This window comes from Pristis pectinata, chromosome 4 (assembly GCF_009764475.1).
Source record: "Pristis pectinata isolate sPriPec2 chromosome 4, sPriPec2.1.pri, whole genome shotgun sequence".
In the NCBI taxonomy this organism is placed as follows: Eukaryota; Metazoa; Chordata; class Chondrichthyes; order Rhinopristiformes; family Pristidae; genus Pristis; species Pristis pectinata.
The window spans coordinates 61,482,464-61,545,678 of record NC_067408.1 but is presented as its reverse complement, the minus strand read 5'-3'; the positions used below and the strand labels follow the sequence as shown (position 1 = coordinate 61,545,678).

Here is a 63,215-nt window from a genome sequence, read left to right as displayed (position 1 = left end):
AAAGGATGGAGGAACTCAGTGGGTCAGGTAGCATCTATGGAGGGAAATGGACAATCAATGTTTTGGGTTGAGACCCTGTTTCAACCTGAAACTTTGACTGTCCACTTCCCTCCACGGATGCTGCCTGACCTGCTGAGTTCCTCCAGCTCCTTTGTGTGTTGCTCCAGATTTCCAGCATCTGCTGTCTCTTGTGTCTCCATATTACCTTGTGCTTTTAGGGTGCAAATGTTGCTGTCATTTATCAGCCCATGTCCAAATGTTGTCTAGGTCTTGTTGCATGCAGGCATGGCAGCTTCATTTGCTGAGAGTTGTGAATGGAACTGAACATTGTGTAGTCATTCAATCACTGTCCCACTTCTGACCTCATGACAGAAGGAAAATCATAAGGAAAGCAGCTGAAGGTTGTAAAACCTAGCATGCTGCTCTGAGGAACTCCTACAGTGATGCCCTGGGGTGGGGTGGGGGCGAAATGATTGACCTCTAACAACCTCAACCATCTTCCTTTGTGGGCAATATGACTCAAACAATTGGTATCCTTTTTCTTGATGTCCATTGACCTCAGTTTTACCAGGGCCTTTGATGCCGCGCTTGGTCTAATGCTGGCTTGATTGACATCAATTGGATGTCTGCCCTGTTTGACACCAGTGCTCACCTTGCCCCTGAAGTTTAGTCCTTTGGTCCTAAGATAAGATGTAGAGCTGAGTGGTCATGTTGAAACCCAAAATGAACATTGGAGATAAATGTATGTTGCTTGATAACACTGTTGACGTTACTTGAGCAATAAACAACCTGCTAGAGGAACTCAGCAGGTGAAGCAGCATCTGTGGGGGGGAAAGGAATTATCAATGTTTTGGGTCAAAACCCTGCCTCAGGACTGAGAGTGGAGAAGGGAGACAGGCTCATTCACCCACCCATCCCCCTCCTTATCTGGTCCTGGTTCCATCTGTCTTTCACCTCTCCCCTAATGGTTCCCATTATCACCTTCCTTACTTATCAGATTCCAGCTCTGGTTGCCCTTTGTCTTTCTGCTTGTCACCTTCCAGCAGCTGTCTCTACCTTCGCCCTCCCCTCTGCCCTTCTGGCTCCATCTTCCTCCTTTTTGTTTTGTCTGCCTCCTTCTATCATGTCCATCCCTCCCCCTCCCCTACCTGGCTTGATCTGTCTGCCATCCTTCAACAACCCCCTCCCCCCTCAGTCCACCAATCACGTCTGGCCTCTGTCTCCCCCTCTCTATATGCTGGCCATCTCCCCTCTCGGCTCTCAGTCGTGATGCAGGGTTTCGACCTGAAACATTGACAATTCCTTCCCCCCTCCATAGATGCTGCTCGACCCACTGAGTTCCTCCAGCAGATTGTTTGTTGCTCCAGATTCCAGCATCTCCCATCTCTTATGTCTTCACCTTCCATAACTTGGCTGAAGACTGAGAGTAGATGCCATGATGCACACATGGAGGGCAGTTGGGTTGATCAAGCAGTCCTCCTCCCCAGCAATCACTTAAAGAAAGAATAAAATGCGAGGTTATGGATGCATGCATTTGTCCCATGGTGAGCATGCACCTCCAAATGCACTAACCTGTTCTAGTGAAGGAGAAATATAGTGTTCCTCTTTGAGTTGATGCTGTGGGAACTTTTACATCCACCACATGGAGCTGGTGGGCTTCGGAGCAGCGTCACCCGAAAGCCCCCAACTCCAATAGTGGGACAGGATTTCAATCTGCAATCCTCTGAAGTCAACTGTCATCACTGAACTGCAGCTGGCAGATGGGAACTATGAATGGGTGCTACCTTGGAAACAGTAAACTGAGCAACTATTGTTTTCATTCACCACTGCTAAATCCATTGCTCTCATTAGCAGTTCTGAAAAAACAGGTGTAAATAGTAGTGTTGTATTTGAATGTGAGCCAAGGTACCGCTCCCTTATGCCCTCTAAGAGCAACAATTTCTGTATCCATAACAGTTATGTGTAACTGAGTTCAACTAAGTCTTTGTTATAAATATGACGGTCTCAATGCTCTCCTGCCGCCTCTCCCCCCCATAAACTTGAGGTCATCCAAGACAATGCTGCAATGTCTCAATCACGTCAGCCTGAGCTCATGGAGCTGTTGGTTTCCAGTCCAATATTGTCTCCAGTTCTAGGAACCATATTTGAGAAAAGACTTTAGTTACAAATAAGTATTGTGACTCCTGGGATTGGTGTTAAGACCAAAGGTCTTTTTGATATAAGTTTAAAACTTGAATAAGACACAGACATACCAGTGAAATGAATAGACAGATGACATTTAATGCATCAAAGATGTGGCGACTCATTTTGGTAGGATCAGTAGAGAATATAAACTGAATTTTAAATGGAGTTATTAACTTTAATTGGAGCCTTTTCTGGAGATCTGACCACATAGCATTCTGGTTGTGTGATGACCAGTTACAACATTTGAGCACATGATCCGATCACATGACTTCCCCAGCCCTCAGCACTTGAACACTTTTACTCATGGTTGTGTATCAGCACCTATTGTGTAACAAATTCCAAAAACCAAAGGTCATCGTGAACGTACCAAGAGAGGAAATGAAAGGCTGGGAGGGGGGAGAAGAACAAGGGGTTTTTGACATGAAATGTTAACTCTGTTTCTCTTGCCGCAGATGCTGCCTGACCGGTTGAGTGGTTCTACCAGTTTTCATTTTTATTTTTTGCAATTGCATTTTTTTATTGATTTTCAGAAAATCAAGGGATTGGGAGTAGGGGTAGAAAGGGAACTGAGGTATTAAGGATAGATGGGTGGGGTGTGGGTGTGTGGAGATGTGAAGATATCTTTATTATAAGACATCTTTATTAGTCACATGTGCATCAAAACACACAGTGAAATATATTTTTTTGCGTAGAATGTTCTGGGGGCAGCCTGCAAGTGTCACCATGCTTCCAGCGCCAACATAGCATGCTCACGACTTCCTAACCTGAACGTCTTTAGACAGAAAGGAAAAGAATGGGAAACTAAGAAGGAAGGCAGAAAAGTAAATGCAATGCAGATAAGTGGAATCTCTGGTGTGGAAAGAGAGCAGTGAGGGAGGATGGGAGAGGTGGGGAACTATAGGTTGAGGGAAGTGGGGGGAATGAATGGAGGTGAGGAACAGAGAGGCAAGGGGAAAAAAGAAAAGAGGTTTAGAGGAGGAGCAGAAAACTAGGGGAGGGGAATTGGGGCAAGGGGAAGGAGAAAGAGATAATTCAGGGGAGAGGGGAAGGGGGAAAATCAAATAGCAGGGGGAAGAGGGGAAATAAGGCGGCACGGTAGCATAGCGGTTAGCACGACGCTATTACAGCGCCAGCGATCGGGGTTCGATTCCCTTCGCTGTCTGTAAGGAGTTTGTACATTTTCCCGTGTCTGCGTGGGTTTCCTCCGGGTGCTCTGGTTTCCTCCCACATTGCAAAGACGTACGGATAGGTTAATTGGATTTAAAACGGGCGGTGCGGACTCGTTGGGCCGGAAGGGCCTGTTACCACGCTGTAAATAAAATTTAAAAATTTAGATGATGGGGAGAACTTGGGATGGTTGGGGAGGACAGAGCCCAGGTTGGGTTTGAGCTGGATAGATGAACTGAGGGACCAAGAGGGAGTTGTGGGATGAGGGGTAGAAGCTGAGTATTTCCAGTGTGCAAGGGAGGAAGTATAAGGGAAGAGTGGAGAGCTTGGAGCGGGGTGGGGTGCAGATGGTGGGGGGAACCTAGTGCCAGGAGAAGGGAGAATGCAGACTGTGGCATGGGACAGAGTTTTTTTTAATTCATTAATTTTCCTGAATGTAGTTATTGCTGCCAAGGTCAGAATTTATTGCCCATCCCCAATTATTTTTAAGAAGATGGTGGGGATCCTCCTTCTTGAACTACTGCAGTCCTTCCAGTGAAGGTGCTCCCATGGTGTTGTTGGGAAGGAAATTCCAAGATTTAGACCCAATGGCAATGAAGGAATTGGAATATATTTCCAAGTCAGGATGGTTTGTGTCATGGAGGGGAACCTCTCGATGGTGCTATTCCCATGCACCTACTGCTGTTGTCCTTCTTGGTAGTAGAGGTGGTAGAGGTTTGGAATTTCTGTTGGAGTAGCTTAACTGCATTGTATATTATAAATGGCACAACTGTAGCCATGGTGTGACTGTGGGGTAGGGAATGAATATTACAGGTGGTGGATGGGATGCCAATAGAGAATGTTGCTTTGCTTTGGATGTTTAAGCTTCTTGAACATTGATGGAGCTATACTTATTCAGGCAAGTGGGGAGCATTCCATCATGCTCCTAACTTGTGTACTGTAGGCATTGGAAAGGGTTGGGGTTCAATGACATGAGTAATTTGCTGCAGAATCCCCAGTTGTTGACTTGCTCTTATAGCCACTGTATTTGTGACTGGTCCAGTTGAGTTTCTAGTCAATGGTGACACCCAGGATGTTGATGTAGAGGACTCAGCTATTGAATGGGAAGGGTAGGTGGTTAACCTCGCTGTTGTAAATGGTTATTAACTGGTACTATTGAAGTTTCAATGTTACTTGCCACTTATCGGCTGCATGCAGGCATAGACTGCTTCATTTGCTGAGGAGTTATGATGGGAATTGAACATTGTGCAATCATCAGTGAAGATTCCCACTTCTAACCTTATGATGGAAGGAAGGTCATTGATGAAGCAGCTAAGGATGTTTGAGCCAAGGACACTGCCTTGAGAAACTCCTGGGGTTATGTACTGGGCCTAGGATAATTAATGTACAACAACCCCAACGACCATCCTTTGTATGTATGGCTCCAACCACTGGATTCTTTCTCCTTGATGCCTAATGACCTCCACTTTACCAGGTCTCCGTGATGCCACACTTGGTCAAATGCTGCCTTGATGTCAACACACTCTCCATTCAGAGTCATGGAGTAATACAGCACAGAAACAGGCCCTTGGGCCCAACACGTCCTAACCGACCAAGGTGTCCACCTAAGCTAGTCCCATTTGTCTGCATCTGTCCCATATCCCTCTAAACCTTTCCTATCCATATCCTTATCCAAATGTCTTTTAAATGTTGTTATTGTAACAACATGTCTGGACCAAGACTGTAATGAGGTCTGGAGTTGACTGGCACTGGCAAAACCCAACCTGAGCAATCTTGGAGAGTGAGTGCTGTTTGAGAGGACTGTTGATGATACCTTCCACCACTTTGCTGATCATAGACAGTAGACTACTTGGGTGCTATTTAGCCAGATTCAATTGGCCCTGCTCTTTTGTGGACTAGGTTATTTTCCGCAGTGTTGGGTAGATGCCAGTGATGTAACTGTATTGGAACAACTTTGCTAGAGGTGCAGCTAGTACTGCACATTTTCACTACAACATTTAGGATCTTGTCTAATCCTGAAGCCTTTGCAGTACTCAGGGTTCTCGCTTATTTCTTGATACTGCATGAGGGAATTGAATTGGCTGCAGACTGGCTTCTGTTATGGAAGGAACTTCAGGAGAAAGTGAGATAGATCATCCCTTTGACAATTCTGGCTTAACGTTTGCTTCAGATTGGCCTTTGGCAATCTCACGCTTTCATTGTGGATGGGACTCATTTCCTCCCATTGGCTATGTAATTGTCCACCACCATATTGCAGCAGACTGCAGAGTTTTCATCTGATCTGTTAGTTGTAGGATAAGTTAGCTGAGTCTATTGCTTGTTGTTTTTGCCGTTTAGAACACATGTAGTCCAATGATGAAGATTTATCAGCCTGCCACCTCAGTATTAGGTACACTTGGTCTGGTTCCAACATAAAAACAGTTTTCAACATGCCCTTTTACTTCTTATTTACCCATTTGGCTCGATTTCAATAATAGTGAGATTACAGATTGTACTGGTGTACATTTCTGTTGCTGAGGGTCTACACTACCTCATGGATGCTCAGCTTAAGCTGCCAGATTTGTTCTGAGTTTATCCAATTTAGCATAATCGTAGGTCTGCACACCAATGCAGGGCATCGGGGAGACCTGGTCTCCACGAGGGCTGTGTGGTGGTCACTACTACTGGTGTTATGAAGAGATGCATCTGCTGCTGGTGATGATGTGGGCAATTTTCCTTCCATTCACTCACCACCCACCATAGCCTGGTAGCTGTATTCTTCAGTCAGTGATGGTGTGGTGGAAGGCCAGAATCTGGAGAGAGGAGTGAGTGACGAACTTGGGGTAGGATTGCAACAGGAGTGTGAACCTAGGTGGAGGTGTGCAAGCAGAGAGAGAGAACTTTTGCAGAGGGATGTGAGGGGAGAGGGGATATGGAGAGATGGATGTAAGGGGAGAGGGGGCAGAGAGAGGGATGCGAGGGGAGAGGGGGACAGAGAGAGGGATGCGAGGGGAGAGGAGGACGGAGAAAGGGATGTGAAAGGATAGGGAACAGATAGAAGGATGTGAGGGGAGAGGGGAATGGAGAGAGGGATGTGAGGGGAGAGGGGGACAGAGAGAGGGAAGTGAGGAAAGAGAGGGATGGAGAGCAGAGGGGGTGGAGAGAGGGATGTGAGGGGAGAGAGGTGAGGGTAGAGGGGGATGTGAGGGGAGGTGGGGATATGAAGAAAGGGATGAAGGGGGACTGGAGTAGGGGTGCATAGGGAGGGTGAGCCTGGGTGGAGGGGTGCAAGGGAAAGGGGAACCTTGTGAGAGGGATGTGAGTGGAGGGAATGTTCATAGGGGGAGGACATTGTGGTGAGAGGGGAAACATGAGGAAGGGAGGCACAGAGCACAATGGGAGGGAAAAAACTTGGAGAGGAGCTTGAGGAGTAGGGGCTCATGAGAGGAACTGAAACTTTCAAGGTGGGGTGGGGGAATGGATGAATTTCAGCGGGTTCAGAGCAACCAGGCTAATGAAATGGGACTCCTATGGAGTGAGTACAATGCAAAGGGGAGGGGGGAAGGTGAAGTATTGAGGGGTGTGAAAGGAGGAAGGAAGAGGGGAACGGAGATAGGGCAAAGAGACCAGGCAATGAGTGAATGCAAGGGAAAGGATTTGAGTGCAGAGGGAAGCCAGAGGTAGAAGGAAATTTGATTCCGCCAGGAACATGAACTGCTAATAGGTAGCAATGTGGCAATGCTCAGATCCCTTCATAATCAACAGCATGTTAATTTGCTATAATTAGCTCATAGCCATTGGTGTTCTGCCTCAACCTTCTACCTGTGATTTATGCTAAATTCCATCACATGCCCTGAAATCACTACCTCATGGGTGAGCCTCCCCTGTAAGCTGTGTCTGAAAGACTTCACTTTTCTCCTTGTGATCTTGGACTCTAGTTTGAATTTTGGTTCTGACAGAAGGTGGTAATTCTAATCTGGCAACCTCAGTCAGAGCTGATGTGAACTTAGACTTCACACATCATAAATGCATGGTACAGAGTGACCCTAGTCTAAAAAAAAGGTTTCATATCATGGGCTCACAACTTGGGTCATATATCATTGAGAACAGCACCATCATTTCAAAATCATTCAGGCAACACTGTAAGAAAGTTCTATGAAAAAAAATATAGCACAGGTGGATATTCACCTCCTGGTGCTGACATTCTCCCCTATAATCTCATTATCCTCCAAATATCTTTTTATCATTTTCAAATAAGAACACAAGAAATAGGAGAGGTGGTAGGCCATCTGGCTCTTCAAGCCTGCTCTGTCATTTATCAAGATTATGGATTATTCTCTAATATCCAGAAATGATTCAGTCACTGTTTTGAATGAACACAATGACTGAGCCTCCACCACTTCCAGACTAGAGAATTCCAAAGGCTCTCCACCCTCCGAGCAAAGAAATTTCTCCTCACCTCAGTTATAAGTGGCCCACTGCTTGTTCTTAAATTGTGTCCCCTGGTCCTACACTCCTCAGTCGGGGGAACATCCTCCCTGCATCTATCCTGTCAAACCTTTTAACAATTCTGTAAGTTTTGATGAGAAATCTCATTCTTCTAAGCTCTAGAGAATATAGTCTCTCTGTCAATTCAACCTCTCCTTAAATGGCAAACCTGCCCCCTCTGGAATCAGTCTAGTGAATCTTCACTACACTCTATCTATTGGCTAGTACATCGTTTCTCAGTTAAGAAGACCAAAATTGTATGCAGTACTCCAGGTGTGTCTCACCAATGCCCTATACAATTGCAGTAAGACTTCCTTACTCCTTGCAATAAAGGTTAACATATTTGCCTGCTGAATCTGTATGTTGAGTTTCAGGTGACTAGAAGCACACCCAGGTCCCATTGAACATCAACGCTACCCAGTCCCTGCCCATTTAATAAATTCTCTGCTTTTCTCTGGTGTTCACCAAAGTGGATGATTTCATATCTTTCCAGGCAATGTTACACCTGCTATTTTCTAGACTTAAGGTCTAGACACCTGAAGGCATGGCTACTGGCAGTGGACTGGAGAAGATTGGGCATGCACAAGAAGCTAGAACTGGAGGAGGGCTGTGATCTTGGAGGTTTGTAGGGGTAGGGGTTCACATGGTCAGGAGGAATACAAGACAGAGGAGCAAGGAAAGGCTGTACACAGGCTAAACAGAAATAAGAGGAAGGAGAATAAATAAAGAAGCTGAGAATGGAATGCTGAAGGAAATGTGGATTGGGAGATATAAACATGAAGGACTATGAACTGACTAAGCAATGGTCCAATGATCATCTCTTTCTCTTCTCTGCTGTGCTTTATATTCCATTTGGCATTGCTGACATTCACGACTGGTATAGTGCACTTGCTGCCATTGGCTTGATGCCTTACATGGCAACTCCCTTACACAAGAAGCAACAGTTGCTGTACTGCTCTCTCAGGAACCTCAGACCAAGCTTCCTTATTTTTTAGCATGCATCTTTCACAACAGGGTAATCAATGTCTGCTATAACTACTTGGGAGGTACTTCCCATTACAAAGAGGCTTCTCCTTCTGGATGAATATTATTGATATTCTATACTTCCTCAATTATACCTTTTGAAAAGTATAGAAGGGACAATTGAGGAAATTACAGCCTAGAAATTTGATCACTTTTTTTTCTCAGTGCTATGCATCTGCAAGTTGACTTAACCCAGAGTAAAACAAAATAGCAACCATTTCTTATAATCTGTGCCGACCATCTAGCACCCATGTACACTTAATCTCACGTTATTTTCCCCACTTTCCCATCAACTCCACCCCGTTTCTCCCAGTTCTATAATTCATCTACACATTATGGTAGATGAATGGTGGAAACTGCACATTTTTGGAATGTGGGAAGGAACTGAAGCATCCATGCGGTCACAGAGAGAATGCACAAACTCCACATGGACAGCACCAGAGGTCAGGTTTGAACCCAGATCTTTGGACCTGTGAGGCACTGTGCACCACTCCGAGGATCTAACCAGGGACAAACTGGGCTTGTGCATGTTACTGGCATTGGATGCATGCCCAGTCAGCCTTGTATAATGCTGCTTTCAATGTTTCTTGGTGTAAATCAGCAATGTTTCTCCAAAGCTCACCTATCTTTGGCCAGTCTGATACCACCCAAGTTTACATTATTCTGTTTGCTGCCCAGCAATCTGATTTAAAGGACTACTTACACTCTCATCTGTGTCTTCTGCATTCTGCTGCAGAACACTGAGGATACTTGTTGCCATTCTAAACGTAATATCAACACCACTGACACTTCTACTGACCTCCTCTGCCACTTCAGAACCTGGAAACTCTTTACAATGAGAGCATGCATAGGGCAGCTGTCCTGTTTACTGGAAAATTTGGAATTGAACCACAGGTGACAAAGCACAGAGGGTCCCTGAGGGAGAAGGTCTAGAAAGGCTAACTTATTAAAACCTTATAACCCAGGGTCTAAAGGGATCCACACTCCAATCTCCTCTGTATCATGAGGCAATGTCTCAAGAGTCTGAGTTTAGGCTTCCCTTCAGCATTTCATATATTTCCTCACAGCACAAAAAGGAGGCATTTGGCCTGTCGAGTCTATGCTCATCAGTCCCACCCCCTGACTTATTTTCCTGTAACCCTTTCTCTCTCACATGCCTATCAAATCCATCCCCACCCCCTGCTCCCCCCCACCACCCCCCAGGATTCTCCTATCACTCACCAATACAGCGGACAATTAACCTCCCAACCAGCACATGTTTGGCATGTGGGAGGAAACTGGAGCACCAAAGTGAGGGAGGGAGGCTCCTATGTGGTCACAGAGAGAACATGCAAACTCCACACAGTCAACAGTGGTGGTCAGGATTGAACCCGAACTGTTGAAGCTATGAGACAGTAACATTATGTGCTGCACCTATCAGTAGCAGGAGCTCTTTATGAATTGAAAGGTCTGCTTCAACTTTCAGATTGTAGTCAACCATGAAAGGAACTCCCACATGGTCAATGCTGGGCATCCTGGGAGCTTGACAGCCTCATTTAAAGGCAGTCAGAGCTTTCTGACATCTCTCATGGGCATATTGCCCCTTTGCATGAATATTGGAGGACAGGGGCTGTCCCCTCATTACCTGGCATCTCACTTCCTGTGCATTCTTCAGCTACCACAACTGAGTGCCACAACAACACAAGAAGCTTATAGATACTGCTACTGGCTTCAAAATAAGATTTAGCTGTCCTGCAGTCAGCAGGCTGAATCTTTGATTTCCCTTACGTGACTTGAAGAAAAATCTGTTACTGGCTTTCTTGTGCACATCAAAGTCCTGTGGAGATGAGTCAATATTACAATATCCTGCGACCTAAAATCTAAGATTACCAAACTCCATGCACTTATTGAAGTATTCTAAAATTAAACAATCACTACCTGCTTATTATTCTTCAACATGGCATTTAATCCAGCAGTGAATTGATAGGAACATAATAACACGCCTTAGTGGCTTCCACTTTAATTGTGAGGTTGATCCTGGCAACGCATCTACTGAGGTAGAAACTGCAAGCATTTTTAAGCATCATATTTGATTGAATTATGGAAGAATGTTTGAGGGAAAGAGCTGTTTGTCAGAAGTGAATTCGTCCTCTCAAGAGAATGATTTCAAAAACAGTAGACTGTGATATGACCATTCATTACAAGATTTTGATCACTATGAATATCTTGTTCCAATGATGAGTGGCTCATGAAACTGAACATGAAGCAACATAGCAGTGATTCTCCCTCTATGAGTGGAATGGTAATACCCAACTAAAAGTAACTTTTTCTTTTGCAGTTAATATATTTGAAAGCAAAGTGCAACCATTCCTTTTTGAAATCTGAGAGTCCATCAGAGACAGATGCCAAGGGTTAGGGTGAGTGTAAAAGTGAGACATGGCCTTCTCTTTCATTATGATGTAAGCAGCGACTTACATCGCTTTAATTTCAATGCTTTATTTTCTCCCTCCATGTAGCCAGAACTGAATTTAGTGCTTTGAATTAGAGTTATAGAGATACACAGCACAGAAACAGGCCCTTCAGCCCACTGAGTCCACACTGATCATCATCCACTCATTTACACTAATCCCACACTAATCCCATTTTTATTCTTCCCACATTCTCATGAACTCACCCAGATTCTACCACTCACCTACACACTGCGGGCAATTATAGCAGCCAATAAACCTACCGATCCATATGTCTTTGGGAGGTGGGAGGAAAATGGATCACCTGGAGGAAACCCACATGGTCACAGGAAGAATGTGCAAAGTCCACACAGACAGCACCCGAGGTCAGAATGGAACCTGGGTCGCTGGAGCTATGAGGCTCTATACTAGCTGCACCACTGTGCTGCCCACTCAACTTTATTTATTCATACAGCAGGAAAACAGGCCCTCTCATCCATCAAGTCTATGTTGACCATCGAGCATCTATCTACACTAATTCCATTTTATTCTCTCTACACACGCACCAACTCCTCTCAGATTCTACCACTCATCTACACACTAAGGACAATTTACAGTGACCAATTGACTTTACCAGCTAGCACATCTTTGGGATATGGGAGCACCCAGACAAAACCCACACAGTCACAGGGAGAACGTACAATCTCCACATAGGCAGCACCTGAGGTCAGGGTTGAAGTTGGGTCTCTGGAGTTGTGAGGACAAGCTGTACAATGAGTTAGTCCCTCCCTGTTGGGCAAGTTCAGTAATAGTTGTGCTCAATTTCATCATTTCACACAGAAGCTGAAGCTTAAGCAATAGTGCTTTATTCAGTATAAAATGAAATGAAACTTACAAATATCTGAACATAAGAAAAACTTCTCCTTCAGGGAAACGACTTTAACAAAATGATAAAAGATAAATGAAACTTATTACTCAATGGAAAATCTGTTTTAAAAACCTACTACATCCCCATTGCATGTTAGGCACACTGGCTGCTGGAATGCTGTCCCTCCTTCATGGTGGAGGAAGAAGATGTGTGCGCTGGATGCCCACACTGAGCTGCTGTACCAGGAGCAATGGCTTCCAATTGTTGTGTTCTACTTGGAATGGCTGCAGTCAGGAACAGCTGGCTGTGGGGACAGGTAAGGACATTACCTGAGAGTCTGTGGTGGATGATATAGAGTCATAGAGTTATACAGAATAGAAACAGGGCCTTAGGCTCAAATCATCCATACTAATCATGTTGCCTACATGATCTAGTCCCATTTTTCTGTATTTGGCCCATATTTCTCGAAACCTTTCCTATCCACATACCTGTCCAAGTGTTTTTTAAACATTGTGATTGTACCCACCTTTACCACTTCCTCTGGCATCTCATTCCATATACCATCCACCCTCTTTGTGAAAAAGTTGCCCCTCAGATCCCCCTTATATCTTTTGCCTCTCACCTTAAACCTATGCCCTCTAGTTTTGGACTCCCCTATGCTGGGAAAAAGACTGTGACCATTCACCCTGATTATGTCCCTCATGATTTTATAAACATCTATAACGTCACCCCGCAACCTCCTATGCTCCAGGGATAAAAGCCCCAACCTATCCAACCTCTCCTTATAACTCAAGCTCTCCAGTCCCAGTAACATCATTGTGAATCTTTTCTGCACACTCTCCAGCTTAATCAGTTGGGCGACCATGATACTCCAAGTGCAGTCTCGCCAATGGCTTGTACAGCTATGCATGATGTTCCAACTCTGGTACTCAATGCCATGACCGATGAACGCAAGCATGCCAAACGCCTTCTTCACCACCCTGCCTACCTGTGTCGTCACTTTCGGAAACTATGTACTTGTAGCCCCAGGTCTCTCTATTCCCCAATACTCTCTATACCCCAATACCCTGCCATTTACAATGTAAGTCCTGCCCTGATTTAACTTCCCAAAATGCAACACTGCACATGTCCAAGTTAAGTTCCATCTGCCATTCCTTGGCCCACTTTCCCAGTTGATCCAGATCCTGTTGTAATCTTAGATAACCTTCTTCACTGTCCACTATACCACCAACTTTGCCGTCATTCACAAACTTATTCACAAATTCTCATCCAAACATTAATATAGATGACAAACAAAAGTGGATCCAGCACCTATCACTGCAGAACACCAGTGGTCACAGGCCTTCAATCTGATAACCCTCCACTACCACCCTCTGATTCCTACCACCAAGCTAATTTTGTATCCAATTGGCTAGCTCACCTTGGATCCCATGTGATCTCACCTTCCAGACCAACCTACCATGTGGAACCTTGTCAAAGAGCTTGCTAAAGTCCATGTACTGCCCTGCACTCATCAATTCTCTTGGTCACCTTAAAAAAACTCAGTCAAATTCATGAGAGGATTTCCCATGCACAAAGCCACAATGACTATCCCTAATCAGTCCCTGCCTTTCCAAATGCAGTAGATCCTGTCTCTCAGAATCCCCTCCAATAACTCAATAACTTTCCCACCACTGATGTTAGGCTCACCAGCCTGCAGTTATTTGACTTGTCCTTGCAGTCCTGTTAAGTAAAGGCATAACATTAACCACCACACACAAACCCCCCACAGTTTTCTGGTACCTCACCCATGGCTAACAATAAAACATATCATCTCTGTCAGGGCCTTAGCAATTTCCTCCTTAGCTTCCACAATGTGCTAGGTTACACTTGGTTAGGCTCTGGGGATTTATTTACCTTTATGCGTTTTAAGACTGCCAATACCTCCTTGTTTATAACATGGATATGTTTCAAGACATCATTATTCTCTCCCTTAAATCCCCCAGCTTCCATGACCTTCTCAACAGTAAATACAGATGAGAAATATTCACTTAAGTCCTTACTCATCTCCTGTGGCTCCACACACAGACAACCACATTGATCCTTAAGGGGGCCTATTTTCTCCCTGGTTACACTTTTGCTCTTAACATACTTACAGAATCTTGTAGGATTCTCTTTTCCCTTATCTGCCAGAGCTATTTCATGTCCTCTTTTTTGCCCTCCTGATTTCCCTCTTGTGTACTCCTGCATCCTTTTTACTCCTCAAGGGATTTGCTTGATCCCAGCTGCCTATACCTGATATATGCCTCATTCTTTTTCCTGACCACAGCCTCAATATCCCTCGTTAACCAGGGTTCCCTAATCCTGCCAGCCTTGCTCTTCACTCTAACATGTTGGCCGTGAACTCTCCCTATCTCATTTTTAAAAGCCGTCCACTTGCCAGACGTCCCTTTACCTGCAAACAGCCTCTCCCAATCAATCTTTGCAAGTTCGTGTCTAATGCCATCAAAATTAGCCTTGCCCCAATTTAGGACTTTAACTTGTGGACCTGTTCTACCATTTTCCATAACTATTTTAAAACTAATAGAATTATGGTCCCAAAGTGTTTCCCCACTGTCACTTCAGTCACTTGCCCTGACTTGTTTCCCAAGAGGAGATTGACTGTTGCCCCCTCTCTAGTAGGGCCAGCTATTGCATGAGAAAGCTTTCCCGGACACACTTAACAAATTCTGTTTATCCAAGCCCTTAGCACTGTGGTAGACCCAGTCAATAACAGGGAAGTTAAAAGCACCTATTATTCCTAAAGCTATCTGCGATCTCCCTATATATTTGCTCCTCAAGTTCCTGCTGACTATTGGGGGGCCTATAGTACAATCCCATCAAAGTGATTCCTGCTTCATATTTCTAAGTTCCATCCATATAGCCTCACTGGACAATCCCCCAGGAACATTCTAAGTACTGCCATGATATTTTCCCTAATTAAAAACGCAACTCCATTTCCTCTCCGCTTCTATCACGCCTTTAACATCTGTACCCTGGAACATTGAGCTGCCAGTCCTGCCCATCCATCAACCATGTTTCTGTAACAGCTATAATATCCCAGTTTGATGCACCTATCCATGACATAAGTTCCTCTGCCTTACCAGTCAGGCTTCTTGCATTAAAATAAATGCAGTTTAGCCTATCAGACCTTCCTCGCTCCCTGTCCTGCCCATGCCTGTCCTGCCTACTGAACCTGCTCCCTTTAACATCTCTATTTGCCTCAACTTTCTCCACTGCCACACTACTACTTTGGGTTCCACACCCCTGCCAGACTAATTTAGACCCTCCCAAGTAGCTCTAGCAAATCTCCCCACCAGGATATTGGTCTTCCTCCAATTCAGGTGCAACCCATCCCTCTTGTACAGGTCACCTCTGCCCCAGAAGAGATCCCAATAGTCCAAGAACCTGAATCCCTGTCCCCTGCACCAGCTCCTCAGCCACACATTCATCTGCCCTATCCTTCTATTCCTACCCTCAGTAGCACCGGGAGTAATCCAGAGATTACAACCCTTGAGGTCCTGCTTTTTAATCTTCTGCCTAATCCCTATATTCACTCTGCAGGACCTCCCTCATATCTTTTGCTACCTATGTTATTGGTACTAATGTGTACAACGACCTTTGGCTGCTCATCCTCACCCTTGAGAATGTTCTGCAACTGCTTGGTGACACCCTTGCACCCTTGGTGCTGGCACCCGGAAGGCCACACACTATATTGGAGTCTTGTTCATGGCCACAGAATCTCCTGTCTGTCCTCCTTACTACTGAGTTTCCTATCACTACAGCTTTCCTTGACTCCACCCTCCCCTGCTATGCATCAGAACTAGTTGTTGTGCTGGCAGTTGCTCTCTTCTGAAAGGCTATCCTCCTCAACAGTATCCAAAATGATAAATTTGTTAGTGAGGGGAATGGCCACAGGGGAAACCTGCACTCTCTGCTGACCCCCTCTTCCTTTTCCGGTGGTCACCCAACTACCTGCTGCTGCACAATACGTGTCTCACCAGTCTGTAGTTCCCTGGCTTGTCCTTGCCGTCCTTCTTAAGTAAAGACATAACATGAAAGCACATTAAAGCTCCTGTCTATGATGCTCTCAGAATCACAGATTCTCCTGAGGGAGTCCAGCTGCAGTTCAAGCTGCTCGATGCAGTCAGTCAGGAGCTTCAGCTGGACACAGGTATTGTCACCAGAGACACTGGAAGTTTCCCTGATCTCCCAAATCCTGCAGGACGAGCATACAACTGTCTCAAAACTGCCAAGACTACGGAAGAAATTAAAAGATCTTACCTTACCACCGCTCAGCCTCCTTGCTGAAGCCTCTGCAGACAAAGCCTCAGCACTAACACCCCAACACAGCACTGCAACCTCAACAATAGCCACTTTCACAGTAACCACTCCAAAATAGATATCCTAATATCCTGAATAAAAGCAGGACTTTAAACACCCAAAGCACTGCCAGGATACTCACAGGAGTGGATAGACAGCTGTGAGTAGATCAGTGGTAACCATGATTGCACTACAGTCATGATAGCCTCCAGAACCTTGCCAACCCCAAGAGACATCCACAGCAAAATAGCTGCCCACTCCCGGATGACTGTGGTGTTGTCCAGTGAGAAGCCTCTCTGCTCCTGAAGAATACCTATCTGCTTACACACAAGATCGACCTGCTAATGGCTCATGTTTAGCTGCTTGGTGACACAAAGACTTTGAATGGCCTAGGCCTTATTCTCTATGAATGCAGAAGCCTGTCCCATCAGTTGAATTGTTAATGGTGGCTGGTTACAAAGCGAGATACCAGCTCTAGAGTACGCTTTGTACAACCTGCAAGACACGACAGAGGACCCATACCATGCATCCAATCTGACAAACTGGACAATGCACCATCCCCACTATCCTTCTGAATGCTTCCTTCTCATGATCCCTCTCCGCAAGCCTGCTGATGAATTTGTTTTCTCTTTCCCGCTAGTGCTAGGGGTCTCCCCTTATGCAATGCACCCATCTAACACAAGAACACAAATAAGAGGAGCAGGAGAAGGCCACTCAGCCCCTTGAGCCATTCGACATTCTGCTGTCAGGGTTTTGCTTTCTCAGCTCATGCTCAGCAGGCATAGACACAATGTCACCTCAGATGCTGGCTTCACAGCATGTTCACTCTGAAGGTGTTCAGAGTCCTCCCTCTGCTTTTCTTCCTGCTGTGCATGGACCTCTGTGGATAGTGCAGAAATTCCCTGCTCTGCCTGCAACAAAGAGAATTGGGAAGGTAAGGCAGTGTCAGGTGAATGGTACCTTTGTGGAAAGCGTTCAACACTCATGCAGAATCTTTTCTTGACAGACTGGCCATTTTAGTAAGGAAGGGAGTGATGTGGAAGAAGCACAAAATTCTTGCAAGCTACAGAGATTGTAAGTTTGCTCTGCTAACCCAGGGGCCTGGGGCTTGGCTGTCCCAGTACTGATCAGGAAGAGGGATCTCACCTCTAGACCAGTCAGCCTTGTTGCCTGTGACGATTTCCTACCATCTGGAGTACTAGGCAACAAATTTGTATCACCTTGGTCTGCAGGGTAAACTATGAGATAAAGGTCCAGATTATCTACTTGTGGAGTTGGTTGAGGGATAAATATTGGCCAGGACGCTTGGAAAAACAATTGTTCTTTTTCAAACTAGTGCTGTGATATGTATTTTACACCGCCTTAGGGCCTTGGGTTAATGTTTGAACTGAAATATGGCACCTTTGACAGTGCAGCATTCCTTCAATATTACATTGAAGTGCCTCAATTATAAAATCAAGTTTCTAGAATGAAACTTGAACTCACCACCTTCTGACTCAGAGGCTAGGGTACCAGAAACTGACCAATGGCTGACCCTTGAAGTACTTAATAAATTACCCCACACGTCTTAAACATTAAGATATATTCCTTTACTTAGATGTGTTCCAGTGCTGGAGGGAATGTTCAGCGACCCTCAGATGTCGATGATGAGGGAGTCTGCAATGGTAATGCTATTGAATATAGACTCACTTGTCATTTCCTGGCACTGTAAAAGCCCTTATTAAGTCTTGTTGCATGCAGGCAAGGACTGCTTCATTTGCTGAGGAATTGTGAATGGAATTGAACATTGTGCAATCATCAGCATATGTCCTCACTTCTGATCCAGTGATGGAAGGAGGGTCATTGATGAAGTAGTTGAATATGACTGGGCCCAGGACACTGCCCTGAGGAACTCCTGTGGTGATGTCCTGGGGTTGTGATGATTGGCCTCTAACAATCATAACCGTCTTCCTTTGTGTAAGACAGGATTCCAACCATTGGAGCATTTTCCCCTTGATGCCCATCGACTTCAGTCTTACCAGGACTTCTTTATGCCACACTCATTCAAATGCTGCCTTGATGACAAAGGCAGTCACTCTCACTTCACCTCTGGAATTCAGCTCTTTGCTTTATGTTTGGATCGAGGTTGTGATGAGCATAGTGTGTGGATGTATCTGGAACATAGTGTTCCTGGTGAAAGACAAACTTACGAGGATGTTACTGGGACTCGAGGGACTGAGATTTAAGAGGATGCTGTTGGGACTCGAGGGATTGAGTTATGGAGAAAGGTTGAGCAGGTTGGTACTTTTCTCATTGGAACATAGGAGAATGAGGGGTGATCTTATCGAGGTATATAATGAGGGGCATAAATAGGGTAAATGTGCACAGTCTTTTTTACAGGGGGCATAGGTTTAAGATGAGAGGGGAGAGATTTAACAGGAACCTGAGGGGCAACTTTTTCACCCAGGGAGTGGTCAGTATATAGAATGAGCTAACAGAGGAAGTGGTTGAGGCAGGTACATTAACAACATTCAAAAGGTACTTGGATGGGTACATTGATAGGAAAGGTTCAGAAGGATATGGGCCAAATGCAGGGAAATGGAACTAGCTTAGATAGGAATCTTGGTCGTTATGGACCAGTTGGGCCAAAGGGCCTGTTTCCATGCTGTATGATTCTATGACTCTATAACTGGGCCTCGGTGAACAGACTAATGGAGAATATGTGCTGCTTGAGGCACTGTGGACAACACCTTCCATCACTTTGCTGGTGGTTTGTCTGAATGGATGGTGATGAGTTGGATTGGATTTGTCCTGTTTTCAAAGAGCAGGAGATATGTGGGCAATTTTGCACGTTGTCAGTAGATGCCAGCATTGTAAGTGTACTGGATCGGGTGACACTTTATTGGAAGCAGAAAGGAGCCTTGTGGCTCAGTCCGTCCCTCCACAGCAGGCATCTCCTGAGCCAATGGGCGCTGTGTGACAGGTTTGTCACCACCCTTATAAAGAAGTGTGTACGATCTGCAGAGTGGAGATCATAGTCTCCTAGCTCTGCACAATCTTGTGTGAGAGGGTGGAGAAGGACTGCTCCATGCTGCTTGTCATCTCCTGCATTTGACCAGGCCTAACAACAATCTTGTAGTTCATTTGCATCACTTTATCATGAAATCATCCTAATCATTGTCATATTGGAGTCTTCTGGGACAATATGGGTGCACATTTCCCCATTCCAGTGAACTCCCACTCCAGACCTCTATACCAGAAAGGACAAGGGCAGCAAGTGAGTGGGATCATCCCCTTTAAGTTGCATATTGTTCTGTCTCGGAAACATATTTCTGGTCAATGCTGAGTCTAAATCTCGGAACTCACTACTCCATAGTACTTTGAGAGCACCTTCACCAAGAGGACTGCAGCGATTCAAGAAGGTGGCTCCCTACTATTTTCTCAAGGGCAATTAGGAATGGCTAATGCATTCTGGCCTTACCAGCAATACCCAAGTCCAAAAAAAAGGAATGTATTTAAAACATTCTGTCCTCCTCCCCAACCATCCTGTCCCTCCCGCCCACTCCCCACCTGCAACTGTTTGCCCCCTTCAGTCTCCCCTCACACCTCTCCTTCCAGGTTGCCTCAACCATCTGCAACCCTTCCTGAGTTTCCACCGTACCTTCCCACCACACCTCATACATGTGCCACAACTTCCATCCCTTACCTCTCAACTTACACTCAGTACCTCTGTTCCTAGAACATAGAATAGTAAAGCACAGGAACAGGCCCTTTGGCCCACAATGTTGTGCCGAACTAATTAAACTAGTAATTAAGTGCCTAACTAAATGAATTTCTTCTGTTTACACAATGTCCATATCCCTCCATTCTCTGCATATTCATGTGCCTATCTAAGAGACTTTTAAACGCCTCTATCGTATTTGCCTCCACCACCACCCCTGGCAGCATATTCAAGGCACCCACCACTCTCTGTGTTAAAAAAAACTTGCCCCACACTAAACTTACCCCCTCTCAGCTTAAATGCAAGCCCTCTAGTATTAGACATTTCAAACCTGGAAATAAAATACTGGCTGTCTACTCTATGCCCCTCATAATCTTATAAACCTCTATCAGGTCTCCCCTCAGCCTCAGCCACTCCAGAGAAAACAACCCAAGTTTAGAACATAGAACATTACAGCACAGTACAGGCCCTTCGGCCCATGACGTTGTGCTGACATTTTATCCTGCTCTATTATCTATCTAACCCTTCCCTCCCACATAACCCTCTATTTTTCTATCATTCATATGCCTATCTAAGAGTCTCTAAAATGTCCCTAATGTATCTGCCCCCTCAACCTCTGCGACAGTGTCTTCCATGCACCCATCAGTCTGTGTAAAAGATGTATCTCTAACATCCCCCTTATTCCTTCCTCCAGTCACCTTAAAATTATGCCCCCCTCATGTTAGCCATTGTTGCCCTGGGAAAAATTCTCTGACTATCCACTCGATCTATGCCTCTTATCATCTTGTACACCTCTATCAAGTCACCTCTCATCTTCCTTCTCTCCAAAGAGAAAAGACCTAGCTCGCTCAATCTATCCTCATAAGACATGCTCTCCCATCCAGGCAGCATCCTGGTAAACCTCCTCTGCACCCTCTCTAAAGCTTCCACATCCTTCCTATAATGAGGCAACCAGAACTGAACACAATACACCAAGTGTCGTCTAACCAGAGTTTTATAGAGCTGCAACATTACCTCACGGCTCTTGAACTCAATACCCTGACTAATGATGGCCAACACTCCATACGCCTTCTTAACAACCCTATTGACCTGCATGGCAACCTTGAGGGATCTATGGATGTGGATGCCAAGATTCCTCTGTTCCTCCACACTGTTAATAGTCCTGCTATTAACCTTGTATTCTGCCTTCAAATTTGATCTTTCAAAGTTTATCACTTCACATTTTTCCGGGTTGAACTCCATCTGCCACTTCTCAGCCCAGCTCTGCATCTTATCAATGTCCTGTTGTAACCTACAGCAACCTCCTTCACTATCCACAACACGACCAACCCTTGTGTCATCTGCATACTTACTAACCCACCCTTCCACATCCTCATCCAAGTCATTTATAAAAATCACAAAGAGCAGGGATCCTAGAACTGATCCCTGCGGAACACCACTGGTCACCGACCTCCAGACAGAATACACTCCATCTACAACCACCCTTTGTCTTCTAAGCCAATTCTGAATCCACACAGCCAAATTTCCCTGGATCCCATGCCTTCTGACCTTCTGAATGAGCCTTCCATGAAGAACCTTATCAAACGCCTCACTGAAATCCATGTACACCACATCCACTACTCCACCTTCATCAATGTGCTTTGTCACACCCTCAAAGAGTTCAATCAGACTTGTGAAAGCCACGACCTGCCTCTCACAAAGCCATGCTGACTGTCTCTAATCAGCCTATGCTTCTCCAAATGCCCATAAATCCTGTCTCTAAAAACAGTCTTTGGGATGTGGGAGGAAACTGGATTACCTGGAGGAAACCCACATGGTCACAGGGAGAACGTGCAAACTCTACACAGACAGCACCAGAGGTCAGGATTGAACCTGGGTTGATGGAGCTGTGAGGCAGCGGCTTTACTGGCTACACCACTGTGCCATCCCATGTCATATTGGCAGCTTTGCTGAGTTGAGTGTGGTCTTGTTGGGAACCATGCAGGTCCTGTTTTAGCATTTCTTTCTGGGCCTAAACTACTGTCACTTGTTCTTGATCAATTTCACTATTTTTTGAGGAGATCCCACATTTGATACTGGTGCTAAACAGAACCATGCTTTAGTGCATCAAAAATAGATGAAATCAAAATTCTGGGTAAAAGAGACTTCAAAGGGATGGAGACAGATTGAGTGAGTATGTGAAATGCGTGCACTTAATGTGGGAAAATGTAAAGTTATGCACTTTGGTATAAAGAATAGAAAAATAGTATATTTTATTATGGTGAAAAACTATTGAATGTTGGGTACAAAAGAAGGCTGATGTACTGATTTATGAGCCAGAGAAAGTAAACACACAACACACAATCTGCTAGAGGAACTCAACGGGTCAAGCAGCATCTGTGGGAGGAAAGGAATTATTGACGTTTTGGGTTCACCATCTGCCATTCACCTCTACCCTAAGAGTTCCCATTATAACCTCCTTTACTCAGCAGACAGATTCCATCACTGGTAGTCTTTTGTGTTCCTGCTTATCTCCCTGCAGCAGCTGTCTCTAAACTTCATCTCCCCTCCCCCCACTATCTGCCTCTCCCTTTTTTTTCTTTGCCTGCCTCCATCTATCACTCACACAAAAAAAAGCAAGGTTTCAACCCAAAACATTAATAATTCCTTTCCTTCCACAGCTACTCCTTGACCTGCTGAGTTCCTCCAGTAGATTGTTTGTTGCTTCAGATTCCAGCATCTGCAATCTTTAGTGTCTCCAAAGTAATCACACAGGTAGAGCAAGCATTAGGAAGGCAAATGGTATGAAAGCCTTTATTGCAAGGGGATTGCAGTTCAAAAGTAAGAATATATTGCTGCATTTGTATCGAGCTTTGATATGACGTCATTTGGAGGTTGTGTACAGTTTTGACCTCCACAACTAAAGAAGCAGATATTTGGAGTCAGTGATGACATAGCTTTATGAGATTGAGCCCCAGGAAGTGTGTTGTCCTGTGAGGAAAGATTAAGGTTGTTTGGCAGAGCAGAAATGGTTGGAATTTCTACAAGAAATAAGGAAAATGCAGGATAGATATATTCCAAGAAAAAAGGTTATGAATGGAAAAATGGCACAAATGTGGATAACAAGAGAGGTGAAGGCTAAAATAAAAGCAAAAGAGAGGGCATACAAGGAAGTGAAAATTAGTGGGAAAACAGAAGACTGGGAAACTTTTAGAAACTTACAGAAAGAAACTAAGAAGGTCATTAGGAAAGAAAAGATGAATTATGAAAGGAAGTTGGCAGATAACATTCAAACAGATACCAAGAGTTTTTTTTAAATATATGAAGAGTAAAAGAGAGACACGGGTTGATATAGGACAAATTGAAAATGGTGCAGGAGAGATTATAATGGATAACAAAAAGATGGCAGAGGAACTAAATGAGTATTTTGCATCGGTCTTCACTGTGAAGAACATCAGCAATATACTAGATGGTCAGGGGTCTCAGGGGATAGAACTACATGCAGTTAAGATTACTAGAGAGAAGGTGCTCGGGAAGCTAAATGGACTAAAGACAGATAAGTCTCCCGGACCGGATGAGGTGCACTCCCAGGTTCTGAAGGAGGTGGCTTCAGAGATTGCGGAGGCATTGGTGATAATTTTCCAGGAATCGATAGACTCCGGCATAGTTCCGGAGGACTGGAGGGTTGCAAATGTAGTTCCGCTGTATAAGAATGGTGGGAGGCAGCATAAAGGAAATTACAGACCTATTAGTCTGACATTGGTGGTGGGTAAGTTATTGGAATCGATCTTCAAGGATGGGGTTATGGAAAACCTAGAGGTGCAAGGCAAGATAGGCCCAAGCCAGCATGGTTTCATGAAGGGAAGATGCTGCCTGACCAACCTATTGGAGTGTTTTGAGGAAATCTCAGGTAGGGTGGATAAGGGAGAGGCTGTGGATGTTGTGTATTTAGACTTTCAAAAGGCCTTCGACAAGGTGCCGCACAAGAGGCTGATTAATAAGATGAGAGCTCATGGAATTACAGGTAGGATATTGGAATGTGTGGAGCATTGGCTGGTAGGCAGAAAGCAAAGGGTGGGAATAAAGGGATCCTGTTCTGGTTGGCTACTGTTTACCAGTGCTGTTCTGCAGGGGTCGGTGTTGGGGCTGCTTCTTTCTACTTTGTACATTAGTGATTTGGACTATGGAGTAACTGGTTTTGTGGCTAAGTTTGCAGACGACACCAAGATAGGTGGAGGAGTAGGGAGTATTGAAGAAATAGGAAGGTTGCAGAGAGACCTAGATAGTTTAGGAGAATGGGCAAAGAAATGGCAGATGAGATTCAATGTTGAGAAATGTGCCGTTGTACACTTTGGAAAAAGAAATAAACGGGCCGATTATTATCTAGATGGGGAGAAAATTCAAAGTACAGAAGTACAAAGGGACTTGGGGGTACTCGTGCAGGATACCCTAAAGGTTAATCACCAGGTCGGATCGGCGGTAAAGAAAGCGAATGCTATGTTGGCATTCATCTCGAGAGGTACAAAGTATAAAAGTAAGGAAGTGTTGAGGAGGCTCTATGGAGCACTGGTGAGGCCTCATTTGGAGTACTGTGCGCAGTTTTGGGCCCCTTATCTTAGGAAGGATGTACTGATGTTGGAGACGGTTCAGAAAAGATTTACGAGGATGATTCCTGGAATGAAAGGGCTTACTTATGATGAACGTTTGTCGGCTCTTGGACTGTATTCATTGGAGTACAGAAGAATGAGAGGGGACCTCATAGAAACATTTAGAATGTTGAAAGGACTGGACAGAGTAGATGTGGTTAAGCTGTTTCCCCTGGTGGGTGAGTCCAGGACTGGAGGGCACAATCTTAGAATGAGAGGGTACTGGTTTGAAACAGAAATGAGGAGAAATTTCTTTAGCCAGAGGGTAGTGAAATTATGGATTCTTTGCCACATACAGCTGTGGAGGCCCAATCATTGGGGGCACTTAAGGAGGAGATTGATAGGTAATTAATTAGTCAAGGTATCAAGGGATATGGGGATAAGGCTGGAAATTGGGCCTAGATAGGAATAGTATTAGTTTAGCTCATGGAGCAGACTCGATGGGCCAAATGGCCTACCTCTGCTGCTTTGTCCTGTGATCTTGTGATCTTGTTTTCTCTGGATTTTAAAAGAACAAGAGATGATCTTATTGAGACATGCAAGATTTTGGGAGGAATTGCATGTTAGGTGCCAAAAGGCTGTTCTCTCTTGCTAGGAGGTTGAGAACTTGGGTGCATAGTCTCAGGGCAAGGGATCAGTTAATTGACGCCCAAATGAAGCAGAATTTCTTTATGCAGAAGGCTGTATGTTTGGAATTTTCTATGCTCAGTTGTTGCGAACACTGAAGGCTCCAGTTGGTAGATGTTTAGATGTAAAGAGAATCAGAGGTTATAGGAATTGGGTATGAAAACAGATTTTAAATGATTGGAATCAAAATTTGTATTGGTTTATTATTGGCACATGTACCAAGATAAAGTGAAAAGCTTTTGTTTGTGTGCCATCCAGACTGATTATTCCATACTGAAGCTTACTGCTGTTTCTTTATATTCTTATCCTTGTCAGAAAATCCCAATGTGGTTTATAATCAAAACAATATTTATTTGGCATGTAGTCACTGTTGTTACAGGAAGAAAATGATAGCCAGTTCATACACAGTAAGTTCTCATAAACAGCAATGTGATAAAGACAAGATAATGTGCTTTTAGTGATGTTGATAGAGGGATAGCTATTAACCAGGACACTGGTACCTGCCCCTCTTCAAAACAATGTCAATGAATTATTGAATTGAGAGTGCAGACAGGATATCTGACTATGAGAAAATGAACTCCTACAGTACAAGCAATTTTCTTTATCCTGTAAGTCTCACTGCAGTCATTGATCTCACATTAGTCACCTTAAGATGTAATTTTCAAATTGATAAATGAATGGAAAGTGTTTCTGAATTAAACGCTTTTGGTCTTAACTCCTGAAAGTTTTCGGGATGAGTATTATCTCCCCGATCCCATCTTCCTTTCCCAAGAATATCCATGCTTTGCTCAGGAAAGAAGGGGTAGTTGAGGTGGTGGTGATGACAGGTCAGAATGAAGAATTTAAAGTTTTCTACCTGCAAAATTGTTCACTCGCACAGCAAACCAGTAGCTGCTTTTGTTTAACTTGCCAATCATCTTCCTTAAGTTAACACTGGCCCAAATTTGGCTGCTCATCAGACACTCACTGAACCACAAGCTCAGTGAAAACAGTTTTTGAAAACCCATTTCGGAATACAGCTCTCTGCAGCCAGAGAAGGTGAGGTGATGGGATTTTGATGCCAGTTCGTTGGTCAGTAAACATTAGCATTTCGTTCTGCTGTTGCGGTGATTATGTCATCCTTGTAAAGGACCCTGATTTCACACTCAGCACTCCACGAACTGACAAGGAAGCAGCAGCTTCCCATTTCTACCGTTCCACTGGAACTCTGCATTATCCTCTCTGCAATTTCTTTCAACTCTCCATCGGGATTTTCTCGTAACCAAGTTGTGCCAGCTTGTTTGGCAATTACCGTGCCAACTTTTTCAGCCTCTTCTTGCAAACTGCCAGATAAATTGGACATCTTGTACAGGAATGGTCGGTTACACTGGAAATATTCACCGTCAACATAGCCTCTGCAATGGAGCTGGACCATAAAGGAAGCACGGTTGGAGGTGGAAAATTGGAACACCTCCTCCATTCCCCCATCGATATTCACAGGGTCCCGCACACTCCGCACCCTGCACAACTCCCCATTACACTGGTACATGTGAACCTCTTCGAAAACAAACTGGAATCTCTGCCTGTCATTAGACTTTAAATACTCTGCTAAGGAAAGGAAGGTATCGTAATGAAGTTTCAGGAACAAAGACATGTAGTAGGAGAGGGGCTCAAAGTCAACCAAAGACAGAAGCCGGGCCCTCATGCCCGAATCGAAGGAATTCCACCCAAAATCTTCAGCTGCCAAGAGCTTCCTGATTTCCATGGCAACTTGCTGTTTGTCCAATTGTCTGTTAAGTTTTGTTGGCATCTTATTGGACTGATAGTCCTGGACCCTCTGAAGAATGTTTAAAGTTTTCAAACATAGCTGTGTATATTCTCCATCCAGCAGCTCCTGGTTTCCAAAGCTTGTTCTTTCCTCAGACAGCAATGATAGCAGAGAGTTGGGCTGAATCACCTTCTGAATGATTCTTGCTGGAAGTCCTAGAAAAAATAGATATGGACCAAAATCTCAGGCAAGAAAATAATTAATAGTGTGTCTACTTATTTGCAATGAATGATAATCCTTTCTATTTAGATAGTGGTGTGAGATTCCTGCCCATTTACCTACTCCCATCTCCTACACTGCTCATGGACATGGAAGAAATAAGACAATTTGCTTTTATGCTTCTTTGACACAGTTAAACATTCCCAGCTGCTTCACAAAAGTATCATCAAACAAAATTTGATACTGAGCCAAATGAGCTATTAGGGCAGGTGACGAAAACTGGGTTCAGGGAGGCAGGTCTCAAGGGATATCCTAATGGAAGAGAGAAATGGAGAGATTTAGTGAGAGAATTTTTGAGCTTAAAGCATTGGGGGTTGAAGGTGATGCCACCAACAGTGGAGCAAAGAAAATCAGATGACAAGAGGCTGGAATTAGAGGGTGTAGACATTTGAGGTTTCTTGGTCTGGTGGATTTAAAGTAGGGATGAGAGTTTTAAAGTTGAGATGTTGCAGGGAGCAACAATATGTGAACACTGTTTGTAATTTCAGAAAGCAAACGGCAGAGTCATGGATGAGCTCAGGTTTATGCAGGATAGGAAATTGGAGGCTGGCCAAGAGATTACTGGAATAGCTGAGTCAGGAGGTAACACAGACATGAATTTAGGTTTCAGGTGAGATATGTTCAGACAGGGTGGAACTGGTCAGTATTGTAGAAATGGAAATATGTGGTCTTTCTGATTGAGAGGGTATGAGTTCAGAAGCTCAGTTCAGTATTATTTGAATGCCTGTGGTTGCAAATAGTCTGGTTTAGCCATAGACAGTGAATAGGGAGAAGGATAGGACAATACCTTGACAATGAAAACAAAACTGTAGCAATGCCAATAGTTGACTGGAGGAAAGTTCTGTTTATTCAGCATGAAATATCAAAGTCGAAGTTGAGATTATTGTCATTATGCACAAGTACATGTATGCACAGGTGCAATGAAAAACTTAACCGCAGCAGCTTCATGGACACATAGCATCAGACAAATATCAGACAAAAAGAGCTGGATGTTGTTGCCAAATACTTCAAAAAACATGATATTCTTTTAACCTAATGTTACATTACGTAAAAATGAGCAATGTTAGTGCCAACGGATATATCCTTAGAGGATTCCAGAAGAAATGGTATAAGGTGGTAAGCAAAGTAATAGCAAAGGATTATCTAGCTGGGAATGGAAACGAGGAGAAGATAGAAGTTTGGCTGGATAACAGGACAGGTGCTGAAGAATATTAGTGTGATCAACCACACAGAGGCTGCAGCCAAGTTGAGATGAGTGGGGCACAGATGGATAATTAGGGGCAGCACTATGATGCAGTTAGTAGAGTGTTGCCACACAACTCCAGTGACTCAGGTTCAATCCTGACCTTTTCCATTCTTGCACTAAAGTGGATAATTTGACATTTTTCCACATTACAGTGCATCTGCCACATTGTTGCCCACTCACTTGGGTAGAAGGTTCGCCTGTCCATTCCCCTTCCCCTATAGCCCTGCAACTTACTCTCCTTGAAACACATACCCTCATCGACTGGTGGGAATCCCTGGCACAAGAGCACTCAAACACCCAGAAGGCACGGAGCACTTCCCCCTCTCTCTAATGGCAACATTCAGAGGTCAAGTGCATTCTGTGCAAGGCGCATACAACAACACAATAAATCTGTCTGGCCTCACCTGTCCCGCCTGTGGTGGACTCTACAGATGAATCAACATGGAACCCATCTCAGAACTCACAGAACTGGGACAGAGCACCTTACTTATGAGGAGAGACTGGAGAGGTTGGGTCTGTTTCTCCTGGAGCAGAGGAGGTTAAGAAGGGACATGACTGAGGTAATTAAAATTATGAGGGGTATGGATAGGATAGACTGCAGGAATATTTTCCCTGTTGGAGGTGAATAAAAGCAGAGGACGTCGAGGGGATCTGAGGGGGGCCTTTTTCACCAGAGAGTGGTGAATACCTGGAATGCTGTGCCGGAGAGTGGCGGAAGCAGAGTTGCTGACAGCAACTAGGAGATGTCTAGACAAGCACTTGAAGGCTATGGGCCAAGTGCTGGAAGATGGGATTAACATAGAGGAGTGCCCAGTGATTGGCATGGATGTGGTGGGCCAAATGGCCTAGTTCCACGCTCAATCACTCCATGCCTCCATGAACTGCAGTGGAAGCAAGTTCCACTCAATCCCCAGGAGCCACCTAAGAAAAAGAGACTTATTTAAAACCTGTTAAATCTCTTACTCTTTTCCATTTCTGATGATGGTCTGTTGCTTTCTTCAGGGTTGACATCCATCAGGTTCTTGAACCAACTTGTACAACCCGAACCCTACCTCAGCAATGGAACACTAGGAACCACCTCTTGCACTACCATGGACTTATCTTTGTGCTTTATTTTCGCACTAATGTTTTGTTTTGCAGAGTCTTATTTTTCTCTTCACTGTATTGTATAATTTATGATTAATTTGTATTCTGTGTGTTGTCTGAACCTACGTGCCTGTGCTGCTGGTGCAAGCAAGTTTTTCACTGTAACCGTACTCGTGCACATGAATATAAACCTGATTTGACTTGACTTGACTTGGCTTGATTCCTGATTCACTGGGCATTGCAGAGTATTCTGGTCTGTCATTCATTAATCCCAGATTCCTTCTTGTCTGCAGGACCCAGTCTCCAGTAGAGATCTGCTCGGATATAAGATTGTGGCTTGGTGCAGGCCTGACTTGACTGGTGGTTTTGAAGCTGACTTGAGCTGGAGGGCTTGTGGCTCCTTCCACACCCAACCCAACCAACTTTGTATGTGTAGTAGTCCATGGCTATGTGGTGATGCTGGACAGGTGATCCTGACTCTGACGGGATGCTTGGTTGAGCTGGTTGTCCACTATCCAACCTGAGCCAAACCCGAGCACTTTGTTGGAGTGTATATCTGAATGACCCAAGCCTGACAAGTGATGGGGTTACTGCTGGGCTTGTTTCAGGTAGCCGGGTTTTAGTCTCCAAAGACCCTTTATTTCAAACTTCTTTTTCTAGAATTCCATTTGCTGCACAACCATTAAAAGTCTGTCTCTCCTCTCCTCTCTAATTCTTCATCTCAACAAAAAGCCCCATTCCTACATTCATTGAGCCTTACTTCCAAGTGCAGCACCACAGCCTTGGGTCCTTCTCACCTGCTTCTGACCTCCAGTATCCTCTATCCCACAAGCCTGAACCTAAATCTCTAACTCCCTGTTCTCTCCTCACGGCGCTCCTTGCAAATCACTGTTCCTCTACCCTCCTCTACAACAGTGGGGATCATCTCCCCATCCTTATCTCTGGGCTGGACAAAGGTAGAGAGATGTTACTGAAAGCAGAATATTTCCTGTGTAAGTCTTTAGGTGACGTGGGAATGCAAGGAAGACTTGCATTTATGTAGCCTCACAACTTTGGGACATCCTACAGAACTTTACGTCTCATGATGTATAGTCACTGATTGGAAATGCAGCAGCCAATTTGCCCACTGCAAGCTTTCACAAATAGCAATGTAATATTGACTAAATAATCTGATTTCAGTGATGTGGACTGAGAGACAAATATTGGCCAAGGCAATATTCTTCAGGATAGTGACATGATATCTTTTATGCCAACATGAGACAATGGGCAGACTTCAGTTTAATGCCTCATTCAAAAGACAGCACCTCCAACAATGCAGCACGTCCTCAGCACTGCACTGTAGTGTGGTCCTAGATATTTATACTCAAGTCTCTGGGGTGGGATTTTAATTCACAACCTTCTGGATCAGAGAAAAGAATGCTACCCGCTTCGCCACAGCTGACACCCAAAAAGAAGTAACACACAAATCGCTGGAGGAACTCAGCGGGTCAGGCAGCATCTATGGAGGGAAATGGACAGTCGATGTTTCGAGTTGAGACCCTTCATCAGGACTGGAAAGAAAGAGGGGACACAGCCGGTATAAAAAGGTGGGGGGAGGGGGTGGAGCAAGAGCTGGCAGGTGATAGGTAAATTCAGGTGAAAGGGGGGAGATAGGCAAATGGGGGAGGGAGAGAGTGGGAATGATGTAAGAAGCTGGGAAGTGATAGGTGAATGTGACAAAGCACTGAAGAGGATGGAATCTGACAGGAGAGGACGGTGGACCATGGAATAAAGGGAAGGAGGTGAGGAGGGAGGAATGTGTGGGTGATGGGCATATGGAGAGGGAGGGGAGGGGAAAGGGAAGGGTGATGGAGCCTGTGAGTTATGGGAAAACAAAGGGGGTGTTAGAGGGGAGTGGTTACCAGAAGTTAGAGAAATCGATGTTTGTGTCATCAGGTTGGAGACTAGCATGGAGGAATATGAGGTGCTGTTCCTCTAATCTGTGTCTAGTCTCAACTTGGCAGTGGAGGAGGCCTTGGAAACACATGTAGGTGTGGGAATGGGAGGAGATCCTGGCTGTTACGACAGATGGAACAAAGGTGCTTGACCCAAAAGGAAGTGTTGAGTGCCACTTGCTTGACCAAGATATGCTCTGAAAGAAACAGACCAATTACCTTTGAAGCTGGTAACTCGCTTGACAACCCGGGGGTGGCAACGATAAACACCTCTCCTTATTGGAACTGCATCAAACTCCATCACATCCACAAGGGGGAAAGTGTCTTTAACAAGCTGAGCAATAAATGGAACACTTTTCTGGAAGTCTTCCGCTGCTCCCTCACTCCATAGTTCAGCCAGTTCCCTGAGGATCATCATGTCTGCACGCCTGTTCCTTTCCAGCCTATGGAGACATTCCATGATATCCAGGGTTGGTACTTCAGAAGCATCTTCTTCAGTTTCAGCCAGGCAGTCCCTCACAACGAAAAGACAGATATTGCCAAGCTGCTGCGTGACTTCTTCACAGCAATGACAATCAGCTAGGCCGCTCTGAAGAAGTTCTAACAACAATTTTGCTCGCCGTGACAATTGCAAGTCTAAGGGAATAAAGAACAATTGAGCCCATTATCCTAAGCAAGCCTGGCAGCATTTATGATATATGGGCACAAAATTGGTTCACTGAATTAAACATTTGTTCATATCATGTCCATGCCTGGCACCTATTGGGGCTGACTACCATGTAATTCTGAGCACCAAGCCTGTGATAATCCTTCTACTGAGTCTTTACTTTCTTAGAAGGTTAAGGAGGTTCAGCATGTCACCAAACACACGAACAAACTTCTACAGGTGTACTGTTGAAAGTATCCCGACTGGTTGCATCATGGTCTGGTATGGCAATTTGAATGTGCAGAAACGTAAGAAGCTGCGGAGAATAGTAAACTCTGCCCAATACATTGTGAGCACATCCCTCCTCACCATCAGTAGTATCAACAGGAGAAGCTGCCTCAAGAAGTGAACATCTATCATCAAAGATCCCCACCATGCCATCTTCTCGCAGCTACCATTGGGCAGGAGGTACAGAAGCCTGAACTTCCACACCACCAGGTTCAAGAACTTCCCTTCAACCAACCCGCACAACCCTAGTCACTACCACAGTATACCATCACTATGACCGCTTCGCACTATGATGGACTTTGTTTTTTTTGTTCTAATTCTGTTCTTTCTTGTATAATGTATAATTAATGTTTAATTTATATTTTCCTTGTGAATGTCGTGTATCAGATGCTATGTCCCTGTGATGCTACCACAAATAAATTGTGCATACATGTACTTGTGCATATGACAATAAACTCAACTTTGACTTTGTATGATCTGTGCTCCTGATGACATTGTGGTTGCTTTAACTCACCCTACTTTCCAAAGATACCTTGAACAAGAGTTTATATAATCACAAACCACCACAGTACATAAAGGATTCATGTGGACGCCATGGCCAAGAAAGCCACCAGCACCACTAGTTCTCCAGGATGCTAAAGAAATTTGGCATGTCCCCTTTGACCCTTACCAATTTGTATAGATGCACCATAGAAAGCATCCTATCCAGATGCTTCATGGCTTGGAACAGCAACTGGTCTACCCAAGACCACAAGAAACTGCGGAGAGTTGTGGTCAGCTCAGCACATCACACAAACCAACCTCCTCTCCATGGACTCTGTCTACACTTCTTGCTGCCTTGATAAGGCAGCCAACAGAATCAAAGACCTCACCCAGCACAGACATTCTTCTCCCCCCGCCTCTTGGGCAGAAGTTACAAAAGCCTGAAAGCATATACCATGAGGCTCAAGGACAGCTTCTATCCCGCTGTTATAAGACTATTGAATGGTTCCCTAGTACGATAAGATGGACTCTTGACCTCACAATCTACCTCGTCATGGCCTTGCACCTTATTGTCTGCCTGCACTGTACTTTCTCTGTAACTGTAACACATTATTCTTCATTCTGTTATTGTTTTCCCTTGTACTATATCAATGCACTGATGTGATGAAATGATCTGTATGGATGGCATGCAAAATAAAAATTTTCACTTTACCTTGGTACATGTGACAATAATAAACCTATTTACCAATTTAAATTCAAAAATACCCATAATATTCTTTCCTCAATCTTCACTTTGGTAGAAAACTTTGGCAAATATTTTAACTTATGAAGTTCATAAGACAAAATTCACTGTCACAGAATTCTGAAAGATTTTTGTTGTGTACGTTCAGTGCTCAAAATAATCTACTAACAAGTCTTTAATAAGATCTGATGAAAGGCCTCAACCTAAAACATTAACTCTGTTTTTCTCTCCATAGGTGCTGCCTGAGGTGCTGAGTATTTCGAGCATTTTCATTTATAGTTCAGATTTCCAGCATCTGCAGTAGTTTGCTTTTGCGGTAATAACCGAGGTGTGGGTCATAACATTTCCACACTGGATACAAGTATTGCCCTATAAGATTGGTGGAGAGCCTAAACTACACCATTGTTCAAAAAAGAGAAGGACAAATCAGGAACTACAACCTAGTGGTGGGGAAGTTACTAGGAAGCAATATCATGAAGAAAATAAACTTTCATTTGGGAAGTAGAATCAAGAAGACTCAAGAAAGATTTGTTGAAGGCAATTCATGTCTGACTTCATCGATTTCTTTGATGAGGTAACTACCAAATGCTAATAGGATGTCCACAGATACTATCTGCATGAAAAGAAATGCCCACTGTAATATGACTTTACACTGATTTATACAGCTATTAACATTCAAGTACTATCTTTTATCAGTGGTAGGATTCTCACCTCAGAGATGTAGATTCACTAATTAAACTTTTTTAATGCAAGTATGGTTAATAATTTAATAAATACTTTAATGGATCAAGTGAATAACACAGGAACAGGCCCTTTAGCCCACAATGTCTGTGCCGACCATGATGCCAATTTAAACTGCATATCTGCCTGCATATGGGATCCGAGGCATGTTGGCAAACTGGATCCAAAATTAGCTTAATTATAGGAGCCAGAGGGTAGTGGTGGATCGTTGTTTTTTAACTGGAAGTCTGTAACAAGTGGTGTACTGTAGGGATCAGTGCTGGGACCTTTTGCCTGAAATATATAGAAATGACTTGGACGAGAATGTAGGTGATATGATTATTAAGTTTGCAGAAGACACAAAAATTGCTGGAATTATAGATAGTGAAGGAGATTGTCCAAGGATACAACAGGACATAGGTCACCTGGAAGGTTGGGCAGATTGGTGGCAGATGGAATTTAATCCAGACAAGTGTGAGGTAATGCACTTAGTGAAGTCAAATTCTGCTAGGACATGTAGAGTAAACGGCAGGGACCTTATGAACATTGATGTACAGAGAGACCTTGGGGTGCAAGTCCATAACTCCCTGAAAGTGGTGACACAGGTGCACAGGGTAGTGAAAAGGGCATTTGGTGTGCTTGCCTTCATAGGCCAAGGCAGTGAGTTCAGACATCATGTACAGTTGTATAAAATATTGGTTAGACCATGCTTAGAGTATTGTGTACAGTTCTGATCACCACACTACAGGAAGGAGGTGGTAGCAATAGAGAGAGTGCAGAAGAGAATCATCAGGATATTGCTTGGAATGGAGGGCTGTAGTTACAGAGAGGTTGGTTAGACTGGGTTTATTCTCACTGGAACATAGGAAGTTGAGGGGTAACCTTATAGAGGTTAATTAAAGTTATGAGGGGCATAGGAAGGATAGATAGTCAGAATCTTTTTACCAGGGCAGGGAGTCTGGAACTAGAGACACAGGTTTAAGATGAGAAGGGAGAAGGCAGGCACGGTAGTGGAGCGGTTAGCGCGACGCTATTACAGCGCCAGTGATTGGGGTTCGATTCCCGTCGCTGTCTGTAAGCAGTTTGTACGTTCTCCCGTGTCTGCGTGGGTTTCCTCCGGGTGCTCCAGTTTCCTCCCACATTGCAAAGATGTATGGGTAGGTTAATTGGGTTTAAAAATGGGCGGCGTGGACTCGTTGGGCCAGAAGGGCCTGTTACCATGCTGTAAATAAAAATATAAATTTAAATTTTAAAAAAATTTTAAAATAAAATAAAAATAAATTTAAAGGAAATCTGAGGGGCAAGTTTTTCCTAGAGAAGGTGGTGGAGGCAGATATAATTAAAAGGTGTCTGGATGGGTATGGATAGGAAAGATGTAGAGGGATGAGGGGCCTACTGCAGGCAAATTTAATTAACGTAGATAGGTATCATGGTCAGCATGGACGAGGTGGGTTGAAGGGGCCCTGTGCCTGTGCTGTATGATTCTATGAAAAATGTAAAGTTGTCTACTTTGGTAGAAAAAATATAAAAGCAGAATATTATTCAATGGTGAGAGATTGTAAGGTGTTGGATTTCAGGGAGCCCTGAGTGTCCGTGTATAGAAATCACTGGATGCAGGCTCGGCAAACATCTAGGAATGCCTTTATTGCAGGAGTATTTGAGTAAATGGGTGAGGACATCTTAACTGCTATTATGTAGGGGCCGTATGATTTAGGTACAAATGAAATATTGGTCTTTATCACAAAGACATTTGAATACAGGAGTAGAGATTTCTTGATCCTACTAGGGGGCCTAGTGAGACCACTTCTAGAATATTGTGTACAGGTCTGGTCCTACCAGAAATCTGATAGTGATAGGGGACTTCAATAATTAGGAAGATAATTTGCAGCTAAGAACCAGAATCCTAAAGGATGTGTTGCCCACCTGGTGCCGGGGCAAGGAAATCTACTGTGGTTTGAAGGAGAGAGAAAATTCAATTGTCATGATTCCTGCTGGAATAAGCAACAAGGGTAGGAAAAGGAGGGAGATCCTGTTTAAAGAGTATCAGCAGTTAGGCTCTAACCTATTAAGCAGGACGGCAATTATACTCACTCTGGACAAAATTTATTACTCAACCAAATAACTAAAATGGACTATCTGGTCATTTCTCTCATTGCAGCTTGTGAAACTATACTATAAAGTTAATTGTCATGTTTTGTATGTTACAATTGTCGTTCAGAAGTATCTGTGTGAGACAGTTTGGGATGTACTGCTGAGATAGTGAAAGGCATTATATAAATGCATGTGTCGTTTCCTCTCACTAATACTTACTTTCTGGTCATGATATTTAACTCAGATGCAAACTTACAACATAACATGAATGTTGTAAAACACCATCATTTTAAATCTAAAAGATTATGAATAGTTGATCTTACGATAGAAGTCAACAGAAGTCATCTTCTGCCTCAGTCTTTCAGTATTGTTGGTTTTTTCCACGAACATGTGTATCACTGCAGCAAGCTGATGAACATCTTCAGCACTTTCAAGTTCAAAAAGGCATTCCTGGACAACCTTCCTCGGTAGTCCCAGCAACACACCAAATTCACACACATTTAATGACATGGTCCTTCTAGTGTCCAACTGTAGCAGCGTCATTGCCTCTCTGATGAGCTCTGAAACAAGGAAACATTGAGATTTAACATCATATTAAAAGAATGAGTTTGGATCTAGATTTTAGACCAACATGGTTGAATGTAAGTCAGGCTGTTGGGCTCTTACATAATAAAGGCATCATAATGGTGCCTTGGGCTTGTGACATCCGAACTCTGCACTTCCTGCCTCTGAATTTGCAATCTCACACAGAGAAATAATGAAGTGCACAGGAGCTACACTTGGGGCTAGGTCTTGGGTTCTTTCCCCCCTTCCATCCCCCCTCCTTCCAATCCTACTCTGAGCCTCCCATTTTGGTCCCCTTTTCCACAACCTCCTGACCAGCCACCTGTCATCCATCTTTGTTCCCCCCGCCCCCCCCCCCCCACTACCACCACCACCACCCTGGTTCCTGCTCATACTAGGATCTGTGCTATTCTATTCCCAGTACTGTTCTATCATTCCATTGGATGACCTTGCAACATTTATAAATAAACCACATTGGAACAATAGGACATAGCAATAAATCTCATAAGACTTTATGGTTAAATATATCATAACTCTCAGCCAGCCGGTAGATGGATGGAATGGAATTTGGCAGGCTTTACGTGGCTCACAATCATCTTTCATTCTTCTAAACACAATCATCTTTCATTCTTCTAAACTCCAATGAGTACAGACTCAAATTATTCAACCTTTCCTCATGACAATCTCTCCATACTCTCTATAATCTCAATCTCTCCAGAGTCATCCTAGTCAACATTCTCTGAACTGCCTCCAGTGATAATACATCTTAACCTAAATGAGGGAACAAAACCATACACAGTACTCTAGATACGGTCTCATTAAAGCCTTGAGGAGGGGAAAGGTATCATCACAGAGGGGGAAGGATGGAGAGGGGTTCAGTGGAAAGGGTAAGGGGGGGTTGAATGGAGAGGGAGGGGGTCAGGCAGAGAGGGATAGAAGAGGAGGGGTCATGTGGGGAGAAGTAGAAGAGGAAGGGTCATCCAGAGGCAGGGAGAACCATCAAGCGGGGGGGGGGGGGGTCTTCTCTTTGTTTGTTTTTGCTACTATAGTAAAACTCCAATAAAATGTTATCTAATTTTTCAGAAGTCACAATGGTTCAACATCTACCTCACTGAGTAGTTTCCCATGTTCCCTTTAAACACACCAGGGTCCTGTTTCCCACACTCCCCTTAAACACAGGAGAGCCCAATTTCCTGCACTCCTTTTAGACTAACAGGGAATTTTTTCCTCACTCCCTTGAAACTCACCAGGGCCATACTCCCCACACTTCCTTTATACACACCAGGGCCATGTCTCCTGCACTCCCCTGAAATTCACAGGGAACCTGTTTTCCACAGTCTCTTTAAACACACCAGGGCCCCATTTCCTGTGCTCCCTTCAAACACACCAGGGCCATATTTCCCTTTAAGTTCACTAGGACTCCATTTCCCACAGTCCCTTCAAACTCACAGTTTTACTGTATCTTGTTACAAAATTATATGTTTAATCATTTTTTTAAAAATAAAAATGATTTATATATTATTAATATCCTCTTTCTATATTTTTGGACTCCCTTTGCTGGTTTCTAAAACTTTCCAGTACCCAGGTTCATTACTCCCCTTGCCACCATTGTAAGCTTTTTTTCAAATTAATTCAATTGTTAACTCCTATCATTAACTGTGGTTGAATCACACTTCAGTGGGAATTTTATTTCTCATTCCGGGCAATGTTGTGTAATATTTTTCTATGTACCTGCTATTGTTTATCTACTGGCAAAAACGTTAATATAATTTCCTAATCTATCTTTCCCAACTCACTGGTCTTACTTATGCAAGATGGCCTTAAGTTCAAAATGGCAGTTTCCAACTCAGTCTCTGATTGAGCAATATGATATTCAAACTCAATGTTAAAGTCTTGTGATTACTTTTTCTCTGGAAGCTCCCTTACAGCAAGATTACGAATTGACTATGATTATGAATTTATGAATTACGTGAGAACAAGGTCTAAAATAGCATGTTTCTTTTTTTTAAAATTCATTTTCTGGGATGTTGGTGTTGCTGGCAGGGACAGCATTAATTGACCATCATTAGCTAACTTGGGAAGATGATGATGAATCACCTTCATGAATCACTGAACACCTCCCCTTATCAATTGCTCTCCACCCTATCACAGACCTTCCTTTATGTTCTCTGCACTCTTCCCTCCTTTCTCTGAATCTTAACATTTCTTTCATTTCTAACTCTTCCTGGTTCTGATGAAAAGTCATTGATCTAAAACTTTAACTGTTCCTTTCTCCACAGATGATGCTTGACCTGCTGAGTATTTCTACCATCTTTGGTTTTCGGATTTTCAGCATCTGCACTATTTTGCTTCTGTAGGAGTAATGAGCGTGTTCTTACTCTGACCAGTTATAGGTTCACCACACACATACAAATGTTACAACACAAACACAATCCATTAGTCTCAACCATTCCATCTCATCAAAAATACCACACATTGCACTTCAGCCAACCAGAACTGCTTGGGAGAAGTGCTGATGTTTGTCTCCCAAAAAACACAAAGGTGTTCCAAGCATGCTCCTCTGCTCTGTGAAGCCCTGCAGTACGTTCAATAGCTCTCAATCACCATCAGCAGCTCCCCCCCACCCCCTCACCCCCAAATTTCTCAGTTTAAGGCTGCTTTGCAAAAGAGCTGTATTTTGAAGTGGAAGCCAGAATAATGTAGTGCTGAAGGGAGAGGGAAGGGCACCCATACCATCATCCTGACTGGATTGACAGGGTGAATAGATCCCTAAGTAGTGACTATTTTTTGTTCCAATGAATGCCATACAAGGTCAGGGCATCTGTGGAAGGAACTGAACACCCATCCACCTCTATAAGCTTTCAACCTGGCCAGTCCACCTACCACTACTTTCTGAGAAGGTGTACATCCTGCCACATACAAACCTTTCTCTACTTGTTGCAGTTGAATCTCTTCACCAAATCCACACTTCAGTCTCAAATCTTCCAGCACTGAAAAATAAATTTCAAATAAAAGGCTAGGATGACAATGAGAATGAGGTTACGGTTGAAATTGCATATACAGCTTGGTCCTGTCCCCTTTTGGAAAAATATTGGGAAGACATTTTTAACATTATTTCATCCATATTGAATATTGATTTACAGCCTCATCCTATTACTGCAATTTTTGGGTGACCAATGATGGATTCTGGCCACTTATCTGTTTCTGCTTGTTGTATGATTGCTTTTGTTATATTAATTGCCAAAAGATCCATTCTATTTAAATGGAAAGACCCTATACCCCCTACTACATTTCAATGGTTTTCTCAAACTATAGCATGTTTAAACTTAGAAAAAATTAGGAGTGGTACTGTTGATCCTTCGCTTAATTTTGAGGAAGTTTGGAGTCCATTTATTCAATATTTCCATATGATATAAGCTGACCTTTTTCAGATCCCCTTCAATAACCCTTGAATTCAGAGGAGTGGAGTTAATGACATAATAATGTTTTTTTAATTGAAGAAATATCAGTCCAGTTTTTTTAAAAGTTTTTAGTTTCTTTTGGTTTATTATTAATATTTTTTTTATTTGGGGGTTCTTTTCTCATATAATTAAATCTCTTTTCAATTTTCCTTTTGTATTATGTTCACTTAATAAGAGAGCAGGAGGTCTAGATTAGTTTTTTTTACTCTTTGTGATTATATATTTTAACTGTTATGATTGTTATCCTGATCTCTTTGCACCATATGCATAATTATGAATGATATATGTATTAATTTGTACTAATTTGAAAATTAATAAAAAGATTGTAAAGAAATTGCATACACATCAAATATCATAACAAAGGTTACCATTGTCAATTCTGAACATTAGTTATGGGAATCTGCAGACATCAGACCTAGTAACTCTTAAAATCATCATAGGTTTGACACCTCATGAAATAATCGCAAGGAGCAGCACAGATACAGACTGCGTGGCTCAATGATACATCGAGAAAACAACTAATAGCCCCAGACCAAAATAATTCCTCACGGGTTTAAGGATGTGATTGTGCTGGAGTGAGTGCAGAGGAGATTCACCAGGATGTTGCCTGGACTTTAGTGATGGGGAGAGATTGGATAGGCTGGGTTTGTTTTCCCTGGAGCAAAGGAGGCTGAGGAGTGACCTGGATGAAGTATATAAAATTATGAGATGCATAAATAAGGTGGATACTCCCGGTGTAAAGAGATTTCCCCTCAGATCCCCTTTTAGTGGTTTTACCCTATCAAAGACATCCTCCCTCCCTCACCTTCCCTGCAGCTTAACAAGCTTCTTTTGTCTCCTTCCCAGTTCTGATGAAGGGTCTTCGACTTGAAACATTAACTCTGTTTCTCTTCCCACAGATGCAGCCTGACTTGCTGAGCATTTTCAGCATTTTCTGTTTTTATTGTAGATTTCCAGCATCTGCAGTTTTTTTTGATTTTCAATTGCCATCCCTTCCTCCTGCTGAAACTTTAGTCATTGATAATTCTCTTGGCTTGCAGCTTCCAACAGCCTTTCTACAAGAATTAGTATTCTAGTAAGTACGTCACCCTGGATTTTATTGTCCTCATCATTCCCTCTATCTCATCTTCGTCTTGCCAGATGTAGCTCAGTGGGTTAATCTCAATGATAGATCATGGATTCAAATCATGGCTCTACCTCTTTAGGAACTGGAGGAGATTTGGTATGTCAACAAAGAGTCTTACAAATTTCTATAGATGTATGATGGAGAACATTCTGACTGGTTGCATCACAGCCTGGTATGGAGGCTCCAATGCACAGGATTGCAAGAGGCTGCAGAGGCTTGTAGACTCAGCCAGCTCCATCACGGGCACAACCCTCTCCATCATCGAGGACATCTTCAAGAGGCGATGCCTCAAGAAAGTGGCATCCATCATTAAGGACCCTCACCATCTGGGATGAACCCACGAACACTACCTTGTTATCCCTTTTTTTGCACTATTTATTTATTTTTGTAATTTATAGTAGCTTTATGTTTGCACTGTACTGCTACCGCAAAACATCAAACTTCACACCATCTAAGTCAGAGATAATAAATCTGATTCTGATAGTTGAGGTCCATATAAATTAGGATGAGATTCAAGTGCATTACAGCACAAGTGCTTCAATGAAATAGTGCTTTGGAAGAAATAGCGGAGGTACTTAATGAATACTTTACGTCAGTATTCACCACGGAAAAAGATCTGGGTGATTGTAGTGGGGACTTGCAGTGGCCTGAAAAGCTTGAGCATGTAGATATTAGAAAAGAGGTGGTGCTGAAACTTTTGGAAAGCATCAAGTTAGATAAGTTGCTGGGACCGGATGAGATGTACCCCAGGTTGCCGTGGGAGGCAAAGGAGGAGATTGCGGAACCTCTGACGATGATCTTTGTGTCATCCATGGAGAACGGATAGGTTCCGGAAGATTGGAGGGTTGTGGATGTTGTTCCTTTATTCAAGAAGGGGAGTAGGGATAGCCCAGGAAATTATAGACTGGTGAGTTTTACCTCAGTGGTTGGTAAGCTGATGGAGAAGATCCTGAGAGGCGGGATTTATGAACATTTGGAGAGGTATAATATGATTAGGAATAGTCAGCATGGCTTTGTTAAGGGCAGGTCCTGCCTTATGAACCTGATTGAATTTTTTGAGGATGTGACTAAGCACATCGATGAAGGGAGAGCAGTAGATGTAGTGTATATGGATTTCAGCAAGGCCTTTGATAAGGTACCCTATGCGAGGCTTATGGAGAAGGTGAGAAGACATGGGATCCAAGGGGACATTGCAGTGTGGATCCAGAACTGGCTGGCCCACAGAAGGCAAAGAGTGGTTGTTGAGGGGTCATATTCTGAGTGGAGGTCGGTGACCAGTGTTGTACCTCAGGGATCTGTAGTGGGACCCTTACTATTTGTGATTTTTATAAATGATCTGGATGAGGAAGTGGAGGGATAGGTTAGTAAGTTTGCAGATGACACAAAGGTTGGGGTGTTGTGGATAGTTTGGAGGGCTGTCAGAGGTTACAGAGGGATATAGATAGGATGCAGAGTTGGGCTGAGAAGTGGCAGATGCGGTTCAACCCAGATAAGTGTGAAGTGGTTCATTTTGGTAGGTCAAATATGTTGGTGGAATATAGTATTAATGGTAGGACTGTTGGCAGTGTGGAGGATCAGAGGGATCTTGGGGTCCAAGTCCATAGGACGCTCAAAGTGGCGGCGCAGGTTGACTCTGGTGTAGTGTCCTTCATCAATATGGTGTATTGTCCTTCATCAATCGGGGAATTGAATTTAGGAGGCGGGAGGTATTGTTGCAGCTATATAGGTCCCTGGTCAGATCCCACTTGGAGTACTGTGCTCAGTTCTGGTCGCCTCACTACAGGAAAGATGTGGAAGCCATAGAGAGGGTGCAGAGGAGATTTACAAGGACGCTGCCTGGGATGCGGAGCATGCCTTATGAAAGCAGGTTGAGGGAACTCAGCCTTTTCTCCTTGGAGAGACGGAGGATGAGGGGGGAACCTGATAGAGGTGTATAAGATGATGAGACGTATTGATAGGGTAGATAGTCAGAGGCTTTTCCCCAGGGCTGAATTGGTGGCCACAAGAGGACATAGGTTTAAGGTGCTGGGGAGTAGATATAGAGGAGATGTCAGGGGTAAGTTTTTACTCAGAGAGTGGTGAGTGCATGGAATGGGCTGCTGGAAATGGTGGTGGAGGCTGATACGATAGGGTCTTTCAAGAGACTGTTAGATAGGTATATGGAGCTGAGTAAAATAGAGGGCTATGGGTAAGCCTAGTAATTTCTAGGGTAGGGACATGTTCGGCACAGCTTTGGGGGCCAAAAGGCCTGAATTGTGCTGTAATTGTTCGATGTTCTATGTTCTATGTTCTATGTCAGAGATGAGAGATTAAACTGAAGCCCTCTCTTCCCTCTCAGATATTATTTCACAGTTGAGTTCTCTGCAGTATCCTGGGCAATATTTATTCCTTTGCAGCACCCAAAAAGAGATTATCTGGTAATTATCATATTTTGGTTTGTGTGAAGTTGCAATGCTCAAGTTAGCTGCTGCATTTCCTGTATCACAACAGACACTGCATTTCAAAAATAGCTTTATTGGGTGTAAATTTCTTTGGGCTATTTTAAAGTATCCAAGGCCTCTAGAAATGCAAATCTATCTTTTGTGCAAATTAACTTCCCAATTTCAAAGGAGTCCATACTCTCTTGTATATATATCCTCATCCCCTCCAACCTAAAATACTTGGTCCCCTTCTGTTTATCTGAATATAGTGTCCTTTGTCCTTACTTCAATCCATCTTTGGCTGTCTATGTTGTCCTTGCTCTATAAGCCACCTGCAGCCCTCCCCTATATCTCCTTTAAAAGTTTCTTCAAAAGCTACTTCATTGAGAGCCTTCAAACAACAAGTTGAACATTTCTTGCAACAATGGTACAGCACTGAATGCACACGGAGAGAGTGTGCCATTAGTACATAGCCACACTCAGGAAATGATAACCGAATGATCTTACTCACAGGAAAGGACTGGCTGCGTTTCCTCTTGAGGAGTAGGATTATGAAATGATAATGAAGCTGGCTGCTCTGCATCTGCATCTGCAAAGAAGTAAAAGTTGGTAGCTAAGTAATACGATGTGCAACAGGTTGACTACAACACAAAGTTTTGTCATTCTTTACTGAACACTCCCTTCAGGAAAGTTGCATTCACAAGCAATGGTTCATTCAGAATTCTACACATTACTGACATGCAAATCCAGGAAAATCAGTGGCATCTTATTAAACAGCATTCTTATGTCCAGAGGTTTAAGTTGACTGGGCTGAGGGATGATCTAATTGAAATAAAACAGAAAATACCAGAAATGCTCAGCATGCCAGGCAGCATCAGTGGAGAGAGAAACAGAGTTAATGTTTTGGTCCAGTGACCTTTCATCAGAACGGCTCTGATGAGAGGTTATCAATCCATTGACTTGAAACATTAACTCTGTTTCTCTTTCTACAGATGCTGCCTGACCTGCTAAAAATTTCTAGCACTTCTTGTTTTATTTCAGATTTCAAGCATATGCAGCATTTTGCCTCTAAAGGAGCTGTACTGAAACTATTCAAGAAGGTAAGTAGGGGTACCAGAATAAAGAAGAAACATCTTCAAACTATGGCCAGGAAGCAGTCAGGAAGCTCAAAGGTCAGTGAGAATTTAAAACTGCCCAAATAAATGACAGGACATGACTGACAGCCCCATCACACTTTATGTGTATTGAAAGATGAAATGTTTCATTCATTTGGAGAAAGGCCACAGATCTGATTCAGCACATCCTGTGGAAGGGGGCTGCTGGTTTCATCCCATATCCTACTATTCTGCTCACTCTGTGCTTGGAAACAACCTCTTGACCCCTGACTTTCCACCCACCATTGGGAACACAACTCCACCACCCCAGGGATGTCCTCTCTGTTCACCTTCAAGGACATCCATCCCCCTGCCCCCCTTTCCTGAGCTCAGTTCCTTGCCCCCTTTTGGGATGGTCCTTCTTTTCTGCAACCATCATCCCTTTGGGGAAAGTCCCTCTTCACTCTTCACTCCTGGATTAACACTCTCCTACTGCTTCTTTTCCTCTCCTGCCCATCCATCCTCACCCTTTATGATTCTCTCTCTCATTCACACACACTCACACACACACGCACGCACGCACGCACGCACGCACGCACGCACACTCTCTCTTATGACCCATGTTTAGTAACAATGCCTCACCTGGGACAAACACTGACATAGTGATCATCTCCAGGAACTGTGATTAATACCAACACGTCACTGTGCAACAAATACTGGTATTGACTTTGCCATACAGGTATTATCATGACCCGTGTTTAATACCAATGCCTAACTGTGGGATAAATACTCCTGCTATAAATATTAACTCAGATGTTTACAACAGGGACTAGCTCCATACCTTGATCTGGCTGGACAGAAAACATTGACTCTCTCTCATAACCAGCTGCTGCAAATAAAGAGAGAATAAAATTATTCACAAATTCTGATTCTGGGTTCTAGGCTACACTGGTTTAAACATGGTGTTCTGATTAAAAATTTCTCTGAACATTAAGTGATATCATCTATTTTAAGGATAGGCTGGATGCTCAGTAAAGACACTGACCTCTGGGTTTGACCATAAATTTATAAGAAATTGGAGCAGGAGCAAGCCATCCAGCCCTTTGAGCTGACTTTGCTAGTCTACAAATTCGTGGTTGATCTTCTACCTCAGCATCATTTTCCTGCAAGATTCCTTGATTGCTCTGATATCCAGAAATCTATTCATCTCTTATTGAATGGACTCAATGACTGAGCCTCCACAGGCCTCTGGGGCAGAAAATTCCAAAGGTTCATTACCCTCTGACTGAAAAGATTTCTTCTCATCTCAGTTCTAAGAGGCCTTCTATTTATTCTGAGACTGTGACCCCTGGTTCTAGACAGCTAGGGAAAGCATGTAAAAATTCTGCAAGTCTTAATAAGATCACCTCTCATTCTTCTAAACCCTAGAGAATATAGCCTACTTAATCTTTCCTCATACAGCAGATCAGACCCCACTTGGAATACTGTGCTCAGTTCTGGTCGCCTCACTACAGGAAGGATGTGGAAGCCATAGAGAGGGTGCAGCAGAGATTTATAAGGTTGTTGCCTGGATTGGGGAGCATGCCTTAATGAAAACAGGTTGAGTGAACTCGGCCTTTTCTCCTTGGAGCGATGGAGGATGAGAAGTGACCTGATAGATGTGTATAAGATGATGAGAAGCATTGATCGTGTGGATAGTCAGAGGCTTTTTCCCAGGGCTGAAATGGTTGCCACAAAAGGACACAGGTTTAAGGTGCTGGGGAGTAGGTACAGAGGAGATGTCAGGGGTGAGTTTTTTACTCAGAGAGTGGTGAGTGCATGGAATGGGCTGCCGGCAACGGTGGTGGAGACGGATACGATAGGGTCTTTTAAGAGACCTTTGGATAGGTACATGGAGCTTAGAAAATAGTGGGCTATGGGTAAGCCTAGTAATTTTTAAGGTAGGGACATGTTCGGCACAACTTTGTGGGCCGAAGGGCCTGTATGTGCTGTAGGTTTTCTATGTTTCTATGTTTCTATCTGTCATCCCAGGAACCAGTGATTTTTCACTGTACTCATCTATAATAAGTATATCACTCCATTAGGTAAAATGACCAATACTTCAGGTGCAGTCTCACATGGCCATCCCAGTACATTATGGGTTGCTACGTTACAGGAAGGGTGTGGAAGCTTTAGAGAAGAGGTTCACCAGGAATGTTGCCTGGATAAGAGAATATTAGCTATAAGGAGAGATTGGACAAACTTGGATTGTTTTCTCTGGAGCGTCGGAGGTTGAGGGTAGAGCTGATAGAAGTTTATAAAATTATGTGACGCATAGATAGGGTAAATAGTCAGAGTCTTTATCTCAGGGTGTAAATACCAAATACAGGGGGAACTAGCTCAAGATGAGAGGGGGAAAGTTTAAAGAATATTTTTAAGGTAATTTTTTTTTACACAGAGAGTGGTAGTTGCCTGGAACACGCTGCCAGAGGAATGGTGGAGGCAGATATGATAGCAATGTTTAAGAGACATTTAGACAGGCATGTGAGCAAGCAGGGAATGGAGGGATATGGACCACATGCACGCAGAAGTGCAGTTTAAATTGACATCAGGGTCAGCACAGATATTGTGGGCCAAAGATCCCATTGTTGTGCTGTACTGTTCTGTGTTCTACAACCCCTATTCCATTTACTCTATCTTGTTGATCAACCAACATGGGACCTTATCAAAGGCCTTCTGAAAATTTAAATACATCACATGCACCAGTTCTTCTTATCCCTTCTACTGTTACATCCTCAAAGAACTCCAATAGATTAGTCAAGCATCATTTCCCTTTCATAAATCCATGCTGACTCTGGTATTCCTATTATTCTTTTCAAGGTGTTTTGTTATTACATCCTTGATCGTAGATTACACCATTTTTCCTTCTACTAATGTTGGGCTGTCAAATTGGTTGTTCTTTATTTTTCTCTCTTTTGCCCTTTCTTAAATAGTGGGGTTACAATTGCCGTCCTCCTATCTGATGGAACCACTCTTCCAGAATCTATAGAATATTGAAAGATAATAATCAGGGCATCTACTATTTCCATTGACAGCTCTTACTAGATCATCGCGTCTTTGGCAGTTATCAGCTTTCAACATTTTGTACTAACTCTATTTTTTCCTCAGTTCCTCATTTTTGCTAGGTCTTTGGTTCTTTAGTAATTCTGGCAGTTTTTTTGTGCCTATTTCGATGAAAACTGACACAAAGTAGTTGTTTAATTTCCCTGCCCATTACTCTATTCTCCAGTATAAATCCTCCCATCTATGCCTAAACAGGACCCATGTTTACTTTTGCTATTGTTTCCTTTTTAACATACCCATTGAAGCTCTAACAAGTCTATTTTTATGTTTCTCACCTGTTTACTCTCATATTCTTTCTCCCCTTTCTTTATCAACTTTTAGATCCTGCTTTGCAGAATTCTAAAATGCTCCCAACTCTCAGGCTCCTTCTGGCAACATTATAAGTCTCTTGCTGTAACACTATTTTTAATTTCACCTGTCAGTCACAGATGGACAACTTTTCCAATCTGATAAAGGGTCATTTGTCTGAACCATTGACTCCTTTCTCTCTACACAGATGCTGCCTGACCAGCTGAGTGTTTCCAGCATTTTCTGTTTCCATTTCAGATTTCCAGCATCTACAGTTTATTGCTTTGACCACATTTTCTGTCAGGTTTTTGTGCTTTAAAGAGACGTGCATCTTGTTTGCAAATCATGTATTATTTTTAAAATACTAACCGTTGCCTGTCCACCTTTTAATGTAGTTTCCCAATCAACAATAGCCAACACACCCATCCTAACTTCAGAGTTTTCTTCGTTTAGATGTAAGACCTTAAATTTGGACTGAACAATATTATATTAACCTTTCTCTTCCCTTAAGGCCACTTTACAACAAGATTATTAATTAGCTTTTTCTCATTGTACAATATGAGATCTAAAACATTCTGTATATTAATATGGAAAACTATCTCATGTGCATCCTGTGAATTCATCATCCATTTTATTATTGCTAATTTGACTTGTCCAGTCCAGACCCCATGATGACTATTACCCCTGCTACATGCACATCCCTTTTTTGATTTATGCTGTGTTGAATATTACAAACACTATTTAGTGGCCTGTAAATAACTCCCACCAATCTTTCCTGCCCTTTGCTGTTTCTTAGCTCTGCCAGACACCTTCCAATTCTACATCATGATCTGCAGAGCTGAGATCATTCTTCACCACTGTACTGACCTCATCCCTTATTAATACCACCAGCTCACCTCCTTATCACCTATATTTTCTAAATGTTGATTACGCTTGAAAATTCAGTAAACAGCTTGGTCACCCTGCACCCAAGTTTCTGTAAATTAGACCCATTTATACCATTAATTTTATTTGTGCCATTAATTCATTTATTTTGTTGTGAGTGCTATGAATATTGAGAACCTATAATTTTGTCTGTACTTTGACTCCATTTGCTCTTTGGCTTTCTTTCTGCTGCCTACTTACATCGCTTACCACTTTTCTTTACCTCCTGTTTTGTTTCTATCCTTCTTGAACTTCCTCAAAGATTCTCTCACCTCTGGGATAGTTCAGTTATTTAGTGAGATCACCCACTTCATGGGTTACTGAATATTCAGTGATATCAGCCACCTCTGAGGATGTCTGATTGCTCAATGGAATCATTTGTCTAAGAGATTCAATGACCTCATCCTCCTGAGGAACAAGCTGAATGTTCAGGTACAACATTCACTCCTTGTAATTGGGTCAACCTTTGAGTGGCATCATCCGCTTTGGGGATAGACCAAATGTTCAGCAGCGTCACCATTTTAAAGGTCGTATGTCTGTGGAGTAACTCTGCCATTGGGCACTTTCTGTTTACTGATATTGCTGGCATTGTCCGAATGTCTGGGAATTTGCAGCTAATTCTTTACCAGAAGAAGTGCCTACCTAGCAGGTTGTTGGCAAGAACTCAAGAAAGTCACTTACTTCATAATCTCATTTAAGATTCAAAACAGCAAATGGTAGGACTCTTAACAGCGTTGATATACAGAGGGATCTTGTGGTCCAAATCCATAGCTCCCTGAAAGTGGCTGCACAGGTTGAAAGGGTGGTAAAGAAGGCATATGGCATGCCTGCCTTTATTAGTCAAGACATTATGTTCAAGAGTCAGGAAGTTATGTTGCAGTTTTATAAAGCTCTGGTTAGGCTGCATCTGGAGTATTTGCATTTATTTCTGGTCACCCCATTATAGGAAGGATGTGGAGGTTCTGGAGAGGGTGAAGAAGAGGTTTGCAGAAATCATAGAACACAACATAGAACAGTACAGCACAGTACAGGCCCTTTGGCCCATGATGTTGTGCCGATCTATATAAACAACTGCTCCATGATCAATCTAACTCTTCCCTCCTACACAGCCCATAACCCTCCATTTTTCTTACATCCATGTGCCTATCTGAGAGTCTTTTAAATGGTGCTCTACCACCATCCTTTACCCTACCATCCTTTCCCTGTCTTAGTGGAACAAACCTTTCCAGAACCCCACGCAAGTGTTCCCTAAACAGCTTCCACATTTCTGCTGTGCATTTCCCTGAAAACATCTGCTCCCAACGTACAGTCCCAAGTTCCTGTATAATACTGTCATAATTAGCCCACCCCCAATTAAAAACTTTCCCATATTGTCTGCTCCTATCTCAGTCTATGGCTATGCTAAAGGTCAGGAAGTTGTGGTCACTATCTTTGAAATGCTCACCTACCGAGAGGTCTATCACCTGACCAGGTTTATTACCTAGTACTAGATCCAGAATGGCATCTCCTCTAGTCGGCCTGTTCACATATTCTGTCAGGCTGCCTGGATTAGAGGGCATGTGCTATAAGGAGAGCTTGGACAAACTAGGGTTGTTTTCTCTGGAGCAGCGGAGACTGAAGAGAGACCTGATAGAAGTTTATAAGATTATGAGAGGCATAGGTTGACAGCTGGTATCTTTTCCCTGGGGTCAAAATGTCTAAGAGCATGCATTTTAAGTGGGAGGGGGTAAATTTGAAGGAGATGTCCAGGACAAGTTTTTTTACACAGGGAGTGGTGGGTGCCTGGAATGCGCTGCTAGGGGTCGTAGTGGAGGCACATACGATAGAGGCATTTAAGAAGCTCTTTGATAGGCACATGAATGTGCAGAGAATGGAGGGACATGTATAGGCAGAAGGGATTAGTTATAAGATCTTTATTAGTCACATGTACATCGAGACACACAGTGAAATGCATCTTATGTGTAGTGTTGTGGGGGTCAGCCCGCAAGTGTTGCCACACTTCCAAAGCCAACATAGCATGCCCACAACTTCCTAACCTGTATGTCTTTGGAATGTGGGAGGAAACCGGAGCACCTGGAGGAAACCCATGCAGACATGGGGAGAATGTACAAACTCCTTACAGACAGCGGCGGGAATTGAACCCGGGTCACTGGCGCTGTAAAGCGTTACGCTAACCGCTACACTACCGTGCCTGCCATTTAATTAGTTTATAAGATTATGAGAGGCATAGGTTGACAGCTGGTATCTTTTCCCCAGGGTCAAAATGTCTAAGAGCATGCATTTTAAGTGAGGGGGGTAAATCTGAAGGGTAAATTTAAATGCCAAATTAGGCATTTAACTACTGGTTTAATTAGTTAGGCACAACATTGTGGGCCGAAAGGCCTGTTCCTGTGCTGTACTATTCTATGTTCTATGAATGCACTGTGATTATTTCATTCAGGAACATGACAGGGTAATGCTGTTTCCTGCGTGACCCTAAATACATGGCACTAGGTTAATGGATGAACTTGCTCTCACCATTGATGTCTTCTGCCAGGACTGTGTCTTCTTCATGTAGAGCTTCATAGAGTCTCTGGCAGGGACGGTCCCCTTTCTGCAGGCAGATGTTAATCAACTGCTGGGCTTGACAGTAGAGTGTGGTCTCTCCCTGCACAATATCCAGCTCATACTGTGAAATTGTTTCATTGGAGAATAACCTCATGGCAATGGGGGTAATCAGGTGACCAAGTCGCTGACACAATACGCTTGCCTGTTTTAGTAGTTTCTGCTCTATAGGGTTAAAAATTACAGCCTTATTCACATTGCCTCTATCCTTTCACCACGTATAAGCAATATAAAAACAGGATTACTTTCTTTTAAACAGCTACTATCATGAGGCCTCAAGGGTCTCTTCACATGATCAACCTTACACAGAATGCAAACCATCAATTAGTTTCAGTCATTAATTCACACAATGGATGCAGCAATCATACCTTTTGACAGCCCATCATCGCTTGTCTGAGTGCACACAAGAGCACAGAGGAAACCAGATGACACTTACCAGGGGTCCCAAGCCTCATAGGACCCATGAATAGTTACCCCAAGATATCAGGAAGTTATGCCAGTCCTCTCCCAGCTTGCATTCTTCATAGGCATGTGCTTACATATTGCATATTCCTGAGTCAGAAGATTGTGTGTTCAAATTCCACTCCAAAGACATGAAAAATGTTATCTGATAATTGCTCTGTGAAGGGCCTTGGGACATACACATCACTCCAGCTATGTAAAGCCAGTGATTCATAAAGATTCAGCATGACTCCTGTATTTCTGTATTCACTGCCCCCATTCTTAAATGTGGTTCAAAGTGCCTCACCTGTTTTGAGGCCTTACAAATAAGACAATGTATTCATGTGAGTTATTATTGATGGTAGTAGTTATACTCTATCTCTTTAATTGTATGACAAAATACCTGCCTTAAAGTGTCTAAATAAAGGAAGCAAATGAGCACCAAGATTAAAAAATGCAGCCACAGACAGGAGAATTACCTGTGCTCAACACCTCAGGTTTAACAATGCTATTTGAGCAACATGGTGAGCTGACATACCTGTTTGTCCACGCTTGATACCTGTAAAACATTGAAAGAAGTTCTTCAATCAGTTTGTAATCAATTCCAAGTTACAATTCACTTTCTCAGTTATCAGGCAGTCTTACTGTGTAGGCTTTATAAGGAACTAAATACTTGGAAAAGCACAAAAACACATGCTATGAAAATCAAAAAAATACTAGATGCTGAAGTAAAACAAAAATGCTAGAAACACTCAGCAGGTCAGGCAGCATCTGTGGAAGGAGAAGTACAGTGAACGTTTCAGCCTGAAATGATGAAAGGTCTCCATTTGTTTTTATTTAAGAACAAATGGAGACTGCTACAGGGGTATCAGATTCCAGGCAAGTACCTGTGACATTCTCAATGCATAATTTTTTGAGAAAAAGAATGAAGTCTTTTATTTCAATATAATCTTAATGGGCTTTCAATTGTCTGAAGGAAGCCCATCTTACCAAGTCTCCAGCACAGGAATGGGGTCAATTTCACATTTTCACTGAGGAAGAAGTAAGCTTCTATTTTCAAGTTTATGTAAAGGCTGTAAGTGGGTGGAGTCTCTATGTTTTCAGTGAAATATGTGATTACCTTTGTTCATATTATATCTTCTACATACTGTTGATTTTAACACAGAGTCTCAGTGTGAAACCTGGCATTGTTAGAGTACTCTTTGAGGAAAGTCCAATAATATTATAGAACAAGCACTTCCAATAGCTGATGAACAGACCAGGTGTTACCTCCTGCAACCCCAGTGTCTCACTAATACTTACCCTAGGTACCAGGGAGGTTATAAGACACTCTGAAACATAGGGAGCTTGAGATTCTCTGAAATGGCAGTTCCGCAACAGAAATGAAGAGGTTGTTTAGGGAGTACTTGCATGGTGTTCTGGATAGGTTTGTCCCATTGAGGCAGGGTAAGGATGGTAGAGTGAAGGAAACGTGGTTGACAAGGGACATTGAATATCTTGTCAAGAGGAAGAAAGAAGCTTACCTAAGGTTTAGAAAGCAAGGATCAGACAGGGCTCTGGAGAGTTACGAGGTAGCCAGGAGGGAGCTTAAGAATGGACTTAGGAGAGCTAGCTAGAAGGGGTCATGAGAAGGCCTTGCGAAGTAGGATTAAGGAAAACACCAAGGCATTCTAGACATATTTGAAGAATAGGAGGATGACTAGAGTGAAGGTAGGACCGATCAGGGATAAAAAGAGGAAACATGTGCCTGGAGTCAGAAGAGGTAGGGGAGATCCTTACTGAATACTTTGCTTCAATATTCACCAGTGAGAGAGACCTTGACATTTGTGAGGATGGCATACAACAGGCTGATAAGCTAGGGCATGTCGATGTGAGGAAAGAGGATGTGCTAGAACTTTTGAAAATCATTAGGATAGATAAGTCACCGGGACCGGACAGGATATATCCAAGGTTATTATGGGAAGTGAGGGAAGAGATTTCTGCACCCTTGGCAATGATCTTTGTGTCCTCACTGGCCACAGGAGTAGTGCCAGGTGACTGGAGGGTGGCAAATGTTGCTTCTTTGTTCAAGAAAGGGAGTAGGGATAACCCTGGGAGTTATAGGCCAGTGAGTCTTACTTCAGTGGTGGGCAAATTACTGGAGTAGATTCTTAGAGACAGGATTTATAGGGCATTTGGAGAAGCATAGGCCAATTAGGGACAGTCAGCATGCCTTTGTGAGGGGCAGGTCATGCCTCATGAGTCTGATTGAATTCTTTGAGGATGTGACAAAGCACATTGACAAAGGTAGAGCAGTGGATGTGATGTACATGGATTTTAGTAAGGCATTTGGTAAGGTTCCTCATGGAAGGCTCATTCAGAAAGTCAGAAGGCATGGGATCCAGGGAAACTTGGCTGTGTGGATGCAGAATTGGCTCGCCCATCGAAGACAGAGGGTGGTTGTAGATGGAACGTATTCTGCTTGGATGTTGGTGACTAGTGGTGTTCTGTAGGGATCTGCTCTGGGACCCCTGCTCTTTGTGATTTTTTTATAAATGACTTGGATGAGGATGTGGAAGGGTGGGTTAGTAAGTTTACAGATGACACAAAGGTTGGTGGTGTTGTGGATAGCGTGGAAGGTTGCTGTAGGTTACAACAGGACATTGATAGGATGCAGAGCTGGGCTGAGAAGTGGCAAATGGAGTTCAACTCAGAAAAGTGTGGAGTGATACACTTGGAAGATCAAATTTGAAGGTAGAATACAAGGTTAATGGCAGGTGGCAGTGCGACATGTGTAGAGGAAGTTAGAAGAATTCAAGGTGATTTGGATGGGTTGGGTAAGTGGGCAGATACTTGGCAGATGAAGTTTAATGTGATTAAGTATGAGGTTATCCACTTTGGGAGCAGGAACAGGAAGGCGGATTATTATCTGAATGGTGTGGAGTTAGGTAAGGGGGAAATACAAAGGGATCTAGGAGTCCTTGTTCATCAGTCACTGAAAGTGAATGAGCAAGTGCAGCAGGCAGTGATGAAGGCTAATGGAATGTTGGCCTGTATTACAAGGGGAATTGAGTACAAAAGCAAAGAGATTCTTTTGCATTTGTACAGGGCCCTGGTGAGACCACTCCTGGAGTATTGTGTACAGTTTTGGTCTCCAGGGTTAAGGAAGGATATCCTGGCTATAGAGGGCGTGCAGCGTAGTTTTACGAGGTTAATTCCGGGGATGTCGGGACTGTCTTATGCTGAGAGGTTGGAGAGACTGGGATTGTACACGCTGGAATTGAGAAGATTGAGAGGGGATCTGATTGAAACATACAGGATTATTAAGGGATTGGACAAGATAGAGACAGGAAATATGTTCCAGATGTTGGGGAAGTCCAGGACCAGGGGGCATGATTTAAGAATAAGGGCTAGGCCATTAGGACAGAGGTGAGGAAAAACTTCTTCTCCCAGAGGGTTGTGAATTTGTGGAATGCACTGCCTCAGAGGGCAGTGGAGGCCAATTCTCTGGGCACTTTCAAGAAGGAGCTAGATAGGTTTCTTATAGATAGGGGAATCAAGGGATATGGGGACAAGGTAGGAACAGGATATTGATTGTTGAGGATCAGCCATGATCTCAAAGTGGTGATGCAGACTTGAAGGGCCGAATGGTCTACTTCTGCTCCTATTGTCTATTGACTATTAACAGTGTGGAGGGACAGAGGGATCTTGGGGTCCACATCCATAGATCCCTCAAGGTTGCTGCGTAGGTCGATAGGGTTGTTAAGGTGGCGTATGGCGTGCTGCCCTTCATTAGTTGGGTATTGAGTTCAAGAGCTGCGAGGTAATGTTGCAGCTCTATAAAACTCTGGTTAGACCACACTTGGTGTATTGTGTTCAGTTCTGGTTGCCTCATTATAGGAAGGATGTGGAAGCTTTAGAGAGGGTGCAGAGGAGATTTACCAGGATGCTGCCCCTGGATTGGAGAGCATGTCTTATGAGGATAGGTTGAGCATTCTAGGGCTTTTCTCTTTGGAGAGAAGGAGGATGAGAGATGACTTGACAGAGGTGTACAAGATGATAAGAGGCATAGATCGAGTGGATAGTCAGAGACTTTTTCCCAGGGTGAAAATGGCTAACATGAGGGGGCATAATTTTAAGGTAATTGGAGGAAGGTATAAGGGGGATGTCAGAGGTAAATTTTTTACAGAGAGTGGTGGGTGCGTGGAATGCACTGCCGGCAGAAGTGGTGGAGGCAGATACATGTGGTGGAGGCTGCCCCCAGAACACTCCACGCAAAAGATGCATTTCACTGTGTGTTTCGATGTATATGTGACTAATAAAGATATCTTATCTTACCTTATATTAGGAACATTTAAGAGACTCTTAGATAGGCATATGAATGATAGAAAAATGGAGGGCTATGTTGGAGGAAAGGGTTAGATAGATATTAGAGCAGGATAAAATGTTGGCACAACATCATGGGCTGATGGGCCTGTACTGTGCTGTAATGTTCTGTATTCTAACCCAAGAATGAGGCAATAACAGAGTAGGATCTGAATATCACATACAAGGCAAATTTAGATAGTCAAAAGCAAAGGATGTGTGATAAAATCATTAGCCGGGGACTGATCATCATAACTGAAGTGCACACAGTTGTGAAATTCTTAGGGATAAATAAGAAAGATAGAAAATAAAGAAAAAAAACAAATAAAAACTTAGCATTGGAATAAACCAACAGTGCATAGTAATATATCAAGGAAAAATCTCTACCCTGCTGTCATTTAAACTGAATCACACTATATATAGCACATCTTGCAACCAGCATTTTAGCTCAAAACCAAAAATTCAGGCCTTCTGGTTCGTAACAATGTTTATGATCTACATGAACCTCCTTCCACCCTTTTTCATCTAACCCCATTATTTCTCCCTGGTGTTTATTGAGCTTCTCCTTGAATTTGCCGTGTGCTTCAATCATTCCCATGACTTTCCAAGTACAGAAGATTCTTCTGAATTCCTTATAATCCTTATAATCACTTATGAATGGCAAAAGCAAAACAGTCTGCATGCTGCAATCTCAGATAAGAATAGAAAATTATGGAAATGCTTTGTCAAGCATACTGGACCTTGTTTTGGGTAATGAGCCTGGCCAGGTGACTGGCCTTCCAGTGGGAGAGCATTCTGTGAAGTGATCACAACTACTTAAGTTTTAAGATAGTTATGAATAAGGATAAGTCTGGACCTTGCAGGAATGTACTAAATTGGGGGAGGACAAATTACAATATTATTAGACAGAAACTGAGGGGCATTAATTGGGAGCAGCTGTTATCGGGCAAGTCCACATCTGACATGTGGGAGTTGTTACTGTGTGCAGTTCTGGTCACCCCATCATGGGAAGGATGTAGAGGCTTTGGAGAGGGTGCAGAGGAGATTTACCAGGATGTTGCCTGGATTAGAGGGTATGAGCTATAAGGAGAGGTTGACCAAACTTGGGTTGTTTTCTCTGGAGCATCAGAGGCTGAGGGGAGACTTGATAGAAGTTTATAAAATTATGAGAGGCATAAATAGGGGAGACAGTCAGAATCTTTTTCACAGGGTAGAAATGTCAAATACTAGTGGTCATGCATTTAAGGTGGGGGGGGGGGGAGTTTAAAGAAGTGTGGGGCAAGTTCTTTTTTACACAGCAAGTGGTAGGTGCCTGAAATGGGCTACATGGGGTAGTAGTGGAAGCAGATACAATGGTGGCATTTGAGAGGCTGTTAGACAGACACATGAATATGCAGGAAATGGAGGGATATGGATCAAGCAAAAGAGATTTAGTTTAATTCAGCTTCGTGTTTGGCACAGACACTGTGGGCTGAAGGGCCTGTTCCTGTGCTGCACTGTTTTATATTCTACAATTCTTTTGAATAGGTTAGGGTTAGGGTCAAACCACAGCTTTTGACTCAGAGGCAAGAGTACCAGCAGCTGAACCATAGCTGGCACAGTTGTACCATCACAATTCTGATACCATCCTACGTAATCTTCAGCATCACCCTTATATATTTGACAAACTGTCAGCTTCCTCTCCCAAGTTAACTCAACCACTCTCATTTCACTCAGCCAGATCTATTGGGCAGGCCCAATACCAGACTCCCAGAATAGGCACTCTACTCTGATCTACCTGGGCAAGGGATTTTCAGGAGGACAGAGAAAATGCATCAAGGATGTTCTCAAAGCTTCCTTAAAAAAATATGACGTACTCATTTACCTGTGGGGATTTCTGGCTGGAGACTGCTCAAAATGGAGGTCCAACAACCAAGAAGGCATTGAAAACCTTGACTATATTTGTTAGGAGCACACAGAGACAAGTAAAAACAATAGGAGTGCAGAACCTTCGAACCAACCCACCTACCAACCACATCAAGGACCTCCTGCCCACCTGTGGTGGAGTCTGCAGATTCCACATTTGCCTTATCAACTACCTCAGAACCGAATCCTTAACCCCTAAGGAGTTCTTAAGGGGCCTAAGAGAATAGTCCTCTTTGTAACAGAGACCAGAATTGTGCACACTTGAAGATTATGTACAAATTTAACATTGTTTCTGCGCTTTTCAATTTGTGCTGTTCTCCAGAAACGAACTGTGGTGCTTTGTTTGCAATGTTTGGGAACTGACCAATATCCCCTGCAAGCCAGTTCTTCAGACGGGGGTAATGGTGTTTACATTTCTTCAGGCATTCCACAAATTTCCATGCATCTCTCTCGTTCATTTGAAGCTGCACAATCTCAAGGAGCTTCCTAGCCTTCTGCGGTGGTATCTTCTCAGATCGAATTTCACAGTAATTCTCATGGGTCAAAAGATGGGAAGCAATCATTTGGTCAAGCAGGGGATCAATATTATACAGTGCAGACACCAGGATATCGTGTGAACTTTGTATGTAGTTCTTCATGGTGTGACTATCCTTGCCTGTGACTAAAGGAAAGAGTAGAAAAATTGTTTAGCAGAGATGACATGTTGGTCATTTTTTTAAACCTTAGGCTTCACACACTAACATTGCAGCAAAAACAAGTCACAGGTGCAATTCTCTCTCAAAGAGCTTTGTTCTCCAAGCCCTATCCCACATATCCAGTTCCAAAATTACAGTCTCAGTCTGAGACATTGCCAGAGCATTCAGCACAGGACCCAATAGCACTTGGACAAAGGAAAAACTGATTATTACCTTAGTAACTGGAATCTACAATATAAGCGGTGTCACAGCATGGCAGGATAATAAGGTTATGACCTTCTCAGGTTAGGTGCTCCCTTCAGGCTCACCTTCCTCACTCTGGGACAATGGCAAGAGCATCTACCCATCTTCATGAAGGGCAGAAGGCCATCATGCCCTCAGGTCCACTCCACCATTTAATAAGCTTGCATCTTGACTTCTACCTCATCTTTGCTAGCCAATATCCATACTTTTAAATTTATTTGATCTCCAAATAATGTTTTCAATAGGATTAAATACAGTCAATGACTGAACAAAGTCGGGAATTCCAAAAACTTACAACCATCTGAGTAAAGAAACTTCTCCTTAGTCTGCACTGAAAGTCCCCAAGTTCTTGACTTCTCAGCCATAGGAAAGAGCTTCTCAGCAACAGGATTTGACCTCAGTTGTCAGACCTTTTCAATTAGATAATTTCTTATTTTCCTAAGTGTCAGTGACAAGAGGCCAACCTTATTTGAGCTCTTCTGATAAGGCAACCTCCTCAGCCCATGAATCAACTTAGTTAATCTTTGTTGCTTTGTCTTTTTCCTTCACTGTCTTGTATAATTTATGTCCTGTATGTTGTTGTCTGAACCTGCATGCCTGTGATGCTGCTGCAAGCAAGTTTTTCATTATACCTGTACCTCACTGTACTTGTGCACATGACAATAAACTTGACTTGACTCAAAGACAAGTACATCCATCCTTTGTCATGAAGACCAAAACACTAGACACTATTCCAAATGAGGTCTGTTTGCTTATTGTCATGCTTCATCTCCTTTACAATTGATCTGCGTACCTGCATTTTTTTTCTTTATGCATTTCATGAACCAACATGTCAAGATCCCATTTACCACCACTCAGCGCTTAAAATATCTTCTTCCTTTAATTATGAATAACCTCATATTTCACATCTGCCACCCATTTGCCAATTCCCCAGGGTTCATCTGGAGTCTTCAGGAGTTAAAATTAAGTTCCAGGCACGACTGTGAGAAATCAAAAGGATATTTAAAAACAAATCTTGCTATATTTTCGTGGAGCAACATGCAAAGGAACTGGAGGAACTCAGCAAGTCAGGCAGCATCTATGGAGGGAAATGAACAGTTGACTTTCATTTCCCTCCATAGATGCTGCCTGACCCAGAGTTCCTCCAGCTCCTTCGTGTATTGCTCCAGACTTCCAGCATCTGCAGTCTCTTGTGTCTCCTATATTTTTGTGTTTTAGTTACAAAAATGGAGACAGGAAAGAAAAGGCTGCTTCATTGGGGGTCTGACAGTTAAGATATAAAAAAATTCAAAATTTGAGTTTATTGTCATGTGCACAAGACATTATGCACAGGTGCAATGTCCTTGCAGCAGCATCGCAGGCACATAGCGTCAGATACAAAACATTCACAAGAAAAACATAAACTAACAACATAAATTATACAAGAAAGAACATAATTAGAACAAAGAAAAGAAAACAAAGTCCTTTCCAGTGCAAAGTGGTCAAAGTGGTCATAGTGTTGCAATACTGAGGTACTGATCAGGGTTGTGCAGGTCGGTTCGAGAACTGAATGGTTGAAGGGAAGTAGCTGTTCTTGAACCTGGTGGTGTGGGACTTCAGGCTTCTGTACCTCCTGCCTGATGGTAGCTACGAGAAGATGGCATGGCCCAAATGGTGGGGATCTTTATGATAGATGTTGCCTTCCTGTAGATACTTTCGATAATGGGGAGGGATGTGCTAGTGATGTATTGGCTGAGTCCACTACTCTCTGTAGCCTCTTACTTTCCTGTGCATTCGAATTGCCATACCAGATCATGATGCAACTAGTGAGGATACTTTCAACAGTACATCTGTAGAAGTTTATTAGAGAGTTCGGTGACATGCCAAACCTCCTTAACCTTCTAAGAAAGTAAAGATGCTGGTGCACCTTCCTTGTGATTGCATCTAAGTGCTGGGGCCAGGACAGGTCATCCGATATGTTTATGCCCAGGAATTTAAAAGTGCTGTCCCCCTCCACCGCCAATCCCCCAATGTAGACTGGTGCATTCTCACCCTCCTTCCCCTTCCTGAAGTCAACCATCAATTCTTTAGTTTTACTGACATTGAGCGAGATGATCGTGCAATGAAGAATCTTTTTTGAATTAACTAGAAGTGGCATGGGGATGCATGTTTAGTGCATCCAACAAGTATGATGTGGTAAAATCTTCAGGAATAATTCTAAATAGAGCCAGTAATTCTGGATCTGTAACTCTTTATTCTTGTGTTATTTTCTGATGCCACAGTCATCAGACACCAAGAGTAAGCTCAATCAATAACCCAAGAAAGTTTTTATTTTGGAACGAAGGAGATTAATGTTTGGTTCTTAAAATTCTGGAAGGATGGGGCAGACATTTCCCAGTGAGTGTGGAATGAAGGAGCACAAATAAAAGATTTAAGATAAATGGTCAAATATCCCAAAACATGATGACATTAATTACTGAGGGTAACAAGTATCAACAGAATAGATGAATAAAAATAAAAGAGCTCAAGGAAGGAAGTGCTAGCTAAGCATAGTTGTTCTGTAAAGTTATATGTATAATAAGCCATTTTAAAGTACAATGCATCAACTTACCCTCAAGCTGAATCCCTTCAAATTGTGCCATTATTCAGGACAGTTGAAGACGGGTCTAAACTTTCTGTGAAGATATAAGTGTTGAGAGCACAGAATTAAGAGGGAAATATACTGTAGACTTCAGAAAAGTCTTGGCTGCTGGGTAGAGCTGACAGAAAACTAGGGCTACCATTTTGTGCCCAAGACCTGTGAGTTTATCCAAATGGAAATTTATGGTCAAGCAGATGAGAATTTACAAAAGAAATGCAAGTTCTGAATGATATTTTCTAGGTGACAATTAAAAAGGCTGAAGACCATCTGGTGTTCCATTGAATAAATAGGGAGAGGGCTATATGTGGGTCCCCCATTGTATAGAAAGCACAGAGGCTCTATGAGGGTGTTCCAATACATAGGTAGGATGGACGTTACATGAAGGGGCACCATTAACTGGAAATGTAGTTGAAGGCTAGTGGTTGTGGTGGTGGAGTGCGGTTATCAGAATTGGAATTGGAATTGGAATTGGTTTATTGTTGTCACATGTACCGAGGTACAGTGAAAAACTTGTCTGCATACCATTCATACAGATCAATCCATTACACAGTGCATTGCGATAGTGCAAGGTAAAACAATAACAGAATGTAGAATAAGGTGTACCAGCTACAGAGAAAGTGCAGTGTGGTTAGACAATAAGGTGCAAGTTCATAATGAGCTCGATTGTGAGGTCAAGAGCCCATCTTATCGTACT

The 63,215-nt window shown here is 43.1% G+C and overlaps 1 protein-coding gene across 1 annotated transcript; it reads right to left on the bottom strand.

Annotated features, from left to right (window-relative positions):
• Positions 1-25,813: 25,813 nt before the first annotated feature.
• On the bottom strand, positions 25,814-62,556 carry LOC127569738 (uncharacterized). The gene is made up of 10 exons (XM_052014571.1): positions 62,492-62,556; positions 59,328-59,624; positions 53,253-53,273; positions 52,187-52,438; positions 46,197-46,244; positions 44,773-44,850; positions 40,179-40,244; positions 37,014-37,250; positions 31,940-32,356; positions 25,814-27,390 (listed from the first exon to the last, which is right to left on the bottom strand). Exons 1-10 carry the CDS (start codon positions 62,520-62,522, stop codon positions 26,501-26,503), a joined length of 2,337 nt encoding a protein of 778 aa, XP_051870531.1. The 5' UTR covers positions 62,523-62,556; the 3' UTR covers positions 25,814-26,500.
• Positions 62,557-63,215: the final 659 nt, after the last annotated feature.

Excerpts from the sequence above, each read along its gene's own strand:
- LOC127569738 (XM_052014571.1), bottom strand. The coding sequence starts at position 62,522 with ATGGCACAATTTGAAGGGATTCAGCTTGAGG. Across the intron at positions 53,274-59,327 it reads CTGGCTTGCAGGGGATATTG|GTATCAAGCGTGGACAAACA; the intron begins GTCAGTTCCCAA and ends AATGTTTTACAG. Across the intron at positions 32,357-37,013 it reads GACTTCTGTTGACTTCTATC|ACTTGCAATTGTCACGGCGA; the intron begins GTAAGATCAACT and ends TTATTCCCTTAG.